This window comes from Vidua macroura, chromosome 4 (assembly GCF_024509145.1).
Source record: "Vidua macroura isolate BioBank_ID:100142 chromosome 4, ASM2450914v1, whole genome shotgun sequence".
In the NCBI taxonomy this organism is placed as follows: Eukaryota; Metazoa; Chordata; class Aves; order Passeriformes; family Viduidae; genus Vidua; species Vidua macroura.
This window is the reverse complement of record NC_071574.1, coordinates 7,024,841-7,096,929: the sequence shown is the minus strand read 5'-3', so window position 1 is coordinate 7,096,929 and position 72,089 is coordinate 7,024,841. Positions and strand designations below refer to the sequence as shown.

Genomic DNA, 72,089 nt, shown 5'->3' with positions numbered 1-72,089 from the left:
CTGCTGCCAGCCCAGGAGACAAGACTCCTCTAAGAACTTTTTCTTCCAGAAGTGGGATCTTATCCTTGACTGCCAGGTGACTCCGGAAATGCTCCAGCATGTTTTCCTGGATGAGGTTCCACATCCACACCTTCTGCTGTTTCCGCCGTTTGGCAAGCAGCTCGCCGCTTGTGAGCATGAGGTCCCGGAACTCGGTCATTTTATCCCACATCTCCGAGATGCCCTCCCCGGTTTTGGCGGAGATGCGCATTACCTGGTGGATTCAGAGGAATTGGCAAAGCCAAGTCAGCTGCTGGCCTGGAGGCTTCAGGTACTGGATCAGGTAGATTGCATGGAAATTAAGAAATGTGTGAGGGAAGCTTCCTTCCATACTCGCTTCATGAGGCTCTAAGCATTTCTGTGCCTTCCCCCCAAACCCCTCCAAAAATCTGGGATTCTACTAACTAGAAGTAGACCCTGAAATCCATACTATTTAGGATATTTGTCCAGATGCTTGTTATGAGAATCATTTTTAGTTAGTCCTTCAGCTAAAAGGCACACTACTGCTCTTTTACTTAAATGTAGAGTTAAGTGCATATTCTGGAAGATATTCTTTTGCACTTAAAATATGACAGAAACAAGGTTTTTTTTTTTTTTTTTTGTCTTTGCTTTCCAGACCAGGAATTAATTTTGCCAATAATATTTCAGAAGTCCAGCACAATCTTTCAAATTGAACAGACTGTTTTGGTTTTTTTTGTTTTTTAAAAAAAAAAGCTTCTCTCCTTTTCCACACTTAGAAAAGAAAGGCTAATCCTCAGGCAGCCCAGCTGATTTAAACTCACCTTAATGGGTCAATTTCAATACCAGGGTAGAACAAACCTCCTTTACAGATAGCTTATTTATAAAGGAAGTGAGAGTGTGTGTGTGTGCTTATTCTATATACACATACTAAAAACTAGTTCTGAATCTTCTTAAAAATCCACCAAAACCTTTTAGTAGATAAAATACAGCATTAAAACGGAAGACCTACAGGATAAGAATTCCAATTATCTAGCCATTTTTATTATGTGAGAAACTAAAAAAAATTAAAACAATAAAGGAAACACGTGAACTAGTGAAAGAACAAAGATAATCACAGGCTTCAGAGTTATAATGGAGGGAGAAGTAGACTAAGGGACGTTTTTAGATATGCGAAGTTTACAAAAAGCAAGTAAAGTTTGCACCACTCCTAATGTCAGTAATAGCTCTGCTAGTGCAGAGATTGTAGCTCAGGGCAGGAGTCCTGGGGAGGAGGACTGGCTTTGCAGTGTTTCATGTGGCACACCTTGAGACCAGAGGTGAGGCACAGACAGCAGCAATCACCTCACCAGCACACTGAGACCAAACAACCAACTGCAATTTTTAAAAAGAGCCCAGGGAGACTAGGACAGCTAGATGAGAAGATAACAAATCATTCAGCACGTTTTCTGGGAGGGAAAAATACAAAAAATGCCCAAACACATCACCAAAACCCATACAAAACCAAACCAGACCCAAAGAGCTCCACAAAACACAGGGAAGTCCACAAACCTTTGGCCTCCAAACCTTTGAACGCTTGCGAAGCAGCTTCATAGCACTGATGTACTCAGCCTGGATCCTCCGGGCAGGCACAACTAAATCACCATCAGCCTTATTGATAGCAACCAGGTCTGCCATCTCGATGATGCCCCGTTTGATGCCCTAAATGCAACAGGGATAGAAATCAGGAGTACCCAGAGCGGCTGTGACACGCTGATTCATCACAAAAAGCAAGTCAAAATGCTTTGGTAGTTTCTATTTTTTTCCCCCCAAAAATATATGTAACTAGTAAATGTGTCAAAGTTAAGAAACAGAGTATGAAAGTTTACATCCTAATACTTTTAAAATCAAAAATGGAGGGAGTTTAACTGTGCAGTAAGTGGATGATACTGAAAATACTTAATAATAACAGCAAAATGGACAAAACACTATTGATATGGACTTTCTGCACAGATACTACACGCTGAATTTAAGTTTCTCTTTCTAGTCCCAGGTAGTAACCGATAAGAGAAACTGAAAAATACCTGTAATTCATCTCCACCCGCAGGTGGTAGCAGTAATATAAACATATCAACCATATCAGCCACAGCAAATTCTGACTGGCCCACACCTAAAAAATTAAATTCAGAATTTACCATTTGCTGCAAACTTTCAGTCTCATTAATGACAGTAATTGTGAGAGATGCCAGCACTGCCCCATGAACAAACCCCACTAACAAAACAAAGACAACAGGAAACGTGACAGTTTAGTAAGACATACAGGACTAGAAAACAAGACAGAATGAGCATTCCTGTTCAACCAGTGACCACGTATGAAAACATGGGCAAAAACCAAGGCAGGGGTATGCAATTATTAGCACAGCTTATTTTCATATCACAACAGGACAATCAAAGCAAACCCTAAGCACATACCTACTGTTTCCACGAGAACAACATCGTAGCCTCCTCCTTCACAGAGCAAAATGGCTTCATTTGTGGTCCTTGTGACACCTCCCAGTGTCCCACCGGTTGGAGATGGTCTGATGTATGCATTCATGTCTCTTGACAACTCAGTCATCCGTGTTTTATCACCCAGTAGGGAACCTTAATGTTAAATTATTTCAGAAGTGCAACACAGCCACACTCCCCCTTCTCCCCCCTCCCCACCAATAAAGGAGTGAGGAAAGACAGATTTCTTGTACAAAGCCAGTTAAATAAGAATAACCTAGTCATAGTTGCTCAAGACTTAGCTGAGGACTAGGAAGCTACTGTCTGGTTCCTCTGCTTCTCAGAAGCTGGAAAGGCCTGACAGGCAGACCTTACTGCTACCAAATACCAAGGATCTGTGCTAGGTCAGAATGAATTCTACAACTCCTGATTGGACTTTTGAAGCCTACACACATCAGGCCACGCAGCTGATTCCCGTCTGTTCCTGTCCAAAGGGACAAATCCCTGCATTATGATTCTGACACACCTTGATGCTGGATGTTTTGTTTTAAGAGAGCTGACACGTGTCCCTGCCTTCCTTCTACTCAAACAAACTGCAAATCAGATTCAGCGAGATCTACGCACTCGACACACACTCCAAAAGATGAGAGGAGCTCAATTCTTCCAACTGCTGCTAGTCATGCTGTCACATTTTGCTACTCTACTGATGCATCCTGAAGGCATGCATTAAAGAACACAGTCTGTCTTAGCTCCACGTCATTGCAATGCTCTAGTTATTTCTTTATAAATAGTTACACACCTCCAACAGCACAGAAGCTGGAAAAATGAATGATGCTGCCTGGCAAGCTGCCCCTTACGGAAAGATCAAAATCAAGATTGTATTATTTGTATCAGAGATACCACAAATCAGGCATGGTCAGCTTGTAATTTCCCTATAATTTTTTATTGGAGAGTTACAGATCACAGCCTGTCATCAGTAATCCTGCACAACTTCCAAAAAATTCAAATTTAGAAAAATAATTTGTAAGGCAACATTTGAACTCTGGGAAAGAGGAAATCTGAAAGAATCTGAAAGAAATCTGAATACAGATACCTATTTCCCAATTTTGTATCACATAGGAAAAAAATATTATTTATTTTACATTTTACTGTTATAGGCACCAAAGTTTCTTCCACTTGGCCCAAAGAGATACTTCTGTAGTTGACAAGGTATGAGAAACTTGACTCAAACTTTAATTCACACTCACCACCACTTGTACTAGAGGAAGGGTCCACAGCCAACACAGACACTTTGTGGTTTCTTTCCGTAAGCATCTTCCCAAAGCATTCTATGAAGGTCGACTTTCCAGCACCAGGAGGACCAGACAACCCTAAATAATCACATGAGGAAGAAAAAGCAATTTTTTTAGTCAAATAAAAAATACATCTCATGAATACCATCAACATTTAAGTTGATAACAATTCATACTTTAACATAGCATCACAACAAAAGCAAATAAAAGCTATGTCAAAACAAAATAGGAGCTTGGCAACACAGCAGCACTTCACCACCCGTCATTCCATTGACACCAACATAACATTTGGTTTATCCACATCTATTTCTTCCCCTCCAAATAAAATTATACTGTATGACCTTTCCTTCAGAACTTTCAAAATATTAGAACTGGATTTTTCAGATTTACTACAAAAGAAAATCTCCAAAAGGAAAAGCAAGCCCTTACCTCGAAGAGCTGCTCTTTCAAAAAAATGAGGCCATTTATTTGCATGTCAAAGCTCACAAACTAAGATTAGCACCAAACTTTTCTCACTCCCATGCCCCAGTTCTTGATCTTACTATCTTTGTAGGGACAGGAGAGATGACAGCTGGGCATGACACATGTTAGCAGTGCTTCTCTTTGTAAGGGAAAAATATTTTATAGCTTCCAAGAGAAGCAGGTTCAAGTCTCCTTCAGCTGATAATCAGGCTGCTTAACAGAGAACCATAAAACAGGAAGGTGCATGTTTTTCCTTCTGTAGGCTAAAAAAGGGATTCAGGAAGTGTTCAAGAAAACACCTTCTTTGGGAAAAAAACAGGTCTGCTTGACTACCTCTTCCCCTAAGTGTAGATAACATCTGCATCAATCTGCAAACTAACTACTGTTTCACCTTATAATGGTTACAAAACCCACCGTGGATAACACTCTGAAGAAGCAACAATAATTTCAAAAGCATTTTTCATCTCAAGCCATAATTCCACTGGACAACAGAAGTAATCTAGATTGGTTATAAACCACAAAAAAAAACCAATCCAAGACTACAGACCACAAACAACAGTGATAATAAAAGGTGAGGACACTAATGACATGTAAGCAACTACTAGACAAGACATAAAAGGACTAACCCACTCTAAAGGCAAGTGGCTTTCCTTGATTTAACTTTTCTTGTTCCCTGTGGTAGGATAATACCTTCTGAAGGAGCACCTGGGCTACTTTCTTCTTCCTACTCTGAGTTGATTCTATGAGCGTAATGGCTTCGGCTAAACAGGCTCTGTGGCCCTGGATTAGCCCATGGTAAAGTCTGTCTACAAGTCTCTGCTCCTGGGCAGAAAGTCCCTCTGCTTGCTGCTCAGGGGCTGCTTGCTGGCACAGCTCTCTCCTCAAACCATTTGATGAACAAATCCATTTTGTGTGGCAGCGGTGCGCTGGCCCAAGAGACCCAACGCCCAGGAAACCTTCCCGGGGAGTGAAGCGGAAGTTCATGAAGTAATTTCTTCTGGAGAAATAACAGCGAGGGAATCCCAGCAGCAAAGAGGGGATCTTCATCTTGTTTGGAACTAAAAAAGTACCAGAGTTGTCAGTTCACTTCAGTTTGCCGACACCCTAAAGAGAAGGAAAAACATTTTTACTTTCCTCAAAGCACTTGTGAGGACTCAAATTAAATTTATGTACGCCTGTGATCATCAGCTTTGATTTATCCGTACCTGCCGCCTTGAATTTAAAAAATTACCATCCCCTTTTCCCGTTAAACAGACACAATAAAAACACGCTATAGAATCAAAAGCACAGCATCTCTTTATTATCACACTTCATAAATGAAAATATCAAAAGAAGTACTTTCAAATAAGGCCTCTGAGGGCACACGCAGCACATTAGAAATCCAGGAACACTCAATCCACATGCTTACGGAAAGGGTGGTATATTCTGCTCTGTTTTTAACAATTTTTCGGGATCAGGGCATATTGGCACTTATTTCCATCAGAAAGAGGAAAAAAGGGGGCTGGGGGAGCGTTCAGACAAGAGAACATTTAGAAATAAACAGCAGGAGCTGAAGCCTCCCCGAGGCGCCCGGGCGGCCCCAGCCCCTCTCCCGCTCCGCCGCCTCAGGCCGGGGCGGCCGCTGAGGGGATGAGGGCACGGGAAAAGCCGCCATTCCTGGCCGATCCCCGCCATTCCCGGCCGATCCCCGCCATTCCCGGCACCTACCGGAGCCGCCCCGCTCCGCCCCGGGAAGTGACGCCCTCAGGCTGAGCCGGAACCCGCTGCCCAGCAGGGAAAAGGCCGAGCAGGGCTGGGGAAGGGGGTGCAGAGGGGCAGGGAGCTACCCCGCCATTCCCCAGGGCCCCCAGAGCGAGGGGTCACGGCCTCAAGGCTCAGGTCTGGCCATTCCACGAGCACGCAAAACTTCCATGGCCGTGGAGTCACAGTCTCCCTGCCCTGGCCTTACAGCGAAGGTTGTTTCAAATCGTCATTTCTCTCCTGATTTAGAGGCATACACTCTGAATATCCGTGCGTGGCGATTTACTAGTCCTCCCACTTCTTTTCATACACCAAGGAGGGAGAAGAAATGCTTAAATCCCGGCGTGTGCATATTAAATCACATTTATTTTCAGCCTTATTAAACTTCCTCTTTAAACTTTCCTGATGTGGAATGTTGGTTTATTGTGAGGCAGGGTTTGTTTTGCTTCCTTAATTTTTTTTTAAACTATTATTATTGTTTCTCCAGTCTTGTCACCACCCTTTTTCTGCCCATCTTCTTGTACACAGATCTACTTCCAATGAATGTAAACACACCGAATCCACTGGCTGTTCCCAGTGCCATGCACCGCGTCCTGCAAAGACTTTTTCACAGTGTCAGCACATGGGCAGTGAAAATGACAGACTATTAAATAGCAAAAGTTTTGTCCTGAACTGCTGGATGCACAATTTAATCTCACTGCTGTTATTCCGGTCCAGAGGATGATGATACATAGAGAACCGAACACTTCAGGGCTAAGAAAATTTGCAATTTTCTGTGCCTATCAGCATGGGATGAAACCACAGCAGAAAGAGACAAGAAGCTCCATTTTGAAATAGCCTTGTGAGGTCTTTCTGTTTAACCAGGTCTTTATTCACCAGAGTTAGCCTGGATCACTATAATCTCTTCATTAACAAGCTTTCTACGGCTCTCTGTTTCAAGTGCTGTACTTATACCTAGGTAACACATCCCCACTACTATTTTAATAACAGCAGAAACAACAAAAAAAGCCACATTCTACTACTGCTTAATTGATCCTTCATTTTATGCCCCTTTGTGTTCTCCCAGATTGAATACTTTTGTCAGTGACCTTGATGAACAGGCATGGAAAACTGCACATTTCATGAACGCTGAAGAGGAGAGGGCATTGTTCGGTTCTCTATGATAACCTTGTGGACAGGGATAATAGGAGTGAGATTAAAGTGTGCACTCAGCAGTTCAGAACAAAAGTGCTGCTCTTTTACACAGCCCATCAGCTGTACTGCCAATCTGATATGGCCACAAGTAGGCAATGAATGTGCTGTAGAGTTATCTTCCTGCAAGAACTGTTTTCAAGAGTTTGCTCACTGGTGAGGTCTGGAACTCCAAATTGCTCAAGTCATCCTCTTTTTTGTTCCCCTATCCCCCCAGCTCTGTTATGCAACAAGTTTGCTTTTCACCAGTCAGAGACTATGGTCTCCAAATGCCACACATGCGAGGAAAACTTCCTATTGCCTTGTCAATTATATGCACCCTTTCCTCCAATAGACTTTCATATATCAGAGATTATATAGGTCTGCTAGAATTAGGTGCTCTTCTACCACCTCTGATTTTCTTTTACTATAACCTCATACAAAATAGGCAAAATACTCCCATAGAGGCTGGATCATATCTAGAGTCTTCTTAATCTACATCCTACTATTCTACACAGTGTTCTTGTGTTTCTCCTGTGGTCTTCAATGTATGAAACTAAAGATGGGGGGGTTTGGTTGTTATTACACACAGCCCAATAAATTTTGGTCATACTCACTGCGTCTGTACTTTCTAATCTCCAATACAGAGATTTTTCTTGACTTCTGTATTCTTTATCTGTTCATCATTAATTTACTTAACATCGTTGCTGAGCTATTCAGGAGGGTAATTCAGTAGCTTTCTGCATCAGGCTCTGTTTCTCCTTTTTCTTACAAATTATCTTTCAAATTTGGAGTGGGGAGAGTGTGTTTGTGGATTTGTGTTTTTTTTTTTTTTAATTTCAAATTTAACTCATATTCTGTGTTCTCTTTGCTTCTTTTCCCCAAGGGTGTCAGAAAAAAAAAAATGCACACCCCATAGTTATTCCATCAGAGTCTGCAAACTTGTCCAAGATTTAAGAAAATTACCTGTTTTAACCTCCTTGCTGCAAATTGATCCCAGTGTTAAAGAAGAGTGTACTGCTGGTAACTCATGAAATATAGCAGTCTTCTTTCTGAGCCAATACTAAATCAAACATCCTGTAAAGTGTTATACATATTGGGCCATGAGCTGAAGGTGCAGGGACACACAGACATTCAGGCAAAATGTGCAACCAAATCCAGATCATTACAAAAGAATAGAAAAAAGACCCTTCTGTAACTTCTCACAGCAGGAATAGTATTAACACTAGAATCTGCCAAATTCAACCATGCAAATTTACATTCCGTCTAACTGGCTTCCCCTTGCAGTTTCAGTTGGATTAGCTCATGCTTTCTTTCTCTGGCAACACTGATTTCCTTGCTCTGTTCACCTCCTCTTTAAGAAAACCCAAAGTAATCTTTGTGCACATAATTAATACAATGATATTTAATATCATCAGAGACATTTCTCTACAGCAATATGCTGAAAAGGCCAATACAAAACCACAGTCCCTGCCATGGTACAAACTGAAACTACAGTGGCAACCAAATTACCATTTGCTCTTTATTTCAGAAGGCACCCCTCAATTCATTTCAGTTTTCAGAGAAGCAGAAAAGTTTGATCCAACCTCCTCTTTACAACAAAACACAAAGCAAGGTAACTACTGATTACAGCCTTCCTTTCAAGAAGAAAGGCTAAGCTTTTCAAGGACAGTCTTAGCATTCTAGACAAAATACACCTCCTGTCTTCTCTTGAAAGATAATTGGACACCTGAAATGAAATCACTAGAAAGTATATTCACAGCTGAAAGTTTGCCTGTCGAAATGCAACTTGAGCCCAGGCTTCAAATCTGCAATTGCAACTCAGGCAAGGAAATACCAGGAAAAAAGGCCTCTCTGCAGAAGCTATGCAACTGCTACACCAACAGGTGTTTGCTGACTGTGAGCATCCCAAGGTTTTTCCACAAAGGCCAGGACAGAGCAGCAGGTCAGCTGCCTGGCTAGCCTTTCCACAGCTTCCCAGGGCCAGCCACCTACAGAGAGGAGACAACTCCCTGGCTGAGCAGACTCTCTGTACCTGTGCTGGTGAGGAGCCATAAGGTTGTCAGGGCTGCTGGAGCCTGGAAGAAGAAATTTGCTCTATTAGCTTTGGCTGAGACCTACAAGAGTGCATCTGAAGAAAGCAGAAGGAAAAGTGATCTTAAATAATTATGGTGTTTTTATAAACAAGGGAGCTGAAGTTTCGTCACAAAACCTTAGAGCAGTGACTTCAACGTTTCCTTGTTGGTATGAACTGAGCAGTGATTTCTCACATTAGTGAGAAATTACATCAGCCATTACAGGAAAGTTTTCTACTGCTTATGCACAAGTTTTTAAATTGTTAATGATGAACTGCCTGATATGAAATTATTTTTAAAGGGGACAGATAAAACTATCTTTTCCTATAAAAGCAACTATCTTTTCTGTAAAAAAGGAAGGACATTTACTATATAAGCAAAACCCCCAAATATTATTCATATACTACTACTAGTTGTAAAAGCCATTTAAATAATGTTCTCCAAGACTGATTCATTGTTAAAATTATAAACCTGGAAGAGCAAGTCACTTGCCAGTAAAATATTATTTCTTTTTCTTTCAATTAAAAAAGTATTTAAAAGCTTGGCTTAAAGAGCATGTTTTTCTCCATGGCCACCAATGATTCACAATATCAAAATATTTCTCATGTAGTTCATTATTCATATTCACAGCTGAAAAGGAAATCATTAGTTGCCTTGTCCTGTTTTTTTTTTTCAATACAGCAATGAAACCATACTAAGCATAGTAGTAAACATAAAAAATATAATACAAAATATAATCTGACACCTGACTTTGCTGACACACCCTCATTCCCAGCTACTTTTTGCTCAAGGAAAGGCCTGATTGGCTGCAGTTTTTAAGTTCTGTAGTTGCCAAAAATTCAGTCCTCAGCAGAGGACTGAGACTTTCAAGTGACTAAATATAATCCTCCTTCCCTCCAGCCCTGGGTGCCAAAGATTTATTAAGTCAGTTTGAAATGAGCACAACCTTATACACCAAAAAGTGAATACTGTAGTTCACAAGGTGAAGAATCGGAGCAAGGAATCAATGATGAATGCATAACTCAGTTTACCACTGAAGACAATCTGAACATTGAGAGTGAAAGCATAAATCTCTTGTACGTTCAGGTGTTTTTCCCTGCATCTCCAACAGCATTGGTGCTCAGTGTTCTTTGTCCCATGCTGAGTGCTTCACTAGCACGTGAAACTCACAACTGGTAGAAGTGAGACAGTGGCGAGAATTAGCCATAGGAACATAACATTGCAGCAAAACATATCAAGACATTCTCTGTTCCAAGATGACACAGCCAAGAAGAAGAGGAAGACCAAGGCCATGGTAAATCTGACAGTCAGGATTCAAGACTGAGATGTAGGAAAACCTAGGTATTTCCAGTTGGGACCAAACCTGTGGTGTGAACAGGGAAAGGCTGTTTCTGGCAGGCCACCTGAGCGCCTTAAACACAAGGTACTGTTTATCATGCTGGAAGTCTCTGTTGTGTAGGTAATGTGTGTATTTGCTTGCTTACTCTCCAACCTGCCCACAAAAACAAGACTTTGGTCTTACAATCCAAAATTGTGTGCAAGCGAAATGCCTCATTTTTCCAGGCAGCTGTAGCAGATGGGTGTGAAAAGGACAAAAAGGGAAGATTCTGCTAAGATTCAATGTTGTATGATCAGCACACCCAGAAATACAGCACAACAGCATTCTAAGAGGCTGACTGACTCAGAAAGGGCTTGTTAAAAAGCCTGTTGGATCATAAGGTGTGTCATCGCTTCACACCACAAAGTAAACAAACACCTTCATATAAGTACACCCTACATTTACTAAGCTTAGCCTAATGATACAAAATATAGTACTACAGAATTAAGATGAAAGAAGAATCCTTAAATAAGACAAAAAGGGAAGCAAAAAACTCCAATGTCCAAACAACCAAACTCACTGCAATCATAACTGATGCAACTGCATGGGGAAAATTAGCATAGAGCTTACGGAAAGAAGTAAAATATTTGTTTCGAGGACCAGCTAATAGAGGTCCAGAAGGGAAATCTGGAATCTTTTTTTCAGAAGTTGGTATTTTCAACTAATTGCTTTCCTGACTAGGTCCACATTTAGAAAAGAATTCTACATTCATCAGCAACCCCATCTCAATGTATCATTATATTATGTTGCAAAAATCAAAGATGTTCCACCTGCACTTCCCCCCCCCACTGGAAGTTAGCCGTTAATTTGTTGTCTGAAAAATTGTGTTTATCTTTAGCGCAGAGGAACAAAATTGAGAAATAATTCCCGAGACTCTCGCCATGAGGCTTCCCTTACTCCTTCTGGCCAGAAGGGGAAGCTAGCGCTATGTGGCTGAGTCACACAGCCCGGATGGATTCTGAACACACAGGAGTTCAGCTCACCATCACCATCCTAAATCTGCCCTGTTTGGCCACGACAGAGCTTAACTACCTGAGGAACTTAAACATTCTGAACATTTATTGAGAGTGCATCCAGGAGGCTTCAGAGTGTAAAATACAAAAGCCTCTCTGCAAACATGGGTTCCATCTCAGTTTGGAAAATTACTCACAGCAGCAAGTGACTGTAACCCTGTTTAGGAGTCCCTTACAGCAAGTTTCTGACTTGCCAGCAGGATTTTGCTGTTGCCTTATCTCTGGTCGCTGCAGCAAGTCGGGGATCTCTGTGTAACACAAGGCTTACATAGAAATGTCATCTTATTTCCACACCTAAACCAGAAACAAAATACAAAGTATACATTTTAACCAGAATTCTGCTACTGTGTTAAGAAACCTGCTCAGAGCACCAGTGTAGGAAATAAACAGAAAACTTTCTAGGAAAAATATGAGTAGTTGCCTCGTTGCATTAATATTAAAGGTTTTGTTTAATTGTTTAGAATGAAGACAAGAACTCTGCAGTACTCACAGCTCAAGATGGCTTGTGGTTATCAGCATCCTTCATCTTTTTCAGAGCAGATTCAACTGCATTTATTTGATGTCTTGCAATTTTAGTATGGAAGGGGATAGACTCAGGGTTTTTTTTTTCTGATCAGCTATTCCATTTCAGTTTCTCAGCATTAAAAACCCAGCTGTTTATTTGACTTAAGCTAATCTATCAGATAAGTTAGATGGCCCTTCCCACAGGGCTGTGGAAAGAAACAGCAGCAGTCAGATGCCAAAAACTCAAGTAAGTCTGTCCAAAATTTCTAGTTTTGTATCTCTGCATGTCTCTAGTCTGGCCTAGACTCAGGCTTTCTGCCATTTCTGGAAGGAAACTTCCAGGAATACTTAACTTCTAGGAACTCCAGGAATGTTCTCTCTAGCTCAGCCAGAGCAGACTATTCAAATCATAAGTGGATGAAACATTAAAAAATTAACATAAGAAGTCTTGAATACAAGCCTATGTTATACACACACACACCATCCCTTGTCCCTGTTTGCCATTTATTCCAAGAGAACACATCCCTGGTGCTACTTTCTTCTCATGAAGCAAGACAGATACTAAAACAGATGCTGAGTAAGTCAATGAGAGTGCAGTCACCAATAGTGGAGGTCTGAGAGAAGGCCTTACAAGCCCATTCATTTTAGAAAGAATCTAAAAGGATGGAATAAGCAAAAAATTGATAGTGTTGCATTAGAAGTATTCTAGGAGGCCTCCTGTATTGTATTCTCTCTCCATCACTATCCCTTTCTGTTGCTAACTTCTTGTATGGACTTATTCTAAAAAAGACAGCATGAGTGGAGACTGAAAGGAATAAAACAGCAGTTACTTGCAAAAGGAGATTTTCTTGAAGGGAAGACATATGGATTTTGTCGTCTCATATTTTATACCAAACACTGAGCTATAAAGAATTTTTTGCTAACATTAAATCAAAAAATTCAAGAAAATTACAGCTCAAGTCAGAGCTCTCAGCTCTTACTCCACGTTTCAGAACCATATGTCAATGACATTTCACCTTCCCAGTGCTCCTGTTCCAGTGAAGGAAAAGTATGCAGTCATTCAAATCCATACTTCCTTTAGCTGGTGTTCTGGAAAAACAACATTTCATATGTTAAAGCCTCATCTAGTTGTGGAAAGCCTAAAAATTATGATATCATCTCCTTAGAGTGAATCCAATCTTGTAACTAAGCCTATGAAAAGAATAAAGGTGGCATCAACAATCTGTTTTAATGACAGTGTTTGTATCATTTCCAATTAGACAAGTAACACTTCTCCCAAGTCATTAGTGCCCTGCCATTATAGCTGTCACTGCTTCTTCACTCTTGCTGCTCTGAGAGCAAAGACTCCTGTAAGGAATATTGATAAGCTTCAGGAAAAGCTCTTTTCCAGATTGTCTTGTATGAGGCATTCATACTCCAGCATTCCCCATGATGGTTAAATACTCGTACAGAACACACTCCTGAGCAGAAAGCGAGGTTTGTTACTAGCATAGCTGTGCAAATCAATAAATTTTTTAGCTGCAACTCATCTTTAACTACACAGGCATATGGAACAAGGAGAAGAGAGGGAAAATAGTTTTGCCGACTTTATACTAAATCACTATGTCTCAGTAGGCATGAAAATATATTTGAGTGACAAAGGCATCTCAATATATCCGGCAGAATTTAGCTCTTCAAAGTTCAGACCAAGCCCTAAACACCCACAGCACACAGCAGGAAAGAATCCAAGAAAGCATCAAGAAGACCTTTGCTATTCCTAAAATGCATTTTTCTAACCTGTCATTGACAATATCCAATGACCAACTCTCCAAAAACCTATCCAGATAACTTGTTAGTGTTTATTATCTTAACTGACAAAAATTTCTTCTCCCTGCCCTTAGTATTAGACTCAATTTTAATCTGTGCAGTTTAAGACTGCTATTTCTTGTCCTATTCTATGCAAAGCAGAGAAAAGGAATTTAACTCTTCTTCCTCAGAATAGCTACCTACACATGCTTCAAAACCTCCAGGTTTGATCCTTTCAGTTACTTTTAAAGCACATTTTATTTACCATGATGTTTTAGAACAAAACATAGTGAGCAGGCAGTTTCCTTGCTTGATTCTGCCACCATGCACACAAACTCTCCTGCATTAGTTACTGATGCCTGCAGTGTCTCAGAGGCTCAGACAGCAGGTCAGCAAGTAATTCAGCAAAGGTTACTTCTGAAAACCCTTTGGTCAGCTTTTCTGGAAGAAGAGTACAAATACCTAATGCTAGTTATCTAACCACATACTTTCTTAATTAATGCATTCTAAATAACAAAGACCACATTTTAAAGTCTGACCTGTAAAAGAAAACTCTTTTTGTTCCTTGTGATCTAAGAAAAAGATAACAGCACACACTTTTTTTTTTTCCCCATTGAAATAAGACAAAATGAAAAGGACCCACCCAAGTTTTGCCTCCTCACTTTAAGGCAATTTTTTTAAACAGCAACTCTCAGGTGCTTCTTGGATAAATGTTTTAACTCTTATTTAAAAAAAACAGTGAATACCTAGCAAACAAGCAAACAACAGTTTTAAGAGTTTTAGTGTTAAAAGGTACCAGAGAAACAGTCAAAAAAAGAAAGGGCAAGAACAAACATAGTAGTTTAATCCAAGGGGATAATCTTTGTCAATTAGTTTAACTAATCTTCTATGAGCACTAATCTGGACATTCCACACGATCAATTTCCAGGAGATATAAAATCTAAAAATTTTAGCTCAATTATGTAAGAGTCCTGAGATTAGGCCAACTTTTTCATAGAACCATTGCTCATTCTCATAAGAGCCTTATGAAAGCATCATGAAATGAAGAATGCCTCAGGATTCCCAGGAAAACATGATGGAAACCCGCTGTATTTCTAGTGGAGTGACAAACACTAAAGGCAAGTGCAAAAGACAAAATAAAATACACAGACATAATACATAACTATAAAGCAAACCCATTTTGTAGAATGGTGAACTTTAACCAAATAGTAGAAGAAACATTCTAACTACAAAAGTAATTAATAATTGGAACAGGGTATGTCAGGAAGCTGAAAATACCTTCAAAATTTTACTTTAATCCTACACAAAAGCCCTTCTGACCATCCCATACACCACTGAAAGGATGCACAATGCAGCCAGCCCCTCACCTGACCAGCATTTACTGCACTTCTGCATGTGCAGAACATGTACAAGGCTCAAATACGCTTCCAATGCAGCATTCCTGAAAGAATTTCTTGCAAATCTTTATGCATCCAAAGTGATGCTTTAGTTTTGCAAAGTTATTTTCCCTCCCCTCACAGCCCTCTGGCTTTTAGACTGATCCTTTCAGAGGCTGAAATTCATAATTCATCTGAAGAACACTACATCTGTTCCATTTTGAGATCTCTCCCTGTGGCTGGGTCAGCTTTAGCCAGAGGGAAACCACATGGAGCAAGTCCCTCCAGATTTTTCCCTTTCCTCCCATAAAACTACAGAAGAATAATTCATTTCAGGGACGTAGAAGAGAAGAAAGTGAAGTAGATCCCTGTACTCCTCCTCTGCAGGTATGAGGACTTAAATTTCTCACCTGTTTTCATCCAGCTTTCCAGAAAAACAAAACACAAAAACCCTACCAAAAGTATTCCTTAAAAGTAGGAATATTATCTTACAGAATGTGCCTTCTCTAGAAAAGGGAATTTTAAATTATTTCCAATTCTATAATTTGTACCTTAGTAACAAACGTGCAATACCAGGTTAACCATCTCAGACTTGTAGCCTGGAAGTTACATTTCTAAAAAACCCTCAAAAAATAAACAGGATACTTCAAAAATGCCCAACAACAGAAATTAAAATACACCCCCACACAACTGTTTGTTCTTCCAGGTATACCCTAAGTATCTTCTCATGGTATTACATGAACTCATACTCTACTTTTTTCAGTAGCCAGCCCTTTTACTGTACTCTCCAAACTTCTGTAAGTATGGAGGAAGAAAGGCTGGGGAGAGAGGGAGCAGGCTATAAGTACTGAGAGGTAGGAACTTCACAAGGAGCCTTCTGGTTCTGCATTTGGAAAACTAAAACCAGACACAGGATATAATCCATAGCCCATAAATTTGAAAAGATGGAAATTAAGAGTGCCTAATTATTACATATGCCCCAAGAGGATATCATCAGTCTATTGTTACATTCCATGGTGTTCTTTTTGAGGAAATGAGGCCAGCTTTCACAGACATACTAGCCAGCACTTAGAAGTACGCTGCATTCCACCTCCAACAAGTGCACATTTAATTTGCTACCTCTCAGGTTTTTGCTGCTTACTGTCAGCAGAAACTTCAGATGACCAGAGAAACCTCCACCCTGCTCCCAAGTGGTGCAGGTCCAGCCTTGTTCCAGTGCAAACACCAAAACCTTCACATGTGCAGGCTTTCACCCACAAGTGCTGTAGCTAGAACATTTGTGTCTCAGATGGAATTTAGAGAAAAAGAATTGAAATAGTAAGGCAACATCTGGTACCCACCATTCATCCCCACATGTGGAAGCCAGTGACAACCACATTTTCCAAACTTGTGTGGCACTGAAAGGTTCCCAGATGGAGATGTTATTTGGGTTAGGCTTTCAGCTACACTCAGTCCCTTACAAGGGCTGTTTCCTGTTTATGTGATGGGCAATGTCACATTTTTCAGGCAGTCCAGATACAGTTGTAGAGAGAATGAATTTTTACTGAGCTTCTTGTATACCCCACCTGTGTCAGGCCATGGTAATTCCCAACACAAGGAGACACAGTAATCTTTTACAAAACACGAAGGGTGAGCGGAACACAGACAAAAAAAGAGGAAAGCCCACATATTCTGCATATCCTTTTATCCACCTTACTATCAAAGGAACAACAGTGTAAGAGCACCCAGACAACTCTGAAATAACAGTGAAATAAACACCAAATACAACAAGAACACTCAGTGTGGTCAGGTGATCCTTTCCTCCCATTTTATCCAACAAAATGGTCACATGCAAGACCAGCCTCCATGCTCATTCAGCTGTCAAGTTCCAGGTCTGACCATGCTTGGGATTGTTCCATGTAATGGCACTGCCACATCCCTGTCACCCACCCACTGCTGCTGGCACAGAAATGAGCATTTCCTGTACTTTCTCAGGTGATGGTAAGAAAACCTGGCTGTGAACCTTCCCTTGCCACTGTACACACATGGATCTTTTTCCATTGCTTCTGTTGATTACTCACAATATGGATTCATCTGGGGCTCGTATGGTGCCAACAGATCCTGTGAGGCAATGGATGGCCCCTTACTCAAAGTACACACTGCCAAATCAGGGTCCCCAGACTCGAGGTTCCCACCTTGAGGTGACAGCTCAAACTGCTGTACGTGCCCTTGCCAACATTAAGACATCCCAGTGCTTTCCTAAGAATCTTTTTGAAGATGGTCAATTTCTCGAGAGTTTAGTGGTTTAATATTTTGATTGTAAGCTGCTTTCTATCAGTGTAAGACCAAATTCAATCGAAGATCTACCACTTTATCTGTTGAAACTTGCTCCTGTGACATGGGGAAATCACAGGGACACCTGAGGCAATAACATGATTCCTGAAAGACCAAGACCAAGTGGATCAGAAAACTGAATGGCCTCAGTGCCCAGAATGTATTCTGAATTAGAGCCATGTCAATCATTAGCAGTAGGGGCTACAAAGGAACCCCACGCTGCAATTGAAAGCTACCCCATGAAAGAGTATTTACAGAACCGCTCTTTTAGCACAAGATAAAAACCCAGTTCCTGGACTCCAGTGCATGCAGATCAAGGTAGCTTCTTTCTGTGCTGCTTGAGAAAACAGCATGGCCCAAATCCAGCAAACAAAGGGATCAAGCTGTGTTTGAGAGGTTTGAAAAGCATTTGTAGTGAAACCATTGGCTGAATCACATTCAAAATGAAGCCATGCTTGGATCCAGTTTCTAAATCGTGCTGTTGCCAACACTATGGCCCCATGGTGATTTTGACTTGAGGAGACTGGTCCACAAACTTGGAGAAATATCTGATGGGACAGAAGCCATCCTTCAGTCTCCACATGGATATCTGAAAACACTCAGGATTACCAATCCCTAAAGTATCAAGAGAAGGCAAAAATGAAGGGCTTAAAGATGAGACAGACCACCCTGCTCTCCCGCCAAGAACCAAGTACTCCAAAAAAACAGTAAAGTGTTACTGCAGCGCTACACACATCAAGTCTCCTTCTCCTGCTTGTTCTAAGCTCGGCTCAGTAATCTAAAAGTTATGCATACCATTTTTCTTTACAGAAAATAATGTTTTTACGTGTTACAGGGACACTGGGGAAAGCTGCAACAGGAAAATCAGAATATGTTTTACAAAGGCAAACTGTGCTCTTCCTAGCACGTCTAAGCAAGTGACTGCTCCACATAAACCAAACTCTTTGAGCAAAGAAAGCCTGTAATATAATTATAGCTCATTTTCTATTTACTACAGAACACAACTGCAAGTGGCAGGCCTTTATCACTGCTATGAGATATCTTAACTCCTGTCTACAATCTGGAGCAAGTGACAGTGCTTACTTCTTCAAAATTAAACTACAGCAGCCTCCTTTGAGCTTCAGCAATTTAGAGTCTCAGATGAGCTGGCAGGATCATGAAGAGAACATACAGATTTTTCAATTTATGCCTTAGCGGCAGGATTAAAAGGGGAAATCACAAGCCAATTCTTAAGAAAAAATGATCAATCTACACACATTAGAACAAAAATAATCTTAACATTCCTTAAAGATGATTGAATCAAATTCCACACTCTTGGACTGTTTGTAAAACTTGGGGGTTTGTTTGACATTACTTTTGATTACTTCGGTCGCACAAGATCAATTAACAACATACACTGAGGATCATTTTTAACTGCAAGGCATTCATCAGACCTGCATAAAAACTGTACCCATCTTGTCCATTCCCTGCAATAGACCCACTCAGCTCTGTACCCACATCAAGCCCAGTGGATGCTTACATTGTCAATTTTACTACAGTCACTTCTGTGTTTGCAACAGGCTTTGATCAGGAGGCTGCCTCTCCATCACACCTGCCTCATGGAAAAACAGTTCACCACACACCCCAGGGGACACAGCCCTCCCAGCTGAAGGGACTGCAGGTGGGGTGAATGAAACAGGAGCCACCTGTCAGATGCATCAATTAAACTGAACAAAAGTGGGGATCCAGAGCCCTCTGCCTCAGCAGCTCCCAGCATATGATGACACACAGACACGTGACCCACAGTGGCACAGGGACAGCACCTCCTGGGGATGACAAAAAACAATTTGCAGAGTTCAAAAAAACAAGGAAAGTCATCCAGAATATAGAAGTCAGTAAGGGGAGCTTAAGGAACAGAGAAGAGAGTACATCCCCTGAAGGAGAACATGGCAGGCATGTCTCTCTTCACTGAGTTAAGTCAAGGACAGAGAGGGCCAGAGGAAAATACGAGCCATTTTCCCTTCCCTCCTGCACAGAATCACAAATGTATTAAAGAAAATGAACTGTGAGACGATGCATGTAAAAAATATACTGCTCCACCACTGCTGGTGATGGTAGAGTTCTGTTGTATATTTAGGCAAGCATCCAGAAAAAGGTGACTGCCAGTTCATGGCCATGAATCACAAATCTCAAGAGCACACTAAGAGGCTACAGTGTGCTTCACAGAACAAACCAGCAGCAGTTACTAAAGAGAGCACCAAATCACAGCTAACTTCCAAGGTGTCCATCAAAGGTTTAGAGTGTGACAAGGCAAAGGAAAAATCAAGGAGATAGGCACACCAAAAATGGTCCATATGAATTTCAGACACCTTTACGCTGATTTGGTGTCTTCAAACAATGATACACACACCTGTATTGCTTAGAGGCTAAAAAAGACAACTATCATTGGCAATAAAGGACAAGAGCTACAGTAGCAAGAGCAGTGATATAGCAGCAAATGGCTTTAACAAAGTAGACAGCAATACCAGGTAAGCAAGCATTAAAGCATCCAGGCCCACAGGATATGATAAAACATGAATTTTTTTTTTTCCACACCTTCCTAAATCCATACAGGTAAGTATGACTACCTCTCTTAGCCTTCAACAAATCTTTTAAGCGTTCTTAAAAGATCCTCCTAAATGATTAAAAAGTCATCTCCACTCAGGGAGAATTATTTCATTTCCAGCACTTAAAAGCCAAAGCAGAGATTTCAAAACACATTCAGCTCCTTGGAATTATTTGTGTCCACATATACTGCTTTTCCTCAATAAAGACATCCCTGTCTTTTCAGTTTCTCCTAACAGAGACTTGGCTTGGCTTTTAAGTAGCGCCTTCTGTGTATAACTCTTGTTCAGGAGATTAAATGGAAGAAACTATGAGGAAATAAAACCAAATAAGCAACAGGAACTTACCTGACACTGAGCTGACACTGTAGGCTCTGTCCATGTTTTTAGTTCTCAACATTCTCTGTTTTGTGAGAGGTCAGCAAGAAATTCTTTAACTTTCGTTCTTGTCATTTGCCTTTAAAAGCTTTCTTACTCCAACTATCCAAAGCAGGGCAAAGCAGAAGGAAGGCTTCTTCAAAATGCTCCAAAATTTTTCACAACAGCCTGAAGCCAGCAGTTGCTTCCTCCCAGGTAACTTCTGTCCTACCTTCTCTGTTTCTGGCTGTTAATTTGTTGTGGTTTAGCCCCAGCTGGTAACTAAGCACCACTCAGTGGCTGCTCCTTCATTCACCCCAGGTGGGATGGAGGAGAAAATTGAAAGGGTGAAAGTAAGAACACTTGTGGGCTGAGATAAGGACAATTTAATAAGCAAAGCAAAAGTTGCACACACAAGCAAAGCAAAACAATGAATTCATTCACCACTTCCCATGAGCAGGCAGGTGTTCAGCCATCTCCAGGAAATCCGGGCACCATCACACAGAACTGTATCTTGGGAAGACAACTCCATCATTCCAAGCACCCCTCCTTCCTTCCTTCTTCCCATTTTAAATGCTGAGCATGACTCCATATGTTACAGGATATATGTTGGGTCAGCTGGGGTTGGCTGTCCCAGCTGTGTCCTCTCCCAGCTCCTTGTGCACCCCCAGTCTCTTCACTGGTGGGGTGGGGTGGGAAGCAGAAAAAGCCTTGGATCTGTGCAAGCCCTGCTCAGCAATACGGAAAACATTCCTGTGTTATCAACACTGTCTCCAGCACAAATCCAAAACAGCCCCATATGAGTACTGTGAAAAAAAAAAAATTAACCCAGATAAAACCACCTGAGAGTCTCAGCTGCTACTCCAATCCACTCATCTTATGTAATGAAGTGCAGCTGAGATACTCTGTGCCATCATATGAAGGTACACATTTTCTTTGCACTTAATATCTCCACACCACAAGCAAAAAGCTGGATAACAGATAAGGAAAATATTATGTACCCAGCACTTCAACAGTATTATAGAAAAATTGACAACAATTGACAGAAGGAACTCAGAAAAACTGGGATCCTGCACGTCCCACTTAATTCAGATTACCACTGGAAGTTTCTGATGCACTGCAGAGCTACTATTTTCTAATTTTAATCCCTATTTAGGAAAAACAGAGAGGCATTACAGCCCAAAACATAAAAGACAGCAACATTAAAAGCAGTCACAACATAAAACTGTCTTTTCTTACTCCAACACTTTTTCAAAGTTTATCAAAACTTGCAGAGGATCATCCAAATAGGAAAACATCCAAGTAGAAACACTCCTTAAGACTTGCATGATGGATGGTTACAGCACTAATTAAAATAGAAGTCACTAACTCACAGCTGCATTCCATAAAAAGCAATGAAACTGTTGGGAACAGCTGGGAGTTTATATAGCAGGGGCTGAAGATATCAAAAACAAAGTCAGTGTCTGAGCAGCAAACAGCATTCTTCCACTTTTTGATCATCTCTAAATTTTATTTATTTTTAAGACTTACATTTGTGCTGTGACCACTTCTTTATGAAAAAGATATGTTAAACTGAATCTGAAAAGAAACCAAAAAACCTGTCCTTGGAATGTAAAAGTAGCAGGTTCTTCTCAATAGGGAACTTGTACATTATGGATTTTTTTTTTTTTCCCCTGAGCAAGGGGAAAAAAAACCCACAAAAAGCAAACAAAACAAAAAAAAAAAAAAAGAGAAAAAGGTGGCATTGCCTCATTCTGTGTCTGGCTGAACACACACTGAGCTCTGCTGCTCAGCCTCCCCTTGCTCCTGAGTTTAGCACAGCTACTAACCTGTACAAATCACTACGTCTAAGCTCAGCACATCTTCATTTCTAGTTGCTCCTCCTCCAAGACCACACCTTTATCTGGTTTGTTAAGAGTCTGCTAAGAAGTGGACAAGACAAGGTTTTAATCAAATATAAGCAGTAACAACAGGTTTTATTCAAAATTTCCAGTAAAGAGGACCCACTAGTTTTGGAATAAAAGTACTTGAAAGTACTACAGCTTACATGAATATAAAAGAGCAAAGAGAAGAAAATAAACCAAGCAGGAAAAAAAAATTTTTTTTTTTTTAAGTTTGAAATTGACCCCCACAGGGATACTGAAGTCCTCCAGACAATTAACAGTTCCTTGGTTTGGCAAAACAAGATTCTCTTAGAAAATTAAAAGCCTACTTTTGTTACATAAACTGTATAAAACTGCTCAATAGTTAAAGAGCACTCTGTACAAATTTGTCTTGAAATACACAGAGTTACAGCCTTCAAACTGCAGTAATTAATAATTTTGTCCTCTTCATGGGTAAAAGAAGCTGCACAATTGCTTTGGGGGAAAAGGAAGAGGCAAAAATAGTCAGAACTAACAAGATGAAGCCACTATGAAAACAAAATGCACAACAAAATTCAGACTTCAGTTTAAACTAACACGCTATGTTTACAATATATTCTACATTTCAGCTGTCATTTCCCCCCCCACCTCCCCCCATTCAAATATTCCTAATTCCTTTATGGTCTAAATCTAATTAATTTCTAAACTTTCAAATACACCATACATACATTTAGTAAAAGAACATACCTAACATTCTTACATCAGTATGGTCAGGACACAATTTCAGAGATAGCACAGAGTTATTGAGATTAAACCTTATGCTTTCTTTTACTTTTAAAGAGAACAGCAACCATCAGTGTAATGTTTCTAAGAAGTACTGAAGAGAGGCTGCAAAAAGCAGACTTGGCCAACATCCACTCTCAGCTCCAGAGGACGTGGGGGAAACCAGTGAGTGCTGAATGTAAGGAAGGAGAACCTTAAGAGTGACGGCTGCAGAAAAATCCTTCGGGAATTCTGTCCAGCACACTGAGTTTGGCTTTGGCTCTGTTGTCCCCTCTTGTACTAAGCCCTGTAAATCAACTCCACAATAGTACATTACAATGTAAACTAAAATTCTTTATACCAACAGTATGTCAAAGGGGTTTATTTATCTTTCTTTTCTGAACCCAGCAGTTGGTCACAGAAGTCAAGTGTTTTCATGGCTCTTTTTCAGCTGTTGCCAGCTGGGTGGGGGGAAGAAAAAAGAAAAAACGTGTGTCTGACTCATACATCTTTCAAGTACATGCAAGGCTCAACTGTTTCCAAAATGCAGGAGCTTGGGACTTTTTAAGACACTGAAGAAACAGGATTATGAGGAGAGCCCATCTGAGTAAGTACTTTATCCAGCCACTGAAGGGGACCATGGAGATGTATCTCTATCCAGCATGGAGTGCTCGTTACATCCTGGCGATGATATTCAGCTCCCCAACCCTGGAAATAGAATCATAAGCGGGGAAAGAAAAAACAAATCACCTTATATTAGAATACTAAATACCTGAAAAGCATACTTCTTACCAAAATAGCTTTCAACAGTCATTATCAGCAGGGTGGCACAGCACCCACAGCACCCACCAACTATTATCACATTTCAACAAACAAATCAGAAGCTAAAAAAATTATAAATGTGGAAAAGTATCATTTCAGATCTCCTGGAATGGAAGTCTTTAAAGACATAACCTGTAGCACTGCAAAATTTCCCCATACATCACTGCCAGCTGCCTGAGGTCCCTATAAAGCATCTAAAGAGGGGGATATTCAAATCTTCTCTGCCAAGACTGAAAACAGAACAAATTGGGTGGAAATGCTGCCAAACAGATCAAAAAATTAAAAGATGAGGTGATAAGATTGATGTGGAAATGGGGGTGAGGCATCTGTCTGACAAGAACCAAAGTATCATTCTCAGGATGGGGATGATAAACTGAGCAGTAAGTGAGAAGCATTTCTCCTTGGAGAAAGAGGGCATGGTTATCTCCCATCTGACTGTTTCTCAACTTAACACAGGTTTTGTTTCAGCTCATACCTGATTCTGTTACAGTAATTGCCAAAGATATAAGGAGATATTTAAAAGCATTCAAAATTGTTTTGTAATTGAGCTATTTTTGGGGCAGGTCTGAAGAGAAGACTTTGACAGGCACAGTCTGCAGGCACAGTTTCCTCTGCTTTGTATTAATCCCTAATGAAGGGATTTCCCAGCTCCCAGCACAGCTGTGCAGTGCAACTTCCAATACACAAGAGGTCCTGTTTGACTGTTTAGGCAATACTGCCCTACAACTCTGTAGGATGCAGAGCTGTAAACAGCCTATTCCATTTTAGGAACCCCTGTCTTAATACATCTGAAAGCTCTCATCCTCCCATCACGGAGAGGAACTGCAGCATATCACCATCTTCATTTGATTACTTTCATTTAAGGACCAACCCTTTCATATCAGTACCTATGTTGACACTCACACAACAGCCACATCAGAAATCCTGACCTTGCATGCCTTCCTAGAATAGAAAGTTATACATATTATTCTAAATAATGACTGCAGCTCCTAATTTGGGAGTTGCTGGTCAAGATTTAGAGGACTTATGTGAAGAAATATCTTCTGTAAGTCACCTCAAGCTTTCTAAGTATGTGGGTCAGATGGTCTTCTGTCCACAAATACTTCATTTCACTTAGACTTAATGAGCAATTCCATCCTTAAAATTCAACAGCCATTAATAAGCTGATGAAGGGAGTTACTGGACCATTCAAAATCACTGCATTCAGAAAAAATAATTTACTTTGCTTACAAAATAATCTCAAGCAAATGCCCACATACCTTTACAAAACTCATCCGGAGAGTGCACATCTTAGTAAGCTCATACACTGTCTCAAAGCCATGGTTCACGGACTGAGCCAGGAGCTGAGCAAACTCTTGATTATTGAAAATCTTCAGACTGCAGCCACTGGGGATTTTGCAGACCGTGGTGGGATGGAACCCGTGGTGGTAGTTGCAGTTCCGACTTTGCACAAAGATGCTGCTGTCGCTCAAACATTCAGCGTACACCTCCCCTCCAACGTAGTAGAGATGGACACCTGCGAGGAGAAGGTTGGCAAATTCACACTCTGTGTCTGTTTTCATGCTCTGTCTCCACAGAGATAGGCTTCTGTTCAAAGAGATAAACCTTAATTACATATCAGAGTATCATCTGTCTTCATTTTTACTTTTCTCTTTCATCAGCAGGCAATATGTATGCATGTATGTATGTATGCATGTATGTATGGGGAATCAACATGTTGTATATTCAACAACACCAAACTAGCAAGCACAGTAGTTTTGATGCCTTCCATTGGACAACCTGACCACTTGAACTTTTTCTCATGATATTTAAGTGAAGCAGCAATTGGGAATGCAAGCAGAGAGAGCAGAAACCTGCTGCATTGTAGATACTGAAGCAGCCCCAAGCTCGAATCTCTGGAAAAGTCTTGAATGCTAATTTGGGTAGCCTGAGTTTTGTCAGCTAGCTTTAATTCCAGAAAGCTAGGTGGAGAAAAAAAGGCCTTTGTATTCCTCAGACCTATCTGCCAAATGAGGGTACACACCAATTTTACAGTCCTTTCCCCTTCTAGTGCCTGCTCCTTCACCTGTCATCCACAGCAACAAATCCACAAAAAAGTAACATACAGAGAACCTTTGTGGCAGTAGGAGTCAATTCTAAGAAAAACAAGAAGTTTGAGAAAGCAAGAAAATTTACCTTCTGTATTTAAAAATGGTTTATTTGCCACTTAAACCTTTCACCTCCTACAATGTCACAAATCACAGAGGTGAACACAGAGAATTAGAAAACTTGACTGCAGTCCAGTAAGAAAGCCTTCACTGTGCTCTGTCATGTAAGATTTTGTCACTGAATGTGTGGGTAGATACATACTCCCACCTGATTTGCAAAAACATTTATGGCTATGTCTTCAAGTTTGGGATTTACTCCTCCTTTCTCAAAGACTAACAGTTCTACATCACCATTACTCGTACACATTTACTTATTCAAACTGCATCCTTGTCCCTCCCACGCTCTGCTTTGGTACACATGCAGTTAAGTGCTTCAGCAGAACTCTGCCTGCAGCTGGGTTATTCCTAACAGGAAAAATGAATGAGGTGTTAAATAAATATCCTGATACTTGGGAAGATGGATGGGGAGGAAAAGAAGGAAGAAGTATTAACACTTGAGTGGCACAACACAGGTGTGGTGCACTACTGAGAGCTGCACAAAGTTCTCACGAAGAGAAAAGCTCTCCAGACTGGGGGCTCAGACTTGAGGAGGATCTGACCATTCTCTTCAGCTTTAGCTCTTTCCTCCTCTTCATGAACTGGCACATCTACCCCACTGTTTGGGCATGCTGAACCCTCAACTGTCTCAGAAAAATTACAGTTTACTAAAAATGTAAATACCTAAAAAATGTGCCTTGCAGGAATGGCCCACTGCAGGGGGCAATATCAGCTTTGCCTGCCATTTGCATTACAGGTGAGTTCTCAGAAAAGAGGACTGTATTAGTTAGTCAGGCATAAAGGTGAAGATTTTCTCTTTTGCAAGACTGTCACAGACACAGAAGGGAAACACAAAGTTCCCACTGAAAGAATCACCAGCCTGTGAAAAATGCAATTGGAATAAACTGTTTCAGCAGGTTATCTCCCAAAATACATGTTAGGATAGCTAATTTATGTTAGAACTAAGGTTAGCTAAAACATTTGGTGCCAAGAACCACAATTTGGATTTCCATATACAGCAATAATCAAGATAAATCAAGACATTTCATGAGACAAACTGCCTTAACCTCTAATTTAGATTTCGATAGCCTTCAGGCAACTAAAATTGATTAAGGGTAAAAGCTTCCTGTAATTACAAACCAGGTAGGAACAATACTTTGTTTATAAGACTAGGCCAGAAAATTATATGTTTACCAACACAAGCACTTCTCCCACATGCTAGGGAAGAGCAGTTTACTCTTGAGAGAACTAGCCCAGGTTGTCATGTCTCGGGAAACACCACCCCCACCCAAAATGGATGGCCAGATCCCAAACTCACCTTTGCCGATGTGCCGCCTCGTGTTCTCAATGGTGGAGTTGCGGTTGACGTTGGAGAGCAGCCCCAGGCAGAACCTGTTCTTGTTGTTGGAGGGGTCAGTGAAGCCATCCACCAGGATGCTGGTGGAGGACGCGTGGAACGCCTCCCCGACGCGGTTGTTCAGCTCGTAGTAGACGATGGAGCACCAGTGCTTCGGCTCTTCGTAAGCAACGGCCTGGACATCTGGAAAGCCACAGTGGAAACCTTACAGCCTAACAGTGCTGGAACACAGGCTTGAGGAGAAAAGAGTCCTAACCCAGCAGATTTGGGCTACATAGAGTAAAGTAATTTCAACTCAAGACTCAGAAGAGACAAAGGCTGGCACTAGGTATGAACAGAAAAGCAGAGAAAGCTCCTGGGTACACCCCAAGGAGTGCCCCAATATCCTTGCCCCATTTTCTCACAACATGCTACAGCACAGGCCCAGACAGCAGAGAAATGCTGTAACTCTACAACTCAGCTTTCTTTCCTACTCAGTAGATAGATTTTTACTTCAGTTCATTTTACTAACAAACTACAAGTCACCTGTTTGCTTACTGCAAAGCTGTATAGCAACAGGAAGAAACGGCATCACACAACTGCATCATAGACCTTATCTCGCTTCACTAAGAAGTACAGCAAGGCAGCTTAAATACAGCCAGCAGATCAATCTTTCAGCACTCAGAGCATGACCAAATCTTTCTCCTGTGTTTTTTGGGAGAACAGTAGGAGACTTCAAAAAACCTGAGAGAGATTGATATTTGTCCGCAGAACATGCATGAAGCGAAGTCCCAAATAAAAGGAAGCTACTGAGGGGCTGTGGTTACTTTAAGTGTGCCTTCTTTCAAATGAAGGACAGTATTTCACTACTAAGACTAGAAAAGTTGTACTTGCTGCTGAAACACCAACTTTGCAGATCTCACTACAGAGCAAAGTGCTAAAATGAAAATCAGACTAATACGGGAAGACTTGTTTTTTCTGGCCAGAGGCTTCCTTCTCCCAGCTCCAAGATTTTACTGATATCAATCAACTAAGATTAGTGTTCATATTTTCCTCTGTTCACAGATCACACCACTATGAGTTTTTGTTACAAAAACAAAAAACCTGAAGTCCCCCTCAAACCAGCAGTACACAGTAGATACAAAAGGTGGCAAATAATCAAGAGCAGGATAACACATCCTACATCACTGTGGCAAAACTACTGAGCATAACGTTTATTGCTAATAACTTGCTTAAAAACATTGGTAAAAAGCTGATCTTTCCTGATAATCTGGCATTTTCTATCCCTTCACATCACTGTTGAAAAGGAAAAAAAAAAAAAAACCCCAAAAAAAGAAGAATAAACAGTCTTTAATTATTATTAAGAGGTTGCTACATTTTTAATTCCCATAAAGGTGCCAGCAATTATCAAAGCTGCAGCTTTGCCCCAGTTCTCAAAGTCAGGAAGAAATCTTGCCAGCTGGCCATTCTTACAGAATTAATCATATCTCTCTCACACAGATTTCATACTGACTTCCTTACATTTGCTTTAAGTCATGCAGAGCAGGTGCGTTTAGTCTCTCTATTCCCAGCATGGGCCAACAATGGAAATTACCCAACTTCATTGACAGGATGCAGCTTGTTCAATCAAATCTCTTAAGACTAACAAATCATCATGAAGAACACACTTCTACAAAGTTTGCAACAAAAAATGGTGCAGTAAGTTCACAGTAAAATCTTTTGTTCTACAACCTGCAGCAGATTTTTTTTTTAAGTCGTGCTATCACAGCATATGTATGTGAATAATAAATATGTGAAGACACCTAAAAGTCTTTCTCTTTAATGAAGGGACAGAGAGGAAAACCCATTGTACTAAACTACTAGAAAGGAAAAATATCGAAAGACAATTTTTATTTTGAAATGGCTGAATGATAAAGAGCAAGAAGAAAACTGTAAACCCTCTTTTCTTTATCATCTCTCATGTATTAGAGGAATTCTATAGTAGCATTTTGGTAGAGGGACACACATGCAGAGGTCTGCAGTCAGGCATAAAGTTTGAGAAATGTATTTTGGGGCAGTAAATGTCTGGCCCAAAATTCCTATTCCTGCAAACTACTCATACACTCAAAGTGTAGTCTTTGTGATCAGCAAAAAGTGGAAGTGCTACAGACTGAGTTTATCACATGCAAAGCTCATTCCAAGCAGAGAGTGAATAGGCTAACAAAAAAGCCATCCAAATTGTGCTGAGGGCAGATACACTTCCTGAAACCAGACATTGAGCTAACAGCAAAACAAGTACAAAAAAAAAAAAAAGCAAAAAAAAAAACCCCCACAAAACCTAAAAAAACCCACCAACACCAAAAAATCCAAAACACAACAGTTCAATTGTTCATACGCTTGTGATCTTGGTAATTGTTCTGGCACAGCATCCAGCTTGCTGCTCTTTCCTGGCATGGGCCACAAGTGTGTAAGCTGAAGTGTTCTCTGAAGGGGTCATTTCTCACAATGTGATGATGAATGCACCGAATCCTTTACTCAGCAGCCACGGCCGCTGCTGCGGCTTTAACAAGCAATGTTTAAAAAGATGTCTGTGCCACAGTGCATAAAGCAATAGGCCTTTATTTCATACAGAATTTTAGAGTCTGTAGCAATGCCACACCTCAGGCAGATAATTCTGTATTCTGCAGCCTCAGAGGAGTTCTTTCCATTCAGAGATTAGTAGAAGCTCCCAATAGAAAACAGAAAATTACTTTGGTCTTTCGAGTTGGCTGGGAGAAAGAAAGAAATAAACCCCATATATTTTACATTTTTAAAGAGTCGTGGGATAGATTCCTCTCTTAAATAAATATTTACATTTATAAATAATCTCCAGCTTTACTATTTCATCCCTTATAACAACAGAAGAAAAATTACATGGCCGTTTTTTTTTCTTTTCAGCAGACAAAAGTTTTCATGAACAACATCCATCCAAAATTAAAACTCAGTTATTACTCCTAAATTCTGGAGGTTCTTTACTCTTCAGGAGCGAAACAGAAAACATGAAGGAAGCGTTCTTACCTCCTCTGTGCACATCAGGGGGAATTGCAGGTGCCATCATGTTGGTATCCATGGGCTGGGAGGTATCGTGTGTCATCGGATCTTCTGGAGGCAGGTAAGTGGGCGGGGGAGTATCAGCTAAATATAGAAAAGGCAGATACATGAGTCCTTTCCTCTCTTTAAAGCACATCTACATATCCACATCAACAGTTTGAGCCTGGAAATGCTTCCAGCCTGACTCAGCTATAAACTTCCACCCACCAGAAATCTGAAAAAGCAATCATGGACCTTGAATAAGGAAAGCAAAGAATTACTGTGTATATTAAGCACAACTGCAATAAAAACAAGTCACTTCACCCCCACATAAAGCCACAAAAGAAAGCTCAGCTGTGTTTCCAACCCGCAGTTCTGCAGGCTGAAAGTGCCATACAAACATCAGGGCACAAAGAGGTCTCAGGGCCCAGCCAGCAGTAGATACTGAATATGTTAAAAGTGAACAGAAGCTTTTCTGTTTCCAACACAATTCTACCAGCAAATTATTTAAACATCACAGCTAAATCCAGGGCCTTATCATTGTCAGTGCAAAGTATTAGCTCTGTTTCCCTAGACTGGGAATAGTAGAAAGTGTTCAGGAACCCAAATCCTACCAAAGTGGCCTTGTGGGTCTGGAATTTCTCTGTCAGTGTTTCTGTCCTGTCCCATTCAGGGCTGCATCACCAGCACAGGAGCCCATGCACATGCCCACACTCATTAACACGTGGCTGTCAGCTCTGTTTGAAGTGTCCCAGCCAGTACTGCCCTTCAGCTGCCTATTCCACTCCTGGGAAAGCTTCCCAAAAGATTTCCTACAAGCTGCAGGAAGTTGCCAATGTCACCATTTCCCAATACACCAGAGGACACACTCCTCCAGATCAATTGCACAGAGGTACATCCAAGAGCTAGAAACCCTTGCCTGATCCCTGCAAGCTTTTGCTGCAAAAGCTCGTATTAGATTACCACTGTGATGTCTCTGCTGCTGCTCATCCCACATTTATTTCCATTACTGAGAGTATGGATTGCAAACTACCACAGCAAATAATCACAGGGGATTCCAAAACTCTGAAAAGCAAATTAGCATCAACAAAAGGCAAAACTTACAGAATGCTCTGTAGGTTTGGGTCTTTTTTTTTTTTGTGGAGTGGTAGTTTTGTTTGGATTTTTTTAATGTATATTTTAAGAAAACACATGTTCATGAAATTTATTAACTAACTTATTGTTTAGCAGGTGTTTTGTTGAGAGCTTTACATCTAATGCTGGCAGGTACCTGGCTAATTCCATTACTTGAACACATTCAGCTGGATGAGAAAGAATAAGAGAAAGACAGAGATGGCAGCAGGGTTGCATTAAAAGCTTAACAAACTGCACTGGATTTTGAGTCTCATGTCTTACTAAGCCTTGAATGCTTGTGTGTGTGCAAACATGATGTTGGTCATGCACAAGATTCCAAGGCCACGGGCAACAAATTAAGCAGTATCTAGAAAGTTTTCAAGGCTAACTGCTTTGCCCCTTTGTTTTTGTATTTTCCAGATGTCAGCCTCTTTCCCCATTAGTGCAAGATGGACAACTGTCCAGGGCTAAGCATCAAGGACATCAGTATCCTGACCTCCCCTCTAACGCAATTTCTTCACTGCAGCTGCCGACATTAAGGGCATGTGGACAGAACAGACCTTCAAAGATCAAGTGAACTTCCACAAGCCAGCATTCAGGAAGACCTTGTTAGGTCTTTATCTCTGTTGGAAGAGCCCCAACCACAGCAATCATGTTAAAAAAAAAAAAAAAAAAGAAGAAAAAGACAGCTGGTTTCACAGCAAATTCTCACATCTTTTAGAAAAGCCAATACAAACTCTTTCCTTCCTTCCAGCAAATTCAGTAGTTTTCACTCACAAGAGAAAAATTTGCAACAATTAGTAAGAGAAGAAATCTACAGATATTAATTTCATGTAATAGGAAACAGATTTTCACAAATCTGCTGCTTTATTTACACATATCCTCCCCTTAGCCCCTGAAGGAAACAGGCAAACAAGATCAGTAAGCATTTGTACTGCATCCTTCTCCCAGCATTTAGATCAAGAAATCCACCACAGACCGCTTCTGCGGTATTTTTATCCAGCTGCATGTAAAGTGCAAAAAAAGGCAGCTTCACAGAATTTTATACAGATACCAGGAAGGCTCTTCTCTGACTGTAGGTAGTAATACAGCCTCAAGAGTTATTTCAATGGCCTGTTTTTCAGTTGAAGCTTCTTGGAATTACACCACGATGAGAAGAAATTGTGTATCAAGTAGCAATAACGTGATCACCTTGACAAATACCCTTTTTCTGCAGAACTAAAGCCTTGTGCTGAACTTATGATCACAAGCAAGGATGATCTCTAGCATCATACCTCTGGTGCATTGAACTTTGCGGGCTGAACTGCTCAACTGGTCCCCAAAACATTTTGGATGCCTCCCCACACCTCACAAGAGTTCTACTGTAATGTTTTAAGTGTGTTTGAAAGAGGCACAATATTAAAGCCTTCAATATTACCCGACAAAGAGATTCTATACTCCTCATTACCTGACATCTCTTAGCTTGCTATTGAACGCAAGTGTTGGCCGATCATTTGGTGTTATTGAGCAAAAAATCCATGACAGCAGTGATGTCCAACCACCACCTCCCTTCTCAAGGGAAGCTGACTGTACCTGGCATCTGGAAAGGGCTTCCTGGGTCTGAGCTGGCTGGAGAGTGCGGGTAGGTGCTACTGCTGCTCCCAGGCGAGTTTGGGTAGCTGCTGCTGGGCGAGTGGGGGAACGGGTGACTGTTGGGCTGCTGGAAAGAGTCCGGGAAGGTCGCGTTGTGCGGCATGTGGGGCTCGTTTTGTCCCAGGTTGCGGAACTGCGCCAAGAGGCTGTGCTGGGGGTTGTACTCGCTGTGCCTCGGAACCAGCACTGGAGGAAGAACTGGAAAGGGAGAAAGGGAGAAAAGCCGCAGCGTTAGAGACTCAGTTCTGAAGGTGTACAGGGGGGAAAAAACCCACATTCTTCCCCTGCCCCGGCGTATCCACATCTGCCTCAGAAACAAGGTAGTCAAACCTAGAAGCGCGTGTCCGAGCAAGAACTCTTCCCCTCGCATCCAGTTACTGCGCAGCTCGAATCCGCCGCTCCCCGGTTTGCCAGATGGGAGCTTGTTTTCACAGAGGGCCAGTGAAGAAGAGCCAAGAACAAACCACAGTCCTGTGTTTCAGTCTCACTCGCACAAAGAGATGCTGGGAAGCGCCTGACAATGCTGACATGCAGTTCCTCCTGTTGCACTTGTCATCTGACTAATCACCTAATGGCCTGTAACCCAAACCCTTGCTAATAAGAACACTTTTTTTTTTTTTTTTTTCCTGAAGACAATACTAATAAGCCTTGAACTCAGTCTGGTCCCAACAGCTGTAATTTTATTTTTAACCTGGACTATGTTCTTACAAGTTTCTATTAAAACAGTTATTAACTCTTCAAGTCAGTTTACAAAATGTGCAATTTAAACAAAATTATGTAGTTCAAAAAAACCAACTGAGCAGCAATTGAGCTGCAACTATGTGCCACTATGGGATCAGAGAAACATCAGAAACTACGAGTCTCACCACGCTTCTGAAGCCTTCTCAGCTGCAAAACAAAGGTCTCTTTCAAACTGGGAATATGAACATGACACCAGATATACTAAGATAAAAGAATCAATTCTTTTTCCAGTTCCTTAGATTCTATCTTTGAATGCTTCACAGCAAAGCCCAAGCTAACCGAAGGATTAAAAGCTCTTCTTTCCACAGAATTTTTGGGTGATGGATAGAAGAGGAGAGGCAAGGTCAGGGAGAGGGAGGTCCATGAACCAAGTAGTGGAAGAGAAATAAAAAATCAAGTCCTCTTCACGTCTTCCCCCTTTGGAACCTCTGTTTCCCAACTCCACGTCTGAGCAGGACTGGAAGAAACCCCCTCCAGATAGTCTGCCTTCAAGAGAGGGTGCCAAAAACCCAACAAAACCCAGGAAAAACAAGCCAAGGCCACCACCCCTCTTTCCTTGAGACTCCTGCTGTGGCATCAACACCTGGGCACACAGAAGAGGAACAGGAGCATGTGCAGTCACCAAGCCTACACAGACATAGCTATCATTCAGATTAAGAAAGGTGTTTTGGAGACAGCTGCTTTATTAAAAGCCCGAATTACAAACTAATTGCCAAAAAAAAAAAAAAAAAAAAAAGCACCAAACAACATTTTCTTCCCATGACAAACAGGTTCTTCCAGGACACTGGGACATCTTTACTCTTCCAGCACTTTGCTATTACAGAAGCAACACTCAGGTATTTACTTTAGTGTCCTGGAGTCCAAGAGTACCAGGATAACCACTCGACACACAGACCAGGTCTGAGGTCTAGGTTCATGCTTAAAAGGGATATAAATGAATGCCACACTAAAAACTCACTCTCTATTCCTAAAGTCACAGATTAACTAAAAGGAAAAGAAGTAGGTTTCCCTTGCTCAGATTTTTTTTTTTTTTTGCATATGCCTAAGAGAGTAATTAAGCTCCGATTTTTGCCTGCTACTAGCATTAATGCAGGAGCAGTCTGATCCCAGAAATCTTTATTGAACATACACTGAAAAAACCTCAAACCCTAACTACTGAACTTTAGGCTGCCCAAGCAGAAGCAGGTTTTAAGCTTTTAATCTGATCTCTCAATTACTTAGAGCAACTTCACTGAGATTCCAAGAGATCTCAAATATTTGAGGCAGATATCACCCTTAAGTAGATTTGTTTAGATGTCAAAAAACCCAACTCCACTTTACAAGGCATAGGCAAAGTTCCTAATTATGGTGTTTTCTGAAACAAAATGCATCCATCTGTCATTCTATGGAAGTCCTCTATTGCAAAACACCCCAGGAGAAGCTGCATCTCCCCCAGCTGTGCAAACTCTTTCTTGCTCCAACACAACCATTCTGACATGCCACTGGAACAGGCTGTTAAAAAAAAAGTTATTCAGCATAGGGGTGGACATCACAAATCCCTCATCCTCAACATGTCAGAGCCAAGCTCTCTGAATATTAGAGTTTCTCAGAATTAAGCTTGTTCTGTTAAATCAAGCAATCCTTTTGCAGCTAGATCGAATACTATTTAATTGTCATAGTCAACATTTGCTGGGCTAATAAATTACCAGTGAAAAAATTAGTAATGAGATCATGTGTTAAAATGTGTTTTCCCCTTCCTGTCTTTATGATTCTTCCTTACTTTTCTAAGCATTAAAAACACAGCTTTCCTATCTCTTCCTTTCCTATGGATGAAGGTCAAACCATTAACTTTTATGGAGTTAATTTGTGCAGAAAGTACATCACCTACCTTTCCCATCCCTTACCTCACATTAAACAATGACACACATGACATCAGAGGAAGCCAAATGATTTACAGCATTTTAAAACAGCAGGAGAACAGGATGTTTTCTGTATGTTTTCTGTAATTAAATTAATGCAGTGCCAGATTTTCCCAAGGTATATATACATGTTTTCTCCTGTTGGGCAGAACCACTGGCAAAATTTAGCAGGACTTGAGATAAAAACAAGTCTCCTTTTCCCAGGTGTCCTTCATGCAAACCCATGCTTTTTGTCCAAATCCACCAACCTCAAGTGATTAAATGCCAACTTCTTCAAAATGCACATGGAGAAGGGGGAAAAAAGAATTCAACTGGTATTGATACAAAACAAATAGTCTCAAAAATATGGTTGCAGAATTTATATTAAGTGCTGCCCCTAATTTACATCCTCCCTGTATATACAAAAACCTTCAATGAGGAGGAAAAGCCCTGAAAGGCCACATCAGGTAGGACAGAGACTGCAGTGCTCCAATTAGTCCAACTCCAAGTCACTCACTGCCAGAACCTGATCTCTCTGCAGCTCCTGGCTTTTTTTGCAGGGAAGCTGCTCCTAGTGGAGCCACAGAGGAGTTAATTTGAGTGCTGTTCACTCAGGAGTAAGGATGAGCAGGGACTGGGCCCTTTGGAGCATGGAAGGCTGCCAGGAGTTCAAACCACAAAGGAGGATGCACACCCTTCTTGCTCCCCTCGCCCCTGTGGAAGGCGCTGAGCTTCTGGTCAGGTTGCAGACCTCAGCCACATGGAATAACAAATTACTGAGGCTCAGTCCAGCAGGGGAGGAGGCTGATCTCTGCTGCAGCTGCCAGCTCCAGGAAGAGGTATAATTGAAGGGGAGAGAGCATGAGAGAGTTATTCAGTGCTAAGCCAGCACACCTGTTGCTATGAAATAATGAAGCAGTGCACATCTTTGCTGTGCAGATCTCCGCAGGATGTGGCTCTGACCATTTGCAAACACAATTCCTCCCTTCCTCTTCAGCGGAAGGGAGCACTGATACAATAAAATATTAATTTTCTTTTTTTTTTTTTAATTTAACATCAGCATCTTCAACATATATTTAAGGAAACATAATATCGAATACACTGTTGTCTTATAAAGCTGCTGCAACAGATTTGCCAACTCAACCTCATTAAAGTTAATGGAGTAGAACCACAAGTCATCCAACAGCTTGATTTCTGTAATTCTTCAAACACCAGATTAAAAGGTTTTATGTGCTATATTGTGGCTAAATTTTGCTCCCAAATTTTTCTGTCGATGTGGACCTGCAGTTGAGAGTTAATACAGGACTACTACCAGTAAGGTTACTAGTAAGGAAGAGGGGGATAAACCCCCCAGGAAGCAGGATGGGTATGTTTGTGGAACTGTTTCTGAGCTCCCGTGTCTGTCAAGCCAGCCTGGGAATTGGGGAGCTTGTTTTTACCATGCAAATAAGACCAAGTATGCCTGCACCAAACAAGAGGAGCTATATTAAAGAAATTAGAGCTACAGGGCAATTTAACCCACAGGGCCATTTCATCTAAGAGCCAAGAATGCCAAAAATACAGAAGATAGACCAAAGGCAACCTGGCTGTTCAGATAAATGTTCTGACTAACCACACCAAGGAAGAAATGCTTTCATGAAAATGTAATAGTGGCCTTTGAAGAAACTAACTGATCTCTACTCTTTTTATCTCCAGCATGTCACCCTGTTCTTCTTCAGAAAATTAACAGCTGTGCAATCCTAAATAAAGATCTTCTTTCTTTTATTTTTTGTTCTATTTTCACATTCCAGAGATAATGATTTTAGCAAACACAGAAAGTATCCAATTTATGAACATAACTTTTTTTTTAAGTTTCTCTATGAAAAACCTCAAACTAATTCAATCCAAAGGACCTGCTGTACTTTCAAAGAAGCATATTTTCTATCCAGATGGGTTTTGATTACCTTACACAAGGCCCAGATGACAGCTAGCTTCCCTCAAGGGCTCATTTTTTCCACACCCTTTGCATGTTATGTAAAAATTTGGGTAGGTATCTCTCTTTCCACGTATGGAAATTGAAAGACCATGTAAGGAAATACAAGGGGCCATGTATAAGAGAGCAGACTTTAATCCACTTTCCTTGCCAAAGTAGATTCTACTTCTTCTGTAAAAAATGTATTTATAAAATAAATGAAAGAAGAAAAATATAAGCAATTGGTGCTCCACTTTTTGCTCTTAAAAACCATGTCTTAGTTGACATATGCTCTATAAAAGGGTTTGTCCCACAACAGGGCCCTCAGTGCTAATGAAGACCTGACAACACTATCATTAGACAGAGTGCTTTAATTTCCAAGCATTACATAGCTGCATTTTCATCTGAATTTATGCAAAGCCACGTATGTTTTGCCAGAAAAACAGAACTGAAGTTTGGGAAGGAGGAAAATCCTAAAACAAAAGTTCATGCTATCTGGAAATAAGAAAATCCTGCAAAGACTAAATTGTAACAAAAAGGAAGAGTTAGGAGAAGGAAAAAAAAACCCCAAAAGCAACAAAAGACAGCAGCAGTGTTAAACCAACAAATTTGAACCCTCCTGAAGACTCCCAGCTTCATTTCCTGCCTTTGAGGTCACAGCAGCTGAAGCTGTGGCATCCTGATGAGCACTCCAGTCCCACGGTGAGAACAGAGCAGGTACCAACACATCAACACGTGCTCAGCTGAACGTGCTGCTCCCTGCAGCACCAGGGAGTCACTGAAGCATTCTGACTGCCAGCCCTTGCCAAAATCTTGCCTGTAAACAGTAAAATACTGTGTAGAGAGAAAACTTTTCATGTCATTAGGTTTTCTCATGTTGCCTGAGTTATTCTTGGTTAAAAATATAAAATTAATAAGTATAGTGTCAAAAGCAATCTCTGAGGATCAAACTACTTAAAGCTCTTCCAATAACCCTTGGCTGTGGTGTCACAGCTTTGCTTTGCTGGTTTCTCAAAAGGAGAAATTCGAGTCTCTGAGACTTTCACTCCAAATCTCTGTTTTAGTAATTATAGCTATTCAGCAATCTGTTTTGGGTGACAAAAAGACAAACTTTCTACTCAAGGAGAAAGCTGACAGCTGTCTTGTTTTCTCAACTCTTAATTTTATTTTGCAGTTTTGGGAGACCCCAAAGCTTGATTTGTCATTCTGCGTAGTTACAAATGAAGACTGTATGTCCTAAAAAAAAAAAAAAAAAAGCAAAGCAGTTGTTACTTTACTGTACTGACTTTGCTTTTACATCAGACATCTGGTCCAAATGCATTTGACAAGTAATATTAGGACATTTCCTGCATTACAATATTCAGCTAACATTAGATTTTATTTGCGGATGCTCTGATAAGCTGACATTCTGATTAAACTGACATTTGTCAAGGTCAATTTCAGAATTTAGTACTAATTGTATGCACATTAGTGAGGCAGTCCTTGTAAGCAGATTTGGTGGAGGAGCAGTCACAGTGATAGTGTGTATTAACCCAGACATTTACACAGAGCAGAGTTCAAATTACCTGTACCAAAGCCACAGCCACCATCCTACTGAATAGGTTAAAACTTGGAAGTCTGGTCTTTCAAATCAGAAGAAACATCTGTGTCTGGCTAATTTTGAAGAAAGAAAACACACATAAAATAGGACAGAAACATATCTTTCTTGACAAATTTTAGTCCTCTATTGCAGTTTCTTTTTCTGGCAAGTGGTGAGGCTAGACAAGGAAAACCCTGCTGTTAGACCATTCCCTCCTTCCACCTCCTCATTTCAATTCCTCTCCCCCAGCTCGGCTCTGGTGGGGAATTTTAGAACTGAATTCTGCAAAGCCAAAATGAAGGAAGTTTTATTCTGCTTGCCAAGCAAACTGACAGTTGCTTTTGCTATTTTGGGGAGCCATCCTATAATTGTGCCCACCTGTTGTAGCAATGCTATTTTTAAAGTCACACCCAAGTGCATACATGGCTGCACAGCAAAATTTCTCAGGGATGACACTCTGTTCCCTTACCCCTAGTCTGCAGAGGTGCAGAAATCCTGCTATGGGAACTATACAGGCAAAAGGATTTTTGTAATTTGGTTCTACATATGAACTCTGAAGGGATGCAGCAATTTTGCCCTCCCTTACACCCCAGATGCAGCTTCCCATTCGCTGTTTCCACTCCTCCCCCTCCTCTCCCCTTCTCCCAGAGACCTGGCACTGTTGGCATTATCCTCCACCAGGCCTGGTTCTGTGGGAGCCTGCAATAGGTGTGCTGCCTTTCAGAGCCTCACTGAGAGCAAAAGCAGAGGAGATCAAAGACAAATATGAAAATAATCATGTTAAAGTCATAGGCAGAGAGTCCCCACCAAGAGCAAAACCAGCATGACACACCTACCACTCTACTCAGAGCCTGGGGACCTGGCCTGCTCTTGTGGCAAAAAGCAGCTGCACATACAGGTAAAATGTTTCTGGCCAGCAACAAGCTCGCTGAAGCAGGCACACACTTTGAATTCATGGTTATAATTGAAAGGAACATGACAGTTTTCAGCTGTGAAAATTCAACTGTTATGACACTGTATTTGTCTGTGTCCCCAGAAAGCCACCGCTGCTTGCCCCCCGTTTGGCTGGAACATTGGCACCATCAGCTTTGTAAAGCCCCTCAATACAGAGCAGCCAGCTCTCTGAAGAAGAGCAGCTGAACAGAGGAAAACCATTCAGCCCCTTTAATCTGTGTTTTATTGGTAATTGCAAAAAAATGGGGGACAGCCATCTACAGAAACACTGCACCTTCAACCACTTCCACACTTGAAATATGAAAACGAAGTTAATTTCTCTTTTGCCTCCTTTATAACATATTATAAAGTCAGAACCTAGCAGGATGATGGGGCAAACACAGTAGGGGCAAACAGAAATCTGCATCAGAATGGAGGAGAGCTAGTGTTCACCAGCACTTTAAGAAAATTACATATTCAGTTTCTTCATCTTCCTTCCTTCCCCTTTAGCTAAGGCAAAAGAACTGAACCTCCTCCCCTAAAGCCACATTAGAGGTGTGACTTATTATTATTTTTTTTAATAGCAGTGGCAATTTAAGCACCTCTTCATCCTCCCTGTTCTGTATTCCGTTCCTTTTGTTTTGCTGTTAGAGCAAACAGGATCCAGGCCTTTTTTTCCCCCTAAAATTCTGGATGATAGCTTTCATCTGGTCCCATTGACATAACTGAGGACAGAGGCAGGCAGCAGAGGCTGTTATCTCCACAGAAACCTAAGGAATAAGAGACTGGAAGGAAGTGTCTCAGGGGGGACACATTCTCCAGCAAACCCTGAGAGGTCATTTGTGGCATTTTCAGAGGGATGAGAAACATTGTGTCAGGTTTTTCCTCTCAGCCTCTGTGTATGCAGTACAGCTAATTATTTAGCAAGTCTTGATCATACTTAAGGATAATCCCAACAGGTATCTTTAAACCAAAAAATAAAACTGAGGAGAAGCAGCAGATTCAGCCAAGCAAGCACACCAGTTCAGCAAAGTGTGCCAATTTTAAGAGGCATCAAATTCAGACCTTGCTCACCTTAATTAAAAGCTTTGCTTTGCCTTGCCAAGGGAGAAATCTGACAGCCATTAACTACCTTGCTCCAGAACTAATTCTGCACACAACAGACCTAGGGAACAGCAGCAGTGAGCTACTTTAACCCATCTCGAGGAGATATTTCCTCCTGGCACTCAAAGTGCAAGGCTGCATTCCCACTCCCAGCAACAAGTCTCTACTTTCTCCTCTCATGTCCCTCCACCTCCACTCCTTCCCAGATGTCCTCCACAGGGCCTTGTTGGTACAGATGTTCCTGCAGCCAGAACGAAAGCCCCTGTGCTGCTCTCATCAGCCTGAAAGGTAACACAGCAGGGAGAGGAAAAGTGACTGTGATCTGGTTCAGCACAAGGGAACAGCTGGGCTGGCACAACACAAGGAGCAGGAGCAGCCCATGCACCCTGCCATAGAGTGCAGCTCCATCGACCCCTCTATGTGCAGGGACACTGGGAGATTCCCTCTTTGAGACTGCTGATAGTTTTCTGCCTCCTCTCACTGTTTACAACCTGTTCCTATCTAGGTTGGCTAACAGAAAAATCTCACTTGGACTCAGGTGTAGCTTTGTAGCTGGCAGACACACCACAGAGTGCCAGTTCTCATGCTTTCCAAGCTTATCTTCACAAGCTAAACAGTGAGGATGGAATAAGGTGTCAAGGCAGAAAATCCATTTATGCCTCTGGCACTGTGGAAACCGAGATGTATTCACAGCACTGACTTCCCAACAAAGACCACTACTTATTTTACATATTTGAAGATTTACCACTAATCCATTCCTCAAACCTTACACAACACAAACAAATCACACAACAATCAGTAGAAAATGAAGGGATAGATGCCACCCCATGGATCATACCCTCCAGATCTCCAGTAACTGGCTCTGCATGAAACAGTTAAACAGAGACCACGCTGTCAAGCAGAGCCAGAGCTTCAAGATGTACCTTGCACACAAAACATGTATCACATACAATCTGAGTTTCCAGTTTTGCTATGTCAAGAGAAAGCACACGTCTAAGCCCTCTGGGAAACACAAACCTTGATATCTGCCTGAGTCCATAGATTGTTGTAACCAGTGACACATGCATGAATTCCCACTACCCATTAATCTCAAAGTGTAAGCACTTATGTGGCAATAATGGTGTTTGAATGTCCTGGCAAAAATGGGAAAAATGGTTAGCAGAATTTGGGAGTGACTGTCAAGAAATAAAGATAAAGATCAGGTTTGGAGGACAGCAAGAACAACAAAGGGACAGGAAAAAAGAAGTGAGAAATTATGGAGCACAGCTCTCCAATCCAAGCGGGAGTTCAGCTACCCCTTATTTCCAAAAGCTGTTTTCCCACTCAGCTCTGTGCAATATCCCTCAAAACAATCTGTGGCTGACTAAACACAAACCCCTCCTACATTACATACCCAGCTGAAAATGTACATTCTAGTTAGACATCTTTTGAAAGTTTTACTCTGTCTTGCTGTCACTGAAGTGAACACAGAATATGGACAGAGTCCCCAGCTGCACCAGGGGAGGTTTAGGTTGGACATTAGGAAGAATTCTTTCACAGAAAGGTTGATCAGACGTAGGAATGGGCTGCTCAGGGAGGTGGTGGAGTCACCATCCCTGAAGATGTTTAAGGAAAGACTGGATGTGGCACTCAGTGCCATGGTCTGGTTGATATGGTTGTGTCTGGTCAAAGGTTGGACTCAATGACCTCAGAGGTTCTTTCCAACCTAAGTGGTTCTGTGATTCTGTGAAGTGACAGGATATGTACAAATACCTGGTTTTAAATATGACATAAATGGTCCATATGAGAATGTTCTCAAACTCAGTAGTTGTCTTCAATAGTAAAGCAAAATGAGCTAGAACATGTAATCTGGCATTACAGTAAGGGCCCAACTGTTGCTCAGTCTAATAGAAAGAGAGGTGTTTCAGGAATCTTAATTTTCAGTATTTTGCAATACTGAACGCAAGCAACCAACCCAGACATATGCACACAGCTAGCAGTACATGACTATTTTATTATCCCTCTTGTACTTAATATGAAATTGTTGAGATTTTTTAAAATTTTTTTCAGAACTGTTTTTCCAGAGCTGAGTTCCTTTGTTCAAGCTGCTGCTTTGTAAATACATACATTATGGGCATTGCATCTGCCATTCTTCACATGACTTCCAAGTTAATACTAACACAGCAAAGGGAAATACTTAACATCAAGATATGCACTGTGCATTGCAGATCCAAGACAAACGCAATTTCCATCCACAGCAAAACAATCTTTCAACGACCTCATTTCCATCACGGTTCTGTGTATCCTTGCCACTCTACAGATAGCTGCAGAGTTTCTGAAATGCCTAACACCGACGGACTTCCCACATTTAAACCAGGGAAGTCCATCCCTGCCTGCAGTGCATTTCTGCAGCTGTCCCTGTACACCCTCACAAACAGCTGGAGACTAGTGATGACACATCCAAGCACAGTTCATCTTAGTCCCTGGGAAGTATTCCCTGATAATAAACTTGCTTGAGTGAAATGAAGCACGGAGTTATCAAAGAGAGGTTTGGCCCTTGAAGAGGAGACTGGACAGAGAATGGGTGGCACCTTCAGAAAAGAAGTGAGGCAGTGGGCAACAGGTAAGCAAACAGTGTTTGCAGAACAGCTGACAGTAGAATTTCACATACAATCAAACAGTGCTATCAAAAAGCTCAAACTGAGGGGATTATAATCTGCTGTCTAAACTCAAAATCTTTTTAAAAGGCAACAATTGTGAGAGACATTAAAACAATATCATTTTCTGTAGGTTGAAGAAACTGAAGTGATAAAGTGGAATAGTAATTTGAAAATACTACTAATAATAATACTAGCAGTATTACTACTGCTGTGTGTCAGAATGGTTTTCAAGCACAGGTAATGCAAAAAAAATCTTTTATGTTAGCCTGCAATGCTTCATACAAAATCACAGATCTGCACAGTTGAGTAAACAAATTAACTGAGGGATAGTGGGTACCAACATTCCCAGATGATACCAGGCCCAGCAGCCTGAGACACATACTAAGATTACCTCTGTGCAGTGATAAAACATGTACACAAGTGAAGCATTCGCCCCCGTGAAAGGGAGAGCTGCTAATTAATGCTTACATCCAGATAAACTGCAGAGGAAGAATCTGACATGTGCAAACAGCCACTTTTGCTTATTTAAGCCGATGAGTCACATAATTAATTGCCACACTTTGCATTGCTCAGATAAGGTGTGAAGGTACAAACAAGGAAGAACCTACCAGGACTTTCCACCCGCTTGTAGTGGTAGGGATTGATGCAAACCTCCTTCTGTTTTGAACCAAAGGGGAACTCACAGCATTCCAGAGGTTTCAGTTCGTGATGGCTCTGCAGGTCCGGCCAGCGCCACACTCTGCAGTAAATGACGTGCGGGAGCCCCTTCCGGTGCGACACCTGGAGCCGGCCATCCAGGGAACGAGGAATTGTGACACAGTTGCTGGGCTGACCAGGACAGCTTAGTGCTTTTTCCAGCTCCTCCATAGCACCTTTTTTCTTCTTCAGTTTTTTCACTAATGCGTCAACAGCTTTCTCTGCCCACTTCTCTTCTTCATCCCCTTGCTTCCACCCCAACAGCCTCTTCACTGCTGGGCTGGTGAAGGAGAATAAGCTTGTTACGTTCATGGTGACCCTGCTGTGGTGATACCACAGAACCAAGCAGGAACAACTGCCCTGTTCTTCCACCACCACCAGGGAACAGCAGATTGTGTCAGCAATCAAAAGCAGCCTGGATCAAACAGTTCTGGTCCTTTCTCCTTTTCAATCCTCCAGTCCCAGGAAGGCAGCGCTGACATCCCCCCTTGATGGTCACAACCTTCTCATTATTCTAAATCCTTCTGGTTGACAACCTAAAGGAGAGTATCAGAGAGAAAGAGGAAAAAAAAGGATTTTACCATTCAAGTTAACATACAGCAGTTAAAAATATCCCTCACCTCAACCCAGAAGAGTGGTGTGATCAAAAAACAACCAACAACAAAACAACAAATGTTGACAACCTCCAGGACTGGACTCAAGGCAGATCTGATGAAAACTTAAGCAGCAGAACTTGCTGCTGAACCCAGTACATCCCTATCTCAGAAATGCAGCTCACCTTAAATCTAGCCTAAAACAGTCCCTCAACTTAAATTTTTCACTATTAAGTGTGAGGGGTGCTACAATCTGCCTGTCAGCTGTTGCAACCTTAACCAGCAAAACATCCCAAGGAAACAGGGCAGAATCACCAGTGCTTTTTTTATTATTTATTTTAGACAGCAGCTGGAAGCAATATTCCTCAACAGCAATGTGCTGCCCAGGCCTCTCCAAACTGCCCAGCATGAAGTTCAAAAATCACTGCACTAGACCTAAGCATAACCCAGTCTGAAAAAAAAACCCAAACCAGTTCAGTTTTACCTACTTTGAGGAACAAATTAAAAAAAAAAAAAAAAAAAAAAAAAAAAAAAAAGTGAAACTAGAAAGATCTTATCCCTCACTCACTCACATGAGAAAGAAAACTGCATCTGCCCACCCCACCCAAGAGCCCTCAGAGCTCCTGAGCAGCCTGTAAGGGAAAGCTATCATGAACTTCACTGATTATCCACTCAAGGACTCATGAAGGAGTGGGGGAAGGACAAGGAAGTCCAGATATTTTAAAGTCCAGATAATTAAATCTAAAGTCCAGAGGATTTTAGACAGCACAGCAGTCCTCAAGCTGGGAGACAAGGAATGGGACTGAAGAGATGGGTCGAGAGGGGGAGGAATGCCACATCTGAAGGAGTCCCAACAGTGAGCAGCAGGTTTTGTCCTTGTCCAGGCTGGGAGCAGGCAAAAGGCTCTGGCAAGGGAAACAGAAGAGACCCAGAACTGGCAGGAGGGGTGGGAAATGAGACAAAGAGCACCACGCCACTGATTTTCAAATAGACAGACAAGACAGGAAACATATCCTGGACTGGATACCAACAGGTTGCAGAGGAAGGGGGAAGGGGAAAAGGATATGAATGTTTTTGTTGCCACCCAACCAACCAGCAATCTATACACACAGAGAATAAAAGGTGTCAGCACACCCACATCAGACAGGATTTCACAGCTACACCAAGAAAAGACCTTAAAATTGCAAATGCTACAGCACACTTACTCTCTTGACTGTTATACACTGCAATCGTTTCATAGTACACCATTATATTTGAAGAATTTTAAGCTGAAAACCATCCACTTTATTCAAATTAACTTGTCACTAGAACAGTTACCTAATTGCAGAGGTTCAGTTTTATTAGGCTGACTGCAGAAACTACATTTATGTGAATAATGATTATGGACTAAGACTCAGGCCACATCTACCCACACTTCAAACTGGTACATCCCATTTCTTTTATTCTAAGTACTGTATTTGAAATAATAATGTTAATGCAGAGGAAGATTTGCATGAGCCTGGGGCGAATTTAAGAATTTGTTTTGTTACATAGACATGTGCTATACTGTTAAATGAACTGAAACTCCATTACTGTCACTGACTGTACTCCAGGTATACTTTATCCTTACATGCACTGTAAAGTGCTCTATTAAAATGCTGTGCTAATTTAAGAACTGAATTACCAGAACCCCAGTGCATGTGCTTTAAATACATTTGTAACTGAGTTATTCCCAATTCATATATAGTCTGTATCTCAATCGATGCAGCCCCAAGCAGTCAGACAAAAGGAACAGATTCTCTGAAGTTTTTGGATCAAATCCTGCAGCACACACATATTCCACTCCCACAATCATGCACTCCAAAACAAGTTCCACCCCCACCATCAAAGCTATGGTGGCATCTCTGTGGCAGCAGCTGCTGGGAGCAGGAGGAACAGCATTTAGGCACAGTGCTTGGAGGTGAGCTTGGAAGTAACGCAGCTCAGCAGGACTCAGCTGGGCACCAGCCTCCAGCCAGGGATTCCTGCTGAAGTCTTGCCTCCAAAACAAAGCCTAAGCACACTCCAAGCCCTGAACAAGCAGCAAGATAAGGGAAGGGGGACAAAACTCACAGGCTGCTGTACACTAGTTGCTCTAAGCTCCAAAACCAATATTAAGCTAAAAAAACCCAAAAAACAAACAAGCAGACAAAGGAAAAAAACAACAACAAAACCAAATAAATAAAACCCAAACCACAATGTATGTGGAGATTTTTGTTTCCAAGAAGCAGAGAGCTTGTCTGCAGGGCTGAGCCCTTGCCAGTACATTCCATTTCCCTTTCTGCCACTCTTGGTTTCTGCACTGCATCATTTCCTGTATTACTTCTGCACAAAGTGGCCTTATCAGCTGGAAGTGCAAAATAAAGATTAAACCACGAGTCAGCAGATGACACAGTCTGCGTGTTTCTTCCCCAAATCCACGTGCCCTTCTGGGAAAGTGGGAGTTAGTATTTCCAGCAGCTAAGTGACCACCAGCCCTGGAAGGGTCTGGTTATTCACGAGGTAGGGATGAAACAGAAACCTGGGCCAAGCAACAGAACACTCTCCAAAAGGCATCTGGCATCAGTTTAAAGGAAATTGAGTTGTTACCCACTTATCAGACACTCTCTACACATGCAAACCCATGCACTTTTTACTATGCACTCTGTCTGCTGATGGATGTGTTGGAATCGACAAACTCCTTTCAAATCCTGATGTTGTTTTATTTGTCTTCCTTCACTGCTGTTGTCTTTTTTGTAATCTTTGGATTAGCACACAAACCTGTACGCAGCCTATAAAAAATAAGTGAGCATTATATTTTTATATATATATATATCTGTTCAGCCAGCCTTGTATTTAAATATATTTAGACAAAATGCCTAAGAGTCAAGTCCTATTTTTCTAGCCCTCAAAGAAAAGATAGTTACTCCACCAGCAACATGAAGCAGACATTAAAATATTCAATGAGAGTGCTTTCAAATTCCCACAGGAGATCCCATAGGAAACTATCCCACTTTGCATAAATGACTGTTTTTGATGGGTGGGGAAAGGGTTTGGACAATTAGATGATCCTCTCCCAGAGGGGTGGATGGGGGAGGAAAACAACTTCTAGCCCAAGTTTCAGGCAAACAAGAAATGACTCTAACTCTTCTACTAATTTCATTATTTGTATTACAGGCTCAGCGATGCAGGCAAAAAGGATCATATTAAATATTTTTAATATATGCTTTGCACAGTTAGGCATAAAAATGGGCAGGAACCACAGTGAGGATAATTGTTAATAGTGAAAATTGTCTAGTCTATGACTACATTTTAAAAATTCAATTTATCTTAGTCAATGTACCTCTTCCCAGCATCCATTACTTAGTAATACTATAAAGAAATAACAAGCAGAGAGATTTTAATTTGCTACTTTAAAAATATTTAGTCACTTACCCTCTCTGAGAGATACATATTTTCAGCAACTCATGTAATCAGTACAATATTTAGACCTTTTAAAAAAAAAAAAAAAAACAAACCCAAACAGATTTTGGCATAGAAGGCAGGGAGCTGTCTCTTTATTCCACCAGGAATAAATACAGTTTCCATGTATTACTAAAAGGCATGACGTCTAAGCAGCTGCAATGCTAGAATGTGTAACAACATATTGTTACACATAATCTAGCTCCCTATTCTTGGAGCAAGTAGCAAAAAGTTTCAATTTCTTTCTTCAAGCAATGTGATTTGTGAAACAGAAAGTCTGGAGTTTTCTGCTGAATTACCCTTATTTTAGTCAACAAATTCTTCCTTTGCACCTTCTTATGGCAGAAGATCAGATCTTGCTCAGCTTGGAAAAATGCACTAAACCTGGTAGAAACCTCAGTAACATTACAACACACATGCAAAAAGAAAGCACGTTCCATATCAGAGTGCTGTAGAACTCATTAGAGAGCTTGTACAAGAACCTGACTTGGCTTCCTTTGTAGGTTTGGAGAACGACAAGAAGAAAAAAAAAAAAAAGACAACTCTTTTATGTTCTCTTGGCATGGCAGAAAGAATTCAAAAAACCACTGAAATAAGTATTCAAACAAACCACTGTATATCAGAAACCTGTGTTCTGATATACAACACATTGTTCAAGGAAACAGGAACACACTGGTGTTGAAAATACCTCATCATACCTAACAGAGTAGGTAGGGTTTTTCCTGACACTATATTGGACTCCCTTCCTTACTTAGACCCAGCAAGGGCCAGGAGGATGGGTATCTGCAGCCTGTTCTGTGAAGTAACCTCTGTTACAGCCCAAAATACCCACTCTGTCAGAACTCCTCTTGGGCCATCCCTCATGCTATTTGGCTGAGGGACTGCCCTTCCAAGAAAATCTCCCATGTTATCCTGCACAGCCCACAGGGAAAATCCTGTCAGATAACCACAACCACCCTTTAGCTCAGCAGGTGGGGAGAAAGCAAAATTAAACTGCAGGGGCAATGTAGGATTTACCAGTGGAGGGGAGGAGGGCAACAAAATCCCAAAAAGCCCATTGCCCTGTTAGTCCAGAGCATGAAGGGATAACCTTACACCATCAGGATCTGCCAGCTCCTTCCCAGTGCTCCCCAAAGTTCAAACCAAGAACACAGAGTTCGGCCAGTTTCTCCAGTGAACCGCAGCTTTTCCTCCACCCGCCTCCCCACCTGCCTTCTGGCAGACAAGGCACTGCTCCTTGCCCTTGAAGTCTCAGCTGTCATCATTGCAGGAGTAAGACAACAGCAAATTCTTACAGGTTTTCTGGATTTGAAGGTACTAGATTTGCCAGATTTATAGTAACTTTGCTGTTGCTTCCCCAGAAAAAATGCCCACTTTCCATACACATTGGATACCAAATCCTGTGTCACAATACAATACAAGTCTTTCTAAGCAAGTATATATATCATTGTGAGAAAAGAACATGGCAAAGGCTCTTTCCCAGTTTTAGCAGACATGCATCAACAATTAGATCTGCCCTTGTCCTTGTTCTTCCCAATACCTTTGCAACTGTTTTGACCTACTGAAAACCATACTCCTGAAAGCAAATTGAAACACCACATTCTTCATAAATTTTACCTCCACCATGTTTACAAAAAACACTAACACTATACAGTGATCACCAGATCCTCAAATCCTGCCTTTTTCACCAGAGATGAGAAACACACTGCTGAATTTTACTCATTCTTGCATTCAGATGCACGTGTGATTCACAAAGTCACAAAACACCAGCTCTTCCTTTACCTCCTGCTGGTCTCCTTGCCAAGCTTCTTTTATACATATTTTATATTGCCAAGACTACAGGAAAAACTAAAACCAAGTTTGCCAAGGCAGTTGTTCAGGAAGCTGGGTAAGCCTGGAGCACAGCAGAGCTAGGATAAGCAGGATAGATCAAAACTTCCACCCAGGTGTGCACAAATCCCTTCTGGTGTCGGTGAGCAGTCGGACTGAATCGGATGTGCTTTCAAAGATTATCTCTAAAACCGCAGCCTAGTTCTTTAACCAAGGTCAGGAAGGAACTGTAACTTGATGATTCAGTCAAAACTCTGGCACAGATGAGATTGCAAAATATGAACTTCACTAAAATAACCTATAAGATGAATACAAGGCTGTGAATCACAAAACTTGACAGAATAGTGTTCACAAGGTGGGGTTTTTTTTTCCTAAATTCTGTGTAGGAAGGGACTCTTCATTCTTCACTGTCTCCAAGCTAAAGGCCTCTTAGAGAAATCCTCAAACTATCACAAGACATTCAAAAGAAACACATATCCAAAGAAAAAGATGTCAAGAGACATTATGAATTACCAGCCATCACAGTGGGTATTTCACTGTGCATCTTTGGGGCAGGTTTATTCATTTCATTTGTGCTGCGGTGTACTTAAACTCCACACATTGTCCCACCAGGACACTAAGAGCACTCAGGAGTACAACAGCAGCCAAGGATCTCAATCAGCATTGTTAGATGACACAGACCAAATCCTGAAAAATGCAGGAGAACCTCTAAAACCAGTCTGCAGCACTGGCCATGGCTTTGTGAACATCCACCTATCAAAGTAAGTTAGAAGACCTTTTCTAAAAGGTGAAAAATCTGGGGAAAACAGAATTTTTTTTTCCCCTTTCATCATAAAACTCCTGTGTAACTCTGTTTTTCCACAAAGACCATTCCCTTTCCTGACTTTTTGAACTGTCTTTAGAAAACAGGTGTTGTTTACAACAATAACAAACACACATCTGTGTGGGTGTGTTAATACACACAAAGGCAGGATAACTGAAACCTCTTCCTATATTTAGATCTGTCTGGTCAGCTCTAATTGCATAATTTAATCAAAACCCTCTCCAAGGGAAACACATCCATATTCATCACAGGCATCAAAGGAAACATCTTTACAAACTATATCCTTTTACAAACCAACACATGGTCCCACATCACTTGTCCAATTGTTGAATTCCTCCTTTGGGAAGGGCACGGAATTTTATTTCTTTTTATCAGCTGAAAAAAGCATTTCCCTCCAATTCATCAGCACAGGGCGGGAGGAACTTCCTTCACAGGTGAGATGTGGAAAATTTACTGACATGTCACTTTCAGGGTATTTTTAAGGCAGTTAAAACATACATCTGCAGCAAAAAGGAAAACCTTTAAAACAGAAAAGAAAGAAAAATGCCCATCACCACTCAAGCATCAAAATTTTTGAGTGAAGCTCATAAAATGCAAGATGTGTTTTGTCTTCAGAGAACAGGACAGTCTAGCACAGACTGCATGAATTTTATAAGGGATTTGTCAGCCCCAGCCAGAGCAGTGCTCCAACAGGGCACATTTTAAGGAGGGGAACCCCACCAAATGTACTCCAGTTATGCTCAGCTGAGGCAAGTCACTGCTCCTACAAATGATTCATTTCACCGAGAGCCTGCACCAATACAGTTACATCAGCTGCATTAAACCACTTCTAAAGACTGTGACCCAGACCTCATTTATCAGAGATTAAGTAAAGATGTTAAATTACAGCTCAAGATCCTCAGCTTTAAAGTAGAATCCTTCACCAAATCAAAAGATGACAAAAAACTGAGAAGAAAAATTACTTATTCACTAATAAAAGAGTTATTGGGTCAAGCCTCAGCAAAGCAGAACAAACTGATGAAAATTAAACAAAAAAAGTAATGCTGTTAAATTAAATAAATCTTTCCACAAATGAGTCCTCCACCCACCATTTATGCACCTGAAATAAGAATAGTCAGTTTGCCAATGCTAAAGACATTTCAGTGCATTTCATGAGATGCATGCTTTACTTTTTTTAAAGGATTCCTCCAGCTTTCCTCGTTTTGAAGGATTCTTCCAGCTTTCCTTGTTTTTGCCTTATCTGTAAAAACTAAACAGCTATTTTTCTGCCTTTAAACAACTTTTAAAACACGGTACCTTCTTCTTGTCTTTAAAATGTCCATGTCGAATTTCATCAAGTGCCCTGCAATTCACAACTACCATTCTGGACAGAGAAAGTGTTTAAAGATGACAAAGCTTTCCAAGCCAAGTTTATACAACTCAGACACAAACACCAATATCTGCCAGACTCCCACTGTCCAATGAAACATTATTTAATTACAGCATGCCACAAGTGGCCCACTGAAAACCAGGACTGGACTTGAGATGACACAAACCCCAGCATGCTCCAGGTCCTCAGGACACGGAGGAGCAGCTGCACAACCCATCACAGCAAATACTCCCTGGCAGTTCCTTGGTATTTATCAAGGCATCCTAAGTCACAGATTCTTTATAAATGGAAGATCACAGTGTTTATTGATGCCCTTTCAGCTTCCACACAAGACAATTAAACTCTTTAAAGTTTACGATTTACAGGCAAGCACAAGTCAGGGATCCTCTTGAGACCAAGTCAAGGACACTTTGGGTTAACGTTTAAAATACACCCACAAACACATATAAAGGGTTGATTGCAGCCTTTACCAGCAGTTGAGATACAATTCTGAGCGTGCCTACACCAAAAACAGACCCAGAAGTCACAGACACACCTTTCCCCTTCCAAAAGGGCAAAACAAGGATGCAGACATACACGAGTCAGAAAGATCTAAAAAACTGTGGGATGAGGCAAAAGCAGCTGTCCCAACCCTGTGCCAGAACATCTGCAGAATCTCACGTCAAACTGTTTTCTCATATTCCTGAGATCAAGGCTTTGGAGTGTTCTGTACAAAGGCTTCAACCCACAGATAGGAACTGATAGTTAATACAGCAGTTGGGAACAGCATAGCTTGAAAGGAAGTGGGAGATATCCTCCTACACTGCTTACTGGGAATACAGAGGTTTTACAACAGGAGAAAAGGGCTGTAATCTGTCTGTCTGATTCCCTGGTTATCTGTAAGCTTTTCATGACTTTTGGAAGAGGAACCAAGCCACATAAAAAATTACTCATTACCCTTCCCTTATCTGCAAGCTTTTCTTCTTAACAGAGCCTGTATAACTCTGCATATGGCAATAAGACAACCTATTAATCACTTCACCATAGTTTTTTTGAGACCAGTTTGAAGTTTCAAAAGTCAAGTTTTGCAAAATTGCAAGTCTCTTACTGCTGAGACACCAAAACACAGCATTTTCCAAACACCCCGTGCTCTGCGAGGTCAGCAGCAGGCTAGCTTAAAACAGCCACAATGCTTCCAAATTTTCCACTGCTGCCTGCTACTGAACAAACAGTCACAGCTGGCCTGGCAATGAGGATGGACAGAAGAACTCCAAGTTCCAAAGTAGCTTGCCAAGGCTACTTACTTCTAGGCTACAAGCTAGTGCACAGAAAGCACACACAAAGATTTCAGAGTCCTTGTCTTTTAGCTATTCCATAGATGTCTTTAATTCTGGGGCTGAAACCAGCACTCCCCAGCTCCCAAGATAAGAAGCCTTTAGGCTCAAACAACCCTGACTGCTGGCTGGCCTGGAAGATCAAGAGTCCTCATGTCCCAGATCAGTGAAAGTAAGAAGGCAGGCAAAGGTGTGACGGAAAAAATCAGGAATATCAGACTTGAGCCAAAGCAGCCTGCCACCAGCACTGCCACTTCTCAACTGCTCCCTGCTCACAAACCACAGGAGATGCATTGGGTCTGACCAGGAGCAAGAGTCATTCCTGATAAACTGGTGGGGAGACAGGCAAAGGGAACAGTTTCCAGTTAACTGCAGTAAATAGCCCTGGAGCATTTATGCCAGTTATGCTGATGCTTTCTGCAAAGAAGTCTCTAGTCAAGCCAAAGGTAAAAATGAAAAAGATGCTACAGTCAGATTCCCATATTCTGCAGAGTTCTCCAGCACAGCAGAAGGCTACAAGGGAATTCAGTGAGTACCTCGTTCCAGCAGCAGGAAAAGTAGTAGCTCCTGCTACTAGGGAAATACCTACAGCTTTTGTTTTATGCAGGTAGTCTAATTCCTTAAAGTTAAGAAATATACTACAAAGATCCAAACAACAAGAATGAGTAAGGGCTTTTAAACACATTTCCCATATAGCACCAAAACAAATGCTTTCTAAATTTCTTTTGAGAAAAGTGGATCCAAAGCCAAAAATTTGAAAGTGATTTATGCAGTGGTGCAGAACCCAGGAAAGTTACAAACACTGCACTGGCTCACAGCACAGATCAGCTGTCAGGTGTGCTAACTGTCATCACTGGCAGTGATTTCTGATAACACCAATCTGCCTTTACAGAAGGGTTTTTAGTGGATTTAGTATTTGCCTTTTCTCTGATTTCTTGATAATGCTGCTAACTGTACCCAGTTTGCCAATTGTTTCAAGTTATTTCATCCTCTAAAGAGGAAAATAAAGTTTCTACTACCAAGAAGTTAAACTTGGACATTCTTTTCCTCCTGAGGAAAAACACTTGCCCCGTCTCACAGAGGACATGCACTAGATGTGTTCTGCTCATGCAGTTGCACTAACCTAGAAAAACATCTCTAAGACAGCTTGCAGTTTATACTAGCAAAACAACACTTGACCAGGAAAGCTTGTTTAAGTGTTGCTCTCCATCCGTCCTCCCTCACCCTCCATAAAAGATACTGCACCATTAATCACTGTCGTTTTCCTGCCAATAGAGCTACACTGGGGCTTTGTGGCTGACGTAACTGCTGGCAGTCAAGTCTCTCCCTGCTAATCACCAACATAAGTATCTGAGGAAAAAAAATCTGTAAATTAGACCTTTCCTTGGCAAGCACTTTAAGGAAGTGGGAGTTCATCTGGGAGTGCTACAGCACTCGCCTGTGACTGGCTACCTCCAGCAGCTGCCTTGGGCCAGCAAGGTCACAGGTCCACAAGCCAATGAGCAGCCCCAAGGGCTCGCTCCCACCCAGAGAGAAAAGGTTTCCCTTTACTCCCTGCCAGCCTGGGTATTGCAACAGAACTTCCCCTCTACCTGCCAGTCAGTTCACCCTCCTAACCTGGCAGAACCAACAGAAACCGAAAAACACCTTCTGCAGGATCAGCTCAGAGCACCAAAGCCACCCAGCCAGCCTACACCAAGAAATTCATGGCTGGGACTGAGAGAAACCCAGCTCTTAAGAGTTCTTTCCATCTCAGGGAGCTGCCACCCCTCACATTTTAAGTGATATCCAGGTCAAAGATGAGCTCACACTCAGACGCGAGTACTTCAGCTGATTTGCAAAACCTGCTCTCATCCCCAGAGCAAGGAGCTTGCCTTGGCTGGTTCTGAATAACCAAACACTCCAGCAGCAATCCAACCCCCCCCCCCCACTCCTGCCACTGCTTTCTGCTCTAGTAACTACACAGCAAACTTGGGGAAAAAAGAGCAATTTCATATCCATCTATCCAAAAATACCACACACTGCAGAGTTTTAACCCGAGAGCATTTATAAAATATTTTCCACATGAAATAGAGTACGACGCATTACAGAAACTATAATTGCATTATCCTAAGTTTTAAGCTAATAAAGACAAAGACTTTTCCTTTGGCTACTACATCCAAGAGAAAGCACTTAACACTGACACTAGCTACCATGGATAATAAAGGGCCTGTTATTAAATATGCCAGACTGTAAAGCCAGCAGCAGGCAAAAATGCAGAACAGGAAACTGCAATAGTCAAGATGGCAACCTACATGTAAGTCAGCTTTTCCAAGACATTCAGCAAGGTGAAAATTCACATTTTTCAGATTAGTTTACTTCATCACTGCGTTCACCAGGTAATTAGCAGAACAAAGATGATGACATAATCAAGGTCTGTTCATTCTATCTATCTATCTATCCATCTATTTTCTTAGTGATAAAAAGAAAAAGAAGTGTCTGATGAGAGCAAAGAGCAAGAGACTGTGTGAAGGGAGATGAAATTCTGGATTTGAATGTTGGAGACCTCCACTCAAGTTGGGTCTCTGTCCCTCCCATCTCTCCCCTCCCTCCCTGTACAGGGAAGCAAGCACATTTTAGATGTGTTTGGGATTCCTGAAATACTACCACACACTTGAAATTAACCACTGTAATGGCATTATGCATGTAGCAATCCCTGAAGCCATCATGTACATGTTGGCAGGTCTTTTGAGGTTCAAAGCTATTTCAAATCTACTTTATTCACTGTTGGGACACAACAATAAAGCAGTTGTCACACAACTGGAAAAACAGAAGTCATCCAAATATGGTCCTGGGCAACCTACATGGCCATGACTGAGCAGGGGGCTGGACCAGATGACCTCCAGAGGTCCCTTCCAATCTCAACCATCCTCTGATTCTGTGAAGTTCTCAAAACAACCACCTGCCAATTAATTTGGTCACACATCAGAAAAGCAACTGGTTCAAGAAAACTGGATAGAACTCCACTTGCCTTGGCAGAACTACAACGTCGCATCAAGGGCTACTACACTGAGGTAGTGACTGAGCTCTGCTTGCTGTGCACAGGCAGACTCACGAGAAAGCTGCTTTCTCCCTGATTTTAACCACTTCAGAGAATCCAGAAGCCTTCTGAATTGCCTCACTCTTCCTCCCTTCATGTTTGTACCCCTGAAGTTTGGCTTCATGTATGGCTCTGTTCAATTAAAACACAAGTCCTCATTGCTGTCACCTTGCTTTACACACAGCCTTGGTAAGAAGCCACTTTTCCACTGCTTGTGAGCTACTGGAAGATTCTGATCTACAGAGGGTTCCCATCCCATGCTCATCACTATAGCACCAGATACCTTAAGCAACCATGACTAAGGCCTGTCCTGTTCACATCCTGTTTGTCTCCCAGCCTATCTGCAAAGGCAGGATGGATTATTGTATTACACGTAGAATTAAGTCAACAGAAAAAAAAAAAAAAATCATCTTGTAGTTTGTAGTTTTAGTAACCTAAATAAAGCCCTTCCTAGATTAAAATAAGTCCAAACCCACCTTCCCCAAAGTATGTTTCAGCCCAGAAACCATAGCAGTGGTAAAAATATGTCAAATTTCACACTAGAGCATTTAGGTACCAAAAGAAATATCCTTCATCAAACAGGACTGTGTTTTATTGATGAGCCAGTTTTAGTAACTTTTCAGGACCTGGGAGCAGAATCTACACTCCTAAGCAGGTGCTAATGTGTGGCCTAACTTGAAAGTAAATTTCTTGCTTCATGTAAGACAATTCAGAAACCCTTGGAAAAAAGACAACTGGCCAACAGTGAGCAAGGGTGTTCTGCCAACTATTTTGTCCTACCAAACCACTAGCAGAGTTTGTTTTACAACATCTTGGGAGGGCTAGAAAGCAAAGGACAAGGAGTTAAAAAACTACAGAGAACAAAAGAACCCAACCCATATATTTTTTGCTATTCTTCAGGACATAATTCTGAAAAAAACACGGGGACACCCCAGAGAATTAAACCATCAACTGAAAAGAGCAGGAGATGTCAGTTCCACACCACCTTCCATGCTCACTCTTACACACATTACCATGTTTATCTTGACAAAATTTTGGGAGCCTTCTCTCCCTTGCCACAGAAAATATGTCCGGTTACAAGCTACATACTTTTCCCTCAACAGATCAGTTGAATCACAGTCCTTACTAGTAAGATGCATATAAGACAACAAGGGCACTTGATTAATTCCTCCCACATCAATAATCAAATGAAACCTAACAGATACAAAGGTGAAATACACTGGCAGTATGAAGTCAAATATGCAGCTCATTATCAGCATCTGACCAAACAGCAGATGTTGCCTCCTCCTATCACCCTTAGGAACACATTTAAGGGGAAGCCACAATTTGTTGTAACTTGATTCTCCAGTTATTTACTTCATCATTAACCAAAACTGATTAAGCATTTAAATGGCATTTAAGTATTTTTATATAAATAGTTATTACATACACAGACCTTGATAAATTTACAGTCTCTTCTCAACTACATATAGGTGTAGCCTACCTTTATCTGATCCAAACAATTTAACTTTCAACAGCAGTGACTTATTTCAGGTATTCATTTGTGCACATACACATACAGCATACATATCCACTTGAAGGATCCTGCATATACACCATTTTAAGAATAAAATACCTTTAAGAGTGTCATACCCTGGTTTCAAGATGCTACACCAGACAGAATGCTGATATTATTTTCAATGCCTTGAAATGCTTGAAATCACAAGTCTGAAATTATTTACAAGAAAAATATCTCAGTAATTTAACCTTTCATGTCAGAAGAATGAGATATTTAGTTTGCAGTGTTGAACAAAGTGAGAAAGAAAACCAAGTAAAGGTATCATCAGCTATGGTCACTGCATGCATCAATCAATCTGAACATTCAAGATTCCCTGAATGCATGAGAAATTTCTCAACCTGCTACAGAAGTGTCAAGTGTGTGCACATATGCTTTTTTTGCTTTCATCTACTTAGATATGTCCTTAAACATGTACATCAGTCTTGCCACCTCTGTAGAAGAAACTCTGTAATGCTGCAGACCCTGAAATCCAAGTTCTACTCAGGGATGAAATCTGTACTGAGCTGGAACCTATATTTTCAGCTTCCCCTCAAACAAGTTCCAAGTACTGAAGGAAGCAAGTCCATCAGTCAAAACTGGAGGGCAGATGAGATTCTTACACCCATGCTGGGGAAAGACACAAGGAGATGGCAAAATCTCTCATGATTCTGTCTATAATCACTTCAGCACTGCACAAACTTTTAATGGGTATCTTATTTTCAAGTTACCCAATATTAGATTGATAGCCCATAGACCACTTTGATGTGGATTGGCATTTTAGTAGTTTTAATGACAAAAACATGCAACAACTGATATACTTCTGAATACCATTAAGTGCTATAATTCAGACTGTCTACACTGGCTTAGACAGTCTCATCTGCTGCCATGTTGGGAAGAGTGTTCCCTTTATAAGTACAGAAATATGAAATAATGCTTCAGAAATCACTGGTGAACCACATTAATCATTTGCTTACATGCCAACTCAACATAATAGTTGGGTTTGGATGATACTGCTTTGAACAGTGCCTAAATATAATGACTTATATAAAGGCATGTTTAAAAATAATTTGTTTTTCTCCTTGTACTCTAGACTTTGCCTGTGCATGCTGGAGAAAGGATGAGGGAAGAACCAAATGGGAGAGACATCTGTTCTAACATCACTCTCCTGAGTGGATAACACATATTGGAATACGTAATCCAGAACAATTGCAGAATTATGGCAGAACAACCAAATTGTGCAAGTGTCCAGAACAACTCTATTGGCCAGCTTCCCTACACTGGCAAGTCTAGAGACAGAAAGAAAAAAGCTTCAACTCTTGATCTAAACTCAGCTTCTACACAGTCTCCCAAGACTGCAGTCACCAGAAGAGCGCAACTGAGCAAAGCAATCCGTGCTTGCAGAAAACCCTTTGGAATGTAATGATGGCTCAACCCAGCTGCTGTGTGGCACTACAGCGGCACAACCCTTCCAGCAGAGCAATCCCACTGCCACAGTTCCCGACACATCCTTCCACCTTTCCCAAAATAAAAAAAAAAAAAAATACAAATGGACCCATCTCCACAGCTCAACAGAGCTTGGCGTTTCATGCGTGGAACACTTGACCTCACACAGTCTAATTAGGAGTACTGTGCTCAACCTTTGTTCCCATTAAACTGGGAGGACCTTCCAGTGCCAACACATGCAGGTGACAAATGGATGCAGGGAGAGAATCCTGTATGATCTGGGGTCATTCTAGAAAATGTTTTCATTCCTGGAAATCAGCATGCTTTATGAAACGTTTGCCTTCTCTATCCCGTTAAAAAAGACACGTGGGGCATCCCCCACTCAAATACACAGCAACCTGAAAAAGCTTCTGTAATGCAAATTACCATTTGTCTGAGGAGGAGGATAGGGATCTTTGTGGCAGCCATTAGCCAAGGGTGTCCTCACCCCTGAATCCACCCTCTGTAAAGCCCTCCACAGAAGGCCCAATCGAACATTTTCTCTGGTTATTTCAAATCTGCAAGAGTAGCAACATTCTAATGGAAACAGTTATACCCCAGACTGTGGGGATGCAACACTAAAACTTTAAAAATATCATTTTACAATAACTTCCTTCCCATCCCAGGCAAAACCCTCCATTCTAATGTAAAAATTCTCTCTCTGCTGCTCTACAGCTTGAGCAAAATAGCTTGAGAATTGCAAGATGCATGTGTAGATGAGCCTGTAAGTCACCAGCATTTCAAACCTCGCTTGCCAAGCTGGGGTTTATATTTTAAACTCAAATTTTCCACTCAGTACATTTCAAAGGAAAACTTCTAGGAACTGCATATCATCTTTTAATTATTAAGACTGGTATGCATTCAGTTTTTTACTACACACAGAAGAAAGGCCAGTGGAAGAACATTAGTCTGCTCCTACTACAGGGAAAAACAGTGAAGCTTTTATGGGCAGAACAGACCTTTCCCCACTCTGAAAGCAAAACTGAGTGAGTTGATCATGAAAACCTAAACCAGGAATTAAAAAAATAACCAGACACAAAACCAACAAAAACCAAAACCCCCACACATCGGTAGGATCGCTTCATTCACCATAAAGCAATTTGTGCAATCTGACTTTCATTTTCACAGATTTTATGGCTCTCTCTCCAATACAGTAGTTTCTTCATCTGCACTGACACAGCAGAAGACAGCTCCACATCCACATTTTAAAAGCCACTGCACTCCAAAGTGAGTTTTAATTTTTTTATCTGCCACTCAAAAAACACCTTAGCTAAAGCACATGCTCTTGAGGTACAACTGAACCTGGAGACTAATAAATCTCTTACCACTAGTGACCATTTATTTTGTCTGCTTCACTTGCATGCCTCAAAATTATTTGTTTTCCTTATATTTATGACTAAAAATAAGGTATGTTTCTTTCTGGGCTGGAAGAACCTCAGGAGATTAAAAACTCACACCACTTCAGGTATGAGGAGTTGGTTTAAACACTAACAAATGCAAAACTCTCAAATCCCCAAGCAGCACGCTGACTAGCAGAAAGAAGAAAAAAAAATCATTTTTGCAGGACTTTTCCCAAAACACATCATAGTGATTTTAGCAGCAGAAACAGCAAGACCTAAGATGCTGAGTATTTAGCAAACATTTTACTAACTGTGGCATGTTGTTTTCTAGGGCTGTTAGAGGAAAACACGAATCTGAAGCCACAGTTTTCTTCACTAAGAAAAGTGACCCATGCCAACTCATAGTCAAAATTACAGTCTCTGTTCTAGAAGAAGTTTGGCTATATAGTTCAAGAAATTACTAAAATGCTCTGTCTTAGACAAGAACTCAGATCTGCAGGAATGTTTCAACAGGCAGTTACAAACTTCAGTAGGATAGAAATACTGGGGGGGGGGGAAAGCCAAACAATTGGCTTGTTTGCCTGTTTGTTCCTTTGCTATCTGATAGCAGAGTCTGCAGGTAAAGTCTAGCTGATCCTTAAAAAAAGGATGTATAAATTTCAGAGTTTCTCTCACAACCACTTCCCCACTCATACATCCCGTAGCTGTCTATGCCTTCATCTATTTCAGCTCCTAACGACTGCAAGGAAGAGGTTGAGAGTCAACCTAAATTGGTGCAGCTTTTACTCCTCACAGGGCCACAAACTTTAATTTCAACTACTCTCTGCATAATTTAAATAATACACACGGTGCTCTCTTTTATTTGATTCTCAAACCAGCCGTATCTGAAGCACAATGGGACATGTCACAGACACTTGCTTCGCTGCCCTCATAATATGGTTTAATTATGATGACTGAACTAACAGGCTCACATCATAGACTTTTACAGCTTGACCCTGTGTCATCCTGATGTATCATTTTGCACCAGTTCAGTGCTGTAAATCAATTTAAGATCTCCAGCAGGTTGAAAAGGCTGGTAATGATGCTTTCTCTGCAGTCTCTGGGGACTCCACATTATACACAACTTACATTATTTATAAAGCTGAGATGATGCCTCCATTAGGCCTGTAAGACTACTCAAATGATATTTTACGCACACAGCTTGGGCTGCACAGAGCAGAATACTGGCAATATGTAATATCCAGTGCATTCGTGCTTTAATTTTAAAAAAATAACCAAAACAGTCATAACCCCTTCGTTTTAAAAATTTAAATCTTTATAGCAAGCAAAGATATTAATAGTTTAATATGAATCATTTCCCAGTACTCAGAAACACAAATAGCACTTTTATTAACCTTTGTATTGTTTTTCCTCACGTTCAAGTCTTTACTTCTGTTTTCAAACTACAGAGGAAAAGCAAACACCAAACTCATCAGTTTCAAATATTTGATTTGATAGTTACTATTTATATGAAAACAGAAAGATCTCCATCTGTTTACTCAGTCACTTCTCTCAAATGTATCAGATCATCACATCTTCAAGGGTACACAAAAAAGCAAGTTGAACAGAACAGAGTAGGAAAAAAATGTATTTGATTACATACCCAATGGTAATGGGGTCAAAACAGATGCAAGGACAAATCCCTACCCTTAGGGTAACCTGATCAGCCTTGAACTGATCATTTCTCATAGCTGTGGAAGCCTTCTGGATCACCCAAATCAAGGGAAATTTCTCTCAAGTGCCTACTTACAGTCTGAAGTAAATTGCAAGACTTCAGCCCTAAGACCACAGCAAGGACTCCCAAAAGGGCCAGATCGCTCTCATTTTCATACTGATGTTCTTCCAGTCACAACAGAGAAGTGAGCACTCAAAACCTGCACGAAAATCCAATGAGAACCTTGAAAAAGCTTCATAGCACTGCTCTCTGGTTTAAGGGGGAAATTAAATACTAATCAGCTGCAACTAAAAAAATCACGTCCCATAATTCAGACAAGTCATTACTCACAAGTAAAAGAAAAAAATAAGCCAAACTTAGGTTCCCTCACATGATTTGCTCACATTGTTTGACATGACAAGGTGCATGCAGTCAGCCACATGAAGAATTACAGACACACACCTGCAAAGAAAAGTGTTCTCCGTGGGCTGGGTAAGCTACCGTTTTTATTCTTACTCCTGAATGCTGCTTAAAAATACATATAAGTATTGGATGAAAAATTTTTAAACAAGTTTTCTTTTTCTGACTTCCCCTCTGTGTGCAAAACAGATTCAAACTATCAACTACGACAGCTCTTTCCTAAGCAGCATGTTAGTTTTAAAGTGCAGTATCTTTGAACACTGACATCCATTAAACACTGACATGTTTCAGGCAATGATCTTTTCCATTTGCCTGTATCTGAAATACACATCTACTTTTACTCCTCCCCATCTGGCTCTAACAATACTGTTTTTATTAATCTCTGTTGAAAATACTTCCCCAAATAAAACTGTAGACATGCAGTGAGCATCATGTTATCCTAATATACATCAAAATAATGATTAATTTTCAGAATAAGCTGCTGTTATCCAGATACTGTAAAAACAAACTGTAAGGTCGGACCATATACCTTCTTCAGATTGATCTACTAACAAAAGAGCAATCACAGCAACCCTGCCTCAGTCAGAACTCTCTCTGACTTCAGTTTATATTAAAAAAAAAAAAAAAGTCAGTATTTGGCCCAGATCATTTCAAACGCATGACTGAATATTTCCAAGCCAGTAAATTTTAATAAGCTTTAAAGATCTATATTCAGGATAAGATTATTTGGCTGTACGAGTATATGAAGCAACTATACTGAAGAGGGGGAAAATCTCAAGCATCCAAACCCCCTAACAGGGAAAAGAAAAAAAAAAAAAAAAAAAAAAAAAAAGTGAACTTTCCTTGACCTCTAAGCACAGATTTGTCATTAAAGAAGAAAGAAGGGGAGGGGAAGGAAAAGAAAAAACCAGGAGGGGAAGGGGCTGCGGAAAGAAAGGAAGGGGGGAAAAAAGAAGAAATAAGATAAATTAGAAGGAGAGGGACGCGGCAGGGCCGAGGCGGGAGCGAAGGGCTGTTCCCGCACACACAAAGGCGGCCCCTGCCCCGGCCGGCCGGGGCTCCGCCGCGTCCCCGCGGGCCACGATGGGGCCGGGGCCGGGGAGGAGCCGCAGGACGGCGGCTTCCCGGCACGGGAAGGGCTCTGCCGCCCGCCGGGCCCGGCGCGGCACCTACCCACCAACTTGGAGCCGGGAGCGGTGCCCGCCGGGCCGCCATCATGCCGGGGAGGAGAGCGGGAGCGGCGCTGCCCGGAGCCGCTCCCGCCGCGCCGCCCGGCCCCGCCGCCGGGCAACACCGCGGCAAGGACCGCGCAGGGGGAGCAGGAGGAGGAGGAGGAGGAGGAGGAGGAGGATGCGCGGGCACAGCCGCTCGGCCTCGGAGGCAGTGAGCAGGGAGAGGCGCGGGGGAACGCGAAGTTGTTACCGGCTGGCGGGCGGTGACGGACGGGCAGCAGGCAGCTCCTCCGCGCCGGGATCGGGATCGGGATGGACGTGGCCCGGCTGGCGTCAGGCGGCCGGAGCCGCCCCGCGCCGCTCACCGACACACTCACATACACACTCGCATACACACACGCACCGGCCCGGCCAGGGATCCTCCCCAAATTCCCGCCCCCGCCGCCGCGCCGCCGGGTCCCGCTGGGAGCGCTGCGCCCGCCGCCGGAGAGCGGCCACGGCACGGCCGCTGTGTGCCCTAGCCCGAGTCCCGCCCCGGCTGTGAGCCCCCTCCGACACCCTCACTGGGGCTTTAAAGGCGTTTCTGCCCCGCCGGAGCGGCTGGGGAGCTCCGGCAGCGGGGCTGCCGGGACAGCGGGGGATGCTGTCGGACTTAGAGTCAATTCCTGATGGAACAGGATTGTGTCCTGCCGCTTTCCACAGGTGATTCAGCCTTGACTTGGTCTAGTCTTAATACTGAAGTAATTGCTGTAATACCTCCCAATGACAGGGCACTCTCTATCCCCAGGTGTTTTACACGTGGACATCCTCCTGCCCGTAGGTATTGCTGCGCTTAGTCCTCATTCATGCGAGTAAAGCCAAGAGGCTTCTTGTGCAGTCAGAGCCACAGTAGGGAAGCCTCACTCCGCTGTGCCTCTGACTTGAACTCCATTTGGATGTGCAAGTGTCCGCTCCAAAGTGGAACGAAAGTTTGGAGCCCACGTGTGGAACGGCAAGCCTCTCCTGCCTGCTTGCAGGATCTTTACAGTAGTCAGGTAAGTGTTGTGCAAGCCAGATTGAACTGAAACTGATTCTTCAACAAATACTTTGGCTTTTACCCAGTCATCGTTCCTGGAAGGAGATTTGAGGCAACAAGTGCAAGATGTTTCTACGTGGCAAAATATTCTGATACGCCTATACGCATAATTATACCCCTAGACTTAGGCCAGTGAATTTTGACAAGTATAGGCAGTTCTGGTATGACTTTAAACTCATTTTAAAGTCCAGGAACACTGAGGCCTGGAGGACTTAAGGCCCTGAGAGTTTTACCAGATGAACAATTGTCCTGCACACCCAAGTGCATCGTGAGTCTGAAGACACAGAAGTGGAATGGCTTGCCCAAGATCACAGAAGGAGCACAACAGCAGCAGTAAAAAATACCCAGGTCTATTCCTGTGAAGGCATCAGGACTTCTTTCTGACTTCATAATCTAAAATTCATCATTTCTTTGCCACATATATTGCAAACAGGTGAATTGTACTATGTTGTGAGGTATTATGCTACAATAATAGTAGAGGAACTCCTAAACAGGATGATGCCATAATATTGATGGGGAAAGCCTGGAATAAAATTACTCTTTTACTGCTTAAATTTTGAACCCTGAATGATTCAAGATGAATGAACTTCGGTAGTCAGCTTTAATGTGTATTTTGTGCTTGCACTGTGCACAACTACACTTAGCAAATAAACTTTTCTTTTAATGTGCAATCACAGATGCCGTGCAGCACTGGACTGCAGATACAACTGGTAGAGTTTATCTCAAGACAAACTGAAAGGTCTTTAAATTTTGGCAGTGTAATGAAGGCATTTGCAAGCAAAGTACAGAAGAAACATGAAACTGATACTGGTTTTTGTACTGTGGTAGTGCTTAATCTGGATCCAGGTGTCCTGGATCAAGAGTAGTGGATGCAGCAGTAATATCTGCCCCAAGATCTTGGCAGTCTTGGTGATCCAGTCTCACACAGGGAAATACATGGAAAAGGCCTTACATGTGCCTGAGCTCTGCTCTGCTCTGCTCTGCTCTGCACGCTGATTTGGCGGGCACAAGCTCCATCCACTGGATCCTGGTTGCTGAAGTATCAATTCATGATTCACACTAAACAGATAAGACAAGGAGATAATTAGGGAAGCACTGCAGTTTGTCAGGTGTCTTGTTAGAACCACATTTTTACTGCTTTTGTTGTTGTTGTTAGGGTTGACCGGTTGGTTGGCTTTGGCATGAGAGAATTAAATTATTTTCTGCTTACGTTGAGGCTTGGGGAGGATCACATTAATATGCTGCTTTCCCTAAAAAAAAAAGGCTATAAAACAGCCTAGGAGAGTCTTTCTCTGATGTTTAATAACCAGAGTGGTTGTCCTGGAGAGGGCTGGGTAGCCTGGCTTCAGACAGAGCAGTGGTGTGAGAAGGCCAGGGTACAAGGCAGAAACAGTGTGCCCTGGTCAGATCTGGCTCAAGGCTTCCCTGGCTGGGCTGTTCTGGCACACTGGCCAGAACAAAACTTCAAGTCTGCCCCCTGCTTTAGGATGTGCAGGTGGAGCTGACTGTCCAAACCCATTACTCTGTGGGTGAGCAGTATCAGCAGCGTCTTTACTGCACACTCACCACTTCCAACTCCCCTGGCTACTTTAATACCCTGAATCATTAACTTCTTCCTGCCTTTTCTGAATAACATAAGAAAACTGAAAAAAGGAGATCAGAGAGGTGTGTACACCTGGGTATCAATCTTGATGCTCCTCTGCACTGGGCTGAGTAACTGTGCTATCTCAAGAGGCAACAGAGAATGTTTTTTTTCTCTTTTTGCTCTGCAACTACGTGATTGTTCAGACTAGTGCAAGGAAAACAGGCCGTGAGGCTGGGGCAATGGAGAAAGAGAAGAACCATTCCTTCTGTAAGCTGCCTGCCTTTTCATCAGATTAGGTGCACAATCTGATGGCACCATCAGTCATAAGGCCTGTGAACCTGAATTTTAATGGAGTTGGGGCACTTAACACAGATAAATGTCTAATATGTTTCTCAAAGGAAACTTTAATCTCACAGACACTTTCTAACATCTCACCAAGCACTTGCCCAATCGCCCTTAAAATCTGTGTCTCGGAAACCGATTATCAGAAGGCTGAGTTCCAAAAGACATTCATTATGCTGCATATTTGATACTATACAATTATGTAACAAGCATTTAAGAACTACTGCTACTACTACTACTAATACTGTGGCTACAACAACTATTGGCTTTTGATCTTCCTCCAAAATCCGAGTTTGTATGTAGGTTATGATTTGGTATTTCTTGTTAACTTCAGCCAGGCTTCATCTGGCTTAATCAAGAGGTTCCAGGGATGGAGAGTGTCTTCTGGAGACAGTTTAGCTCAAAAGTCAGTAACTTTGCTTCACCTTCATGTACACCAGGTTTCTGCCAGAAATTAAGAGTTTCATGGATAATTAAATAATTAAATTATATCAAACAGATGACTTATTATTTACATTAAAATCACTGGAGTAATTTTATTTTCAGCCATTACACTGTTGCCCCAGCGTGGGAAAATACCAACAATATTTTCAGAGAGAAGAGGCAGTTCTCTCAAGAAGAATAATAGCTTCCTAAGGATACTGGATTTCATTATTTCCTTCCTTCTTGGGCTGGCTGATAAAATTTATCACCCTCTATCCTTCATGGCTTGTCTGCTTTGTCTTTGAGTAGGTGAGGTATTAAACAAACCTCCTACCTCAGCATTATTAACATAGGATATGCAGACTGCTTAGCAACTACATAGATCTATTTGGGAACAGTGCTTCAGGCAGAAGACAGCATGTGGGAGAAGGTAAGGAGCATTTTTAGGAGGTCATCATAACTGCAGCACTGCATATGGTTTTCCAAGCCCATCTGGATACAAGGTCCAGTATAGCCACAGTACAAGCCCGGGAAAAAAAAGAACTAAGTTGTGAAAGGCCTTGAAGGCAGCACTTGTGACTTGAGGGCTCTCTGTAGTCCTGCTCTGGGGAGTCTGGCCATTTTCTAGAATGAGCCCCGCAAGAGTTTGACTCTGTATAGAGTCAAATATCTGCTTGGGACCTGCCTTAGTGTTCTGACTCACTGTCATAGGCAAAAGAACAAAGAATCCATTTCACTCTCAGAAGTTCTTCCTAAACTGGCCCACCATGATTAAGTGGGATTCATACAGAATAAACGTGGAACTTGATAATTTTACAAGGCTATTACGTGTATACATCTGTTATATTAAATAAGGCTTCTGCCATAAATCTATCTGCAGATACCAGAAAGGTCTTTGATCAGATTGAGTAGTCATTCATCTTTTCCACCATTGGGATGATGGGAATCAGACCTAAATTCATTACTTTCTTAAGATTAATGTGCCCAGCTAAAGCTGCCAAGATCCTTATTAAAAGTTACGATTCCAAAAGGTTTGGGCTGAAACAAAGTATTAAACAGGGCACTCCCTTATCTCCTTTATTGGTTGTTTTCTCATCAGACTCAGATGTAAGGACTTTGCTCCAGCAATGTTACATTTCTGGTAAAGAAGAGAGGTTGCCCTCTGTTCTGACAGCTCATCACGTGCTTCCACAGAGCACAGCATTCCTGCCCACTGCACTGCACCAGTACTGTACTTTATAGAGAATGGAATTCTCCCTTTGGATCTTGCCTGAATCCATGTAGAAGCTTTTGAAGGTAGTTTCACTTTCTCCTGGCTATCACCTCAGCAAGGGATAATGGACTCGGTGCAATCAAACATTATTGGTTCTTTGAAAATTAAATTTCTCTTCAGTCATTCAGCTTAAAAAGATTTACATAACTGGAATAACTTAGCTCTATTGCTGGTTTCTTGGAAGACACCACTAAGATTGATCTTATCTCCCACTTTAATTACTGTTTTCAAGTTCTTACAGTCCTTGTCCCAGTTACATCTTGTTGCGAAAACCACCAGAGAGTGATATATTAAAATTTATTCAGACAGGTGGCAGAGACAAAATTAAAGCTAATAACTCTGTGAGAAAAGAAATCAAAGGTGGTTTGGCAATCCTGAGGTGTCATTTCTTGGTCCCTCAGTTGCAGTGGCTGCACAAGCAGGGTCCAAATACCGTGGCTGTGTGCCACAGCTTGCTGTGCAGGACTCGGGACTGCCACAGTCACACAGCTGCACTAGCATCCATGGGATAAGGAGCCTTGGAGCAGGACTGCTTGTGGAAGTGTGTGAAGGCTGGAAAAACCATGGTAATTGCCTCAATAGAGGGTTCTGTCTCATTTATATCCAAAGAGGAGACTGCTATATCACACCACTGGAAGACTAATGAAATTACACATACTGCATCTAAGTGCGTCCCTTCACTTCCGTGCTTCTTGTTGATATTTTGTGACAAAATACTCAGCCCATTTTATATAATGATTAAAAACATAAAAGGGGAAGGCTCTGAATTCTAAGTCAGGTTGCCTGAGCTCAGTGTCACTCTTGGCTGAGTAAGTCAGTAGTGAAAGAGTCCCACCCTCCCTCCTCCACAAGGGCTGCTCAGCCCTAACCCCGTGTCACCCACCCGCCCTGTGCTGGCACAGTTGTTGTGCAGCTGCGAGCTGAACAGGCCCAGGGAACTCAGATGGCTGGGGAGAGCAAATGTTTCAGGGGCCAAGCTCGTTTTTAATTTGGATCAGTTTCCTGATCTGGCTCGTTGTGTGGTTGTCCAAATCCTTGTGCTGATCTTGTGCAGAGGCAGGACTGAGGTAGGAGGAAGGGTGAAACTTGTCTTTTTGATTGTGTTGTTGACTTCAGCCAGTTTAAGGTGGTTATGAAACTTAGTGATAGACTAAGCAAGCTTTTTGTTTTTTTTTTGGTTTTTTTTTTTTTTAACCAGGGAAGAATACTTTAATGTTTGTAGAACTGCATTAACCATATGCACAGGGGTCACTGGTGAATAACAAAAGACAAAGAGAATGTGTGACTGGACTGAGAAATTCAGTGAGCTGATGTGATCACTGCATATTAGAAAAGGCAGCTGTTGGACATTGCACTACATGGTAAAAAGAAAAAAAACCTGTTGCTCTTCTGCTGTTCATGAACCAACCAGAGGCCAAAGGATTGCAAGGATCCCACCAAAAATTATTAATTAACTCTTCAAAAGACATAGTTATTCTCAGCTGGCTTAAAAGAAGCCGATAGCTCAGCACTAGGTATGCCTGCATTCCCATGGTTTTTTTCCTTTCCCATGTTCTCCAGAGTCTTCCTTTGCTCTTTGCTTAAGGCGTGGAAGAAACTGAACTTTGGAGAGTAAGTAAATCAGATTTAATTAGTCATCACAAGGCAATGGGCTCTTAGTGAGTTCTCAATAGCAAACAGCCCTGACAATGAATGTATGTGTGTTACATTAGTTTGCACTTTGAGGAGGAAATTACCTTGCAGGTTTCAGACAACCTGGCAGTCCCACAAAGTGTTGGAAAAGGTTGCCCACATGACAAAAACTTTTAGACCAATTTTAAATGCCACTATTTTCTTGCTTCACCCAAAATTGTCAAATTTTTGACAAACAGCTTTGAGCAGCTTTTAAATAAAAACCCTCCACATTTCATAAAATGTTACACAAATTGTAAATCCTCTGTATAAGTAATCTTTTTAAAAAAATTGAAAGTTGCAAAAAAACTTGAAAGTTGCAACCAATCCAAATTAGCATTGCTAGTATAATCTTAGTTAAGCACTCAGTTTGAGTGCATCCTGGTACCTGTCTTTAACTGAGTGGTCATTTATGTTTCTTCCTCAAGACCCTCTCTTATTCAGTGAACAGAACAAATAGTGGTCAAATAATGGGAAATTATTTTGTTTTCTCCCCAGGTTCATGCTGGAGCTAGCCATTATGAATGCTGGTTTTGCAATATTGAGTTGCAAAACTAAGACTAACTCACAGCTCATCCTCAGCCCAGCTCATCCCTCATATTCCCTTTCCCTGCCAAATTTAAGCTCTCTTCTTGAGTGAACAGGAGCCTTAGAACTTCTTAAAAAAAAAAAATTCTCTAGTATTTTCACCCCTGAAAAATAAATGCATTATTTTTTTCCTATTTTCAGATACACTTAAGCCGTTTCACTGACATTTTCTACATATACTCTGCCCAAAGCACACACCAAGTACAATTAATGTTTGATGGTGTTTTAAACACA

The 72,089-nt window shown here is 41.6% G+C and overlaps 2 protein-coding genes across 7 annotated transcripts in view; both read right to left on the bottom strand.

Annotated features, from left to right (window-relative positions):
• The window catches only part of MMAA (metabolism of cobalamin associated A), a 6,439-nt gene extending 103 nt beyond the window's left edge, over positions 1-6,336 (bottom strand). The window contains exons 1-7 of one of the 2 annotated variants that reach the window (XM_053975658.1): positions 5,925-6,336; positions 4,844-5,321; positions 3,711-3,833; positions 2,449-2,619; positions 2,061-2,146; positions 1,549-1,698; positions 1-253 (exon numbers count right to left, since the gene is read on the bottom strand). The exon at positions 1-253 is cut by the window's left edge and continues 103 nt beyond it. In XM_053975658.1, the coding sequence (XP_053831633.1) occupies positions 1-253; positions 1,549-1,698; positions 2,061-2,146; positions 2,449-2,619; positions 3,711-3,833; positions 4,844-5,264 (1,204 nt within the window). In that variant the 5' untranslated portion in view covers positions 5,265-5,321; positions 5,925-6,336. Of the gene's footprint in view, positions 254-1,548; positions 1,699-2,060; positions 2,147-2,448; positions 2,620-3,710; positions 3,834-4,843; positions 5,347-5,924 lie in introns of those variants that run through there. The other variant, XM_053975657.1, reaches the window with a different exon arrangement.
• Positions 6,337-22,454: 16,118 nt separating this feature from the next.
• SMAD1 (SMAD family member 1) lies at positions 22,455-65,264 on the bottom strand. 5 transcript variants are annotated; one of them, XM_053976301.1, is made up of 8 exons: positions 65,149-65,264; positions 63,403-63,526; positions 44,701-45,324; positions 33,209-33,466; positions 30,512-30,628; positions 27,458-27,679; positions 25,216-25,472; positions 22,455-23,842 (listed from the first exon to the last, which is right to left on the bottom strand). In XM_053976301.1, the coding sequence occupies exons 3-8, from the start codon at positions 45,098-45,100 to the stop codon at positions 23,699-23,701; spliced, it is 1,398 nt and encodes a 465-aa protein (XP_053832276.1). In that variant the 5' UTR covers positions 45,101-45,324; positions 63,403-63,526; positions 65,149-65,264; the 3' UTR covers positions 22,455-23,698. The 5 variants fall into 5 exon arrangements, with proteins under 5 accessions (XP_053832276.1, XP_053832277.1, XP_053832278.1 ...); XM_053976302.1 differs by lacking the exon at positions 63,403-63,526; XM_053976303.1 differs by lacking the exons at positions 63,403-63,526; positions 65,149-65,264 and adding an exon at positions 64,900-64,918.
• Positions 65,265-72,089: the final 6,825 nt, after the last annotated feature.

Coding starts and splice junctions, on each gene's coding strand:
- SMAD1 (XM_053976301.1), bottom strand. CDS start 45,100: ATGAACGTAACAAGCTTATTCTCCTTCACCAGCCCAGCAGTGAAGAGG. Junction 33,467..44,700: donor CAAGCGGGTGGAAAGTCCTG/GTAGGTTCTTCC, acceptor CTCCCTTTCCAG/TTCTTCCTCCAGTGCTGGTT. Junction 30,629..33,208: donor AAGCCCTTTCCAGATGCCAG/GTACAGTCAGCT, acceptor TTCTATATTTAG/CTGATACTCCCCCGCCCACT.